Below are 70,000 nucleotides of genomic sequence, written 5' to 3' on the forward strand. Positions count from 1 at the left end.
TTGCCGCCTGTCAGTTTTAGGACCTGCAGGTTACATCAGTGAGAAACAGTCAAGCTGCAGCAGATAGACACGGGGCTGTAGAGGCTTCCGCTGAAGACCTTCAAAATAAAATGTACCCACTAATAACCCTGAAAGTTTTTGTTTTTAAAGATGATTCAAGAAAAGCGTTGAAATGAATCAGATGTTGTTCTCAATATACAATTTAAGTATCTCATAGTTATAACTTGGTATTTTATAATTATAACTTACTATCTCATAATATAAAATTTAATTATGACTTAGAATCTCATGATTATAACTTAATATCTCATAACTATAACATAGTATCTCAGAATTATAATTGAATATCTCATAATTATAACATAGTACCTCAGAATTATAATTTATAATTATAACTTAATATATTATAATAATAACTTAAAACTCATAATTATGAGATAATAACGTATATAATTCATTACTGTATACATGAGCAGGCTTTATAAACTGTCCATCCAGTATGTATATGCAGTAACTTATCATTGCAAGTGCTCCTCACATCATCTCAGTATTTGTCTTCTGTCTATAGTTTACAGAAACTAAAATTCACCTTTATATGAACACTGAATGTTGTTGTTTCTATTTATGTATTTATTACCCATTTGCTTACACATGATATTATATTTATATTTTATATCTTTGTTGTCCTTATTTATCTTTCTGAGCATTGTTATGTTAAACAAACTTGTCCATAAAGCTGACTCTAACTCTGACTGACTTTTATTTTGTTTTCTCCTCACATGTTCCGGTCTCTCTGCACGTTGACTCTGTAAGTCACACTAACTTGACGCAGCTCAGTTTCACGCTTTACACAAGAAACGGAAACAGGGGGAGAGACTTCCTGTGGCCAGGCTACTCTCTGATTGGTCAGTCTGCTGGTGTTTTGGTCCTGTGGAGGCGGGGCTTAAACATTACTCTGGCCTCTGATTGGTCACAGCGGGAGTTTATAACAACGTGGGTTCACTTATATACAGTCCATGGTTCAACCTCTGATATTTTCATAACAGCTAAAAATAATCAACACATAATTTTACACTTAACTATTTCAACTAGAAAGGATGTTATGACTATGTTTTTAATAATACATTTCTTGTACATTTTCTAATTTAGTATGTTCTATTAAAAAATTATGATATGTGTTTAGTTTGTTGTTGTGTATTTGTACTCACCAAAAAACATAAAAATATCCTTCTATATTCTAACTCACAACATCATTTTACACTTAATTTGTCCTACAAAAGACTGCAACTCACTAAAAACAAAAAATAAAAAGTCCTCCACTGTTCCTGTTTTGTGTATAAATATATAAACATTTGTAGCATTGTGGACCTTTTTATTTTGTAAACCAACCCCCATCACTAAAGTTATTTTTCATTGAAATAAAATATTATCAAAATCTATTCAGGACGTTTTAGTTGAAGACCTTTGTGTCATTTGTACGTTTACTTTATTTAGTTATTTTTTAAATTTCTTTCTATTGAAATTATTATATATTATCTATATCTTTTTTAAATATGTGTATCTTTTATTTATATCTGGAATGACTGGTTACTTGTATATCCTTTATTTATTATATTTTATGTTCTGTCTAACAAAAATTAAAACATTTAAAAAATAAATAATGGAGAATATAACCCACCATATCATGTTTTACCTTTGAAAAATGCTTGTACAAAATAAAAATATATAAAAAACATGTTAAAAAAATAAATAAATAAAAGTGTGTGCTATAACCACTCAGTACCACTTGGTGGCGGTATGACGCCATTCTGTTAACAGCGAGCAGGAAGAAGAAGCAGAAGAAGAAACAGAAGACAGTCTTATTAGCTGTTTTGCTGCAGCCATGCGTTTTAGCTAACAAAATAGTTCATTTAAATGATCATATCTATTTTTGAAAGTAACGTGAGGAAGAAGAGACTCTTTACTACAGCGGCGTGTCTCGTTTTAAGGTGAGGATGTTTTTAATTTACTGTAGTTTCTTTAAGAGGCTGAAATATAAAGCAAACACAAGCTAAGCTGTCAGTGTGCAGCTGTCACAGAAACACGGTTCACTTTAGCTTTTATTGAGTTAAACCATAGTTAGATTCATACTGTCATGTTGTTGTTTTAGGTACTGAGTTTCTAGAGATATTAGAGAAGTCTGATGTTGTTATTATTACAGCTTTAAACACCAGCAGCACTGATGATGATGATGATGACGATGAAGGTGTTTATTATGTTTCTGTGCCAGAGGTGAAAAAAAGTAACGAAGTACTTTCACCCAAATACTGTGTATTAGTACTTTACTTGAGTATTTGCTTTCTTAACTTACAACTTTATGCTTCCACTCCAGCACATTTCAGAGGTAAATATTGTACTTTATAACTACATTTGTTTTACAGCTTTAGTTACTTTTCAGATGAAGGCGCCACAGACTACTGATAGTTTTAAAGAAGGACTTAAAACATTTCTTTTAAGCAGAAACTTTAACTTTAAGTTAAACTTGCTGGTTGCTGCTTTTATGCTTATATTTTATGGTGTTTTAATTGTGCTTTTACTTTGTAGCACTTTGAGATTTGCTTCATATGATAAGTGCCTTACAAATAAAATGTATTAGTATTGTTGTTATTATTATAATGGATAATATAACAACCATTTTCGAATACAACAGCAAAGAAAAAAAACTTACAATAAGCAGTGTGTAGTCAGGGTCACATTTCAGATGTCTCTGAGTTAACAGCTGTATCAGAACTTTGTTTTTTCTTCTTTCCTCTCTTATCTACGTTTGGAGGGGCCCCACCCCTAGGTTGGGAACCACTGGGCTAAACTAGCTAACTGTATATAAAGTAGTATAAACTAGCTAACTGTATATAAAGTAGTGTAAACTAGCTAACTGTATATAAAGTAGTATAAACTAGCTAACTGTATATAAAGTAGTATAAACTAGCTAACTGTATATAAAGTAGTATAAACTAGCTAACTGTATATAAAGTAATGTAAACTAGCTAACTGTATATAAAGTAGTGTAAACTAGTTAACTGTATATAAAGTAGTATAAACTAGCTAACTGTATATAAAGTAGTATAAACTAGCTAACTGTATATAAAGTAGTATAAACTAGCTAACTGTATATAAAGTAGTATAAACTAGCTAACTGTATATAAAGTAATGTAAACTAGCTAACTGTATATAAAGTAGTGTAAACTAGCTAACTGTATATAAAGTAGTATAAACTAGCTAACTGTATATAAAGTAGTATAAACTAGCTAACTGTATATAAAGTAGTATAAACTAGCTAACTGTATATAAAGTAGTGTAAACTAGCTAACTGTATATAAAGTAGTATAAACTAGCTAACTGTATATAAAGTAGTATAAACTAGCTAACTGTATATAAAGTAGTGTAAACTAGCTAACTGTATATAAAGTAGTATAAACTAGCTAACTGTATATAAAGTAGTGTAAACTAGCTAACTGTATATAAAGTAGTATAAACTAGCTAACTGTATATAAAGTAGTATAAACTAGCTAACTGTATATAAAGTAGTGTTAACTAGCTAACTGTATATAAAGTAGTGTAAACTAGCTAACTGTACATAAAGTAGAGTAATCTAGCTCCACCTCCAGCAGCTACAACAGTAACATGCTGCTCTAACACTGATGCTTCACTATTAATAATCTAATGATGTCATATAGAATAATATATCACTACTTTTACTGTAATACTGCATACTACACCACTCATAATACTGCAGTACTTTTACTGTAATACTGCATACTACATCACTCATAATACTGCAGTACTTTTACTGTAATACTGCATACTACATTTTGCTGCTAATACTTATATACTCAGGACTTTTACTCGTAGTGGAGTATTTTTACACTGATGTTGACGAATACTTCTTCCACCTCTGGCCAACATGTAGTAGAGCTGAATAACCTGCAGGAGGAGGAGAGAGATGGTTGTGGGACTGACTGTGATGGAAGAAGGGGGGCTGATGTTGTTCCAGATTTTATATCAGGTTTATTGTGAAATCAGATGCGTGTCACATAAAAAAGGTTGCCAGTTAAACCAGGCTTATTTATCAGGAAGATCTCTTTCTTAAAGCAGGTTTAAACAAGTGCTTTACAATAAAAACAGATAATGTTCCAGATCCAAAACAAAGAAATCGACAATTTACAATAAGAAAGGATTTTAAAGCTGAGGGGCCCGAACAGTAAAGGCTCGGTCCCCTCTAGTAACAGATCATGTTGTCATGTTTTACCATTTTCTGACTTTTTATGGACCAAACAACTAATCAATTAATCAAGAAAATTACGGACAAATGAATCTATAGTGAAAATAATCATTGAAGTTGTTGAAGAATGTTACAAATTCTCTTGAATCACTTCTAAATGCCTCTTAAGAACACATTTATTTTAGTGGTTGTTGCATGAGTCTGATTGTCTCCATGTTAGAGAAAACAGCATTTATTAAGACTCCCCTTAAACTATTTCCATATTTAAATTAGTCATTTAAGTTATGATAACTCTCATTGAAAGTTATGAATTAACGTCTCCTATGATTGACAGGTGACGCCATGCTCCTGGAGCCCACCGCAGCTGAAGATCGAAGTGTTTGACCGATAAAAGCCATCACTGCCGCCGTCGCCACCACCATGGGGACGACGATGAGCGAGCCGTGTATCTACGACAAGCTGTCCGAGAGCATCGACATCCTCCGCCAGTCGGGCTACCGCTACGGGATGTCAGAGAGGGAGATCGAGAGGTTCATCAAGAGGGTCCTGGAGACCAACGAGCCCAGGAGAGAGCCGCCTCAGTTCCCCATCCTTAGAGCCACCATCAAGGTCCGACAAGCCAATATTACACACAGAAAATATCATCAATGAGTCTCTGAAGGACTTAATGATAATAATAATATTAGTAATAGTGCTTCAAGGTAAAATCATCAATATCAAAAAAACTAACATAAAACATAAAAATATGAGCATAAAAGCAGAAACCAGCAAGGTCAATTAAAATCATTAGATAGATAGGTAGATAGGTAGATAGGTAGATGGATAGATAGATAGATAGATATTGTCATTGCATATAAAAACACAACAAAATTATAAAGGTTAAAGTAATAAATAATGCACAGATAAGTAACACAATAATACATGACTCAGCTGTTTTTTTCAGTATACAGTTTATAACGTCTCTTTCTGTTTCTCTCCACAGTTTGTGGTGGCAGTGGGCTTCCTGCTGGTGGTGGTCCTCGCCTTCACGTATCCCCAGAGCGCCCCACAGCTGGGTCTGGTCAACCTGGGCTGTTACAACTGGTCGTCCCCCCTCAGTCACGTCCGACTGCTGTCACTGCCCATCGCCAAGAAATACAACCTGCAAGGTGTGAAGCGTGACCATTGCTCTGTCTGTGTTTCTCACTTCCTTTCTGGTTTTTATTCTCTCTCATACACACAGGAAGTACGGAGTAACACTGTGTGTGTGTGTGTGTGTGTGTGTGTGTGTGTGTGTGTGTGTGTGTGTGTGTGTGTGTGTGTGTGTGTGTGTTGCAGGTTTCCATGAATGGTGGAGTGCCGGCTCTCTCAGGCAGAGTCTCGTCAACTGTTCGGGCTGTGCGGAGATCTCCTCAGTGCTTGAAGTCCCGGAGAGCCTCAGAGGCACCGTGGCTGTGCGACGGGGGCCACAGCTCGTCCTGCTGAAGGTCAGGGGTCCACACAGCCAAAAAAACCCAACTTAATACACTTTTTAAAAAAATCTCTTGGTTTTTATATCTAATAGAGTTGTAATGATGTTTTTCACCACTGTAATCCCCATTTCTAAGTTTTCTTTCAATCTTCTCAGTGTACTTAGAAACCCAGGAGTCTCGTGAATAATTTAACTAATTGATTTATGCTACAAACATCAGCCTGAATCATTTCCACTGTGTGTTCAGGTTTTCAGGCTGAATGGCTCTAAACACTAAAGTACCTATAAGAGCCTCAGTTGCCTTGAGGGTTGTAGTTGATGTCACTCTTTTCTCGTTTTTTACATCCACAGTCATTTTTTTTTTTTTTTTTTTCAAATAAAAGACCCAAATATCTTCCAAGGCACAATAACTAGAAATGTTTGTTCTGATGATTTAACCAGCAGAGTTTCATGACCATCCAAACCTCGAAGCACTCCATCTGTCCAAATTTGTCTGCACTGTTACCAAAAAAACATCAACCAACACCCTGTTCGTACTCATCAATATTGAAGTTAATTGTCATGTTTAATCTGTATTTAAAGTACCGTAAACGAAACAGAACAAGGACACAAACTGTGTTGCATATTAAAAAAGTTTTGACCCATCCCCTAAATTTCACTGAACACTGGATTCTTTTGATCAGCCCAGTTTAGTCTCTTAACCCAATGGCAAATACATTTTTGGACTCATTTGTTCTACTCCAAGCTTCCTGATTTCCCTCTTTTAATGTTTCTCTGTCTCGAGTATTTATGGCAGCGAAAAATTACACGCTCCACTTCCTTTTTTTCCTCTGTTTGACGGAGAGCTCATATAATCCCGAAGGATGTTTGTTTCACGTGTCACACTAATAACCTTCTCAGTTCTTGATTGGCCAACGGCACCTGCCAATATTATCTAATGCGTGTAAGGAGGAGATCATTTATGATACCACGATGATAAAAAAAAAAAAGAAAGAAAAAGATAGAAACATTTTTTATTTAACTTATTTTCTACTGCATGCTGAATTGGAGAAGTTAATTGCTAGATATAGTAGCCTGACATGGCATTTTATTTGCTCCGGCCAATCAGAGGAGCCCTATTATTGAACCTTTTTTTTTTTTTTACAGGGCGGGGAGTCTCTCAGCGTCCAGCGGCAGCAGCTCGAGGAGCTTTATTTGGCTCATTCAGGCTCCATGTCCATTCTGCTGGAGGAGGATGACGGCCTGCAGAACCACAACCACGGCCTTCCCCAAGGACCCGCCAACTTCACCCTGCTCTGGTAATCAGTTCTGTTCAAAGCAGCTACGGTTGGGTCGTGGTTTGATGCAGGGCTGGGCGATGTGGACAGAATCAAATATCACAGTATTTTTAACCAAATACCTCGATATCGATAGTTTATATATTTACACAATGAGATTTTTGATAGATAATCATCAGTAATGTGGATATAACGACTTAAGTGGATAAAGGCAGATAATAGAAGAGTCTGTAAAATTACTTTTTGACTGTTGTGGAGCCTTTAAAAGCACGAAAATACACTTATTCAAAATCTAAGAGAATATATATAAAATATCACGATATCGATGTAATATCAATTTATTGCTCAGCCCTAGTTTGATGTCAATTTATCAAATCCATTTATAGACTGTAGATGGGTTTATTAATAATATTAATAATTATGATAATAATGCGTTTTATTTAAAGGCGCCTTTCAAAGTACTCAAAGACACCTTACAAGACGCACATAAAACAACAACATCAGCACATCAAACAATATAAATCAGCTCACATTGATGTGGAAGTAGGTATAATTTTACCAAGATAAATAAATACATAAATATGAATGTGATTACATAGTGCATAGGTTTACATAGGTTTAGTTGAAATCTACTGGCTGAGTGTGGAGATGAGGTTGCAGTGTTACTAAAAGAGCTCAGATAAGCAGTTTATTAGCCTGCTGTAAGCTGTGGTCAGACTTCACCATGTCCGCACACAAACAGGTTTATAAAAGCATCGTCGTTCATATATTGATAAATGCACCAGGGTACATACAGTGATACTGACAGTTTCCTGTGTCGTCTCTGTAGGAGGTTCAGCTCCGGGACCAGGGAGAAGGTGTTGCGGTGGCTCTTCCCGAAGGCAGAGCTCTGCCCCCTGCTGGACAGTGCTGGGACCATCCTGCAGCGCTGTCTGGTCACCCACAGCACAAACTCCCAGAGCAAGGTGAGTTCAGCAGACTTGGCAGAAGTCTGCTATAAGCATGTTTTCATTAGTGTGTAATCCCATTATAATAAGAATCGTTGTGTGTTCGTTACCTTAGAATGAACCCTTTATATCTAGAGTCCACCATGTTGCAGTCTGACACCTCACCACTAGATGGCCTAAAGCCTACACACGGCACCTATAAATGAATGTTAAAACATCAATAATATTGTGTTGTACTATTTTCTGTTAATTCATGCACATGGATTGGTAAATTTTGCTCTCGAATTAGTCATTTCTGCACACAAGCTGTTTCTATAGAGTAGGTATTGTAGATTTGACCTCAACTTAAAAGATTAAATGTTTGCAGTTCATTATTTGCTGTTGAAGGTGGTGGATTGGTGCATTCATGAGTTGCAGTGTTTAGACCCCCACTGGTTAATCCATCATTCACCACAAGTCAACGCTCATCACTGCAGCTGTTGCTTGAGTCGCTTGCTGTTTTCTGTGTTTCAGGGCGTGGGCGTGTTGGGCTGGCTGGTGGTGGGCGAGGGGCTGCCGACAGTTCGAGTTCTGCCCGTTCAACGCTGCCAGAAACACTGCAGCTCCTTCAACCTGTGGCTGACGCCTGGAGACATGGGTAACACCTGCTGCACCCATTCGTCACACACAAACACATTTAACACAATGACAAGAGACAGACAGACGACTTCAAACAACACAAACACACTCTGGTCTCGTGCCCAGAAGGTAACGAGAGATTTAAAAATATCTTCAGAGGCTTTGCATCAAACACAAAGATTAGCTGTGGATTATCACAGCAGACTGAGGAGGATATTATATAATACATAAATACATTTTGTCCCTCTGGCCAGTAAATAAATGTAGACATGGAAACATATGATTATTCTGTATTATGTGTGCGCACAATACACATTTTAAAGGAGCCTCTGAAGATATATTATAATGAAGATAATTATATGTCACCACCCAATAACAAAAAACTACTAAAATATATATTATCTGTGTATAAATTATGACATTTGTGTGGACATCCAATCTAATCTATGCACACAAAAAGATAAATGAGGATTTAAAATATTGTATCATCTATATATCTTGTGTGCATGTATATCTGCTTTATATGGAGATACTTTTTTGTCTAAGTTATTTATGAAGTGGAATCACACAGCAGCCCAGTATGGATTTTATTAATTTTGCCACACAATCTTTTGAATAAATGAATACATGAATAAATGTCAACAATTCTTTAATTATGTCGATTCAGGCTGAAAGTCGATATGATGACTGTTAAAACTGTCCCTCACACCCTCGCTGACCTTCTTCTAAAGTCACACACAAACAAGCTGAATGTCACACGTGTCCGCTGAAGCTGAAACGCTCACCTGACGTTTGTTCCCTCTGACCTTTGACCTTTTCCTGTGTAGTGTACGCCGACCCTCGGTACTGGCAGATGGAGCTCTTCCCGGGTCGGGGCCAGAATATCATCTGTGACGGTTCGGCCTTTTAACGTTCAGACGGAGAGAAGAGAAAAAACAAAGAGGACAGAGTTCAGGACCAGGAACTCACAACATCGGCTGTGAATGTTTGACTTCCTGCTGTGAGGCGTTTTATGGAGCTCGTCGGCCTTTAACGTGGCCCCCGCCCATTGTTGCCTTATACCTCACCTCCCACTACCGTCTTTTTTTCCGTGACGCTGCTCTCTTCTTTGATAATCCTCCCAGAGTCCCTCGGACAACTGAAAACAACTGCACACATGACTTCAGTTTGAGGGGAGAGAAAAAAAAGGAACCTTCTGCTGGGCTCGAGGGAGCAGAGGATTGAGAAATGACTTTGTGACTTTGTCCTCAACAGCAGATCATCTTCTTCATCTTCATCTTCATCATCATCATCATCATCAGTCTGTGAAACTCTTTGCAGACGTTATCAGCTCTCAGATGTTCTGGATGTGCTGTGCTTGTGCCATAGCTTCAAGCAGATCTCTAGCAATTTAAAATATATATATATATAATTTCCATGAAGCTGTCGGGTGTGTCTCCCTCTCTCTCTCAGAAAGTAGTGGATAATTGCTGAGAAGCCTTCTTCCAGAGCTCTGAATTTACACCCACATCTAAAACAGGACTTGTCATGTGCTCATTAATGATGATTTCCAGAGCTGGTAAAAAAAAAAAAAAAAAAGGTTCAATCAGAGCTTCGTAGGTGGGATTAAAAATGGAGACATCATAATTTTTGTGCCACAGCCAATTAAATATTCTTTTAAATTGACATGACAAATTGTGTACACTGAAAATGACATTGAAGGGTCTAATACGTCAGAAAACTGCTAATATGAACTCAGAGTGAAGGATGATGAGAAACTAAATGGACATAATTAGAGTATCTGCAGCTGATCCTACGTTAACTCGAGGCTCAACCCTCCCCCCCTCCCCCCACCGTTCACTGTGTGGCAGTTAGATTGTGTTAATCTAATTAATATAAACTACATTTTATGAGGACCTCAAAGGCAGTTCCTGCACTTATACCTGATCTTGAGGCTCAGTTGATATACGTACATGATGCATATTCTGGAAATAAATGAGCATCCAGTCAGTTTATAATCACACTAAGTTTGGGAACTCTCAGCGAGGACCTGCAGCTCGCTCCTTAATCCGTCCCCAGCTGACAGCTTCGCCCCGTCAGTTTTTTGCAGTGCTTTCTGGGAGCTTTTCAAATGATGTCAACGACTACCTGCTGAAGTTGTGAGACACACCTGCAGCTTCATCTGCTGCTCCTCATCCAGTTCTTTTCTCATAGTTAAAGGGTCAGTTCACCTAAGTTATAAAATCTTTTTTTTCTCTGCTGGTGTCTTTAACATTATGCACATCAAATCATCATCGTCTAAAGTTCATTTGATATCAAAAGACAAAGTAAACTCACAACAGTGGAATTCAGAGAAAGTTACACGAGTGCCTGTATTTAAAAAGTGCTACTCTGATATTTTCAAAAAATAACAAAATTCAAAATCAGTGTTTAACATAATTATGATTTAAAACCTAGAACACATTTTCAACAGTTCTCAATACTTCACTATACTAAACATACAGTTATACATACTATACTTTCATACTTTAACTTTCTAGTGTTTTCTGAGGATTATTCAGATCTCACAGGGTCAGTTTCTGAAAGATGTGATGCTGCTGAATTGTTTTGTTTTTTTGTCAATATATTTTAAAACTAAATTCCAGTTGCCTTCATTGTTTGGAGGTGGACACAGAAATCTTACAAGCAGATGCCTCAAAACCTAAATGAATGAAACCAAATCTGTGTGACTGGAGAGATAACACTCAGAGGGAGGAGAGAGAGAGAGAAGATGTTTTTATTATTTGGGTGAACTGACCCTTTAACGACCAGTTACAACTCAAACCGAACGCACACACGAAGCTTCAGAGACAGAAAGGATTTTATTTTTCATCCTCTGTGTTGTCAATCAGGATTTTATTTTTAACATTGATTTTACGAACTGCTTCTTTAATTTCTGTCATTATTTATTGTTATAATTGGATGTATATATATATGTTGAAGCCATTAATTTTGAGAAATAATAATGTGTTGTAATGTTATTATACTTTTGATTATCTCTTGTGATTGTCAGTACAGAGTGCAGACAAAAAAAACTAACAACCCTTTGAGGTAAATGTCACATCATCTTCAACAGGTGGAGAAAAAATCCCAAATCTACTGTATGACGCAGATGAGGAGATATTTTGTGCATAATCTGAGTTTCCATGGGGTCGATATTAAATATAAATAATATTGAATCAGTTTGCCAAAGTTGATGCCTGTCAAATCTGATTTTCCGTGTTTTTACAGATGCACTCCCTCATTTTGTTTTATCATCTCCCCAAAATCCCCCAGATTTCCAAATCATATAGCACTAAAACAAATTCAGGGAGTGAATCTTTTCAAATGTTTGCTTTGCATAGAAATGTCATAGTTTTATGAGAAAAATTAAAACTTGTCATGTATTTGCCTTCATCTGAGTGTCATTTCTATCATGCACACACACATAGTAAAATATTCACATTTTAAGCTTGAACAAGAGCAATTTGGCATTTTGTAATCAAAGAATTGCTCCAAACCATTAATCAGTTATCAAAATGCTTGACGATTCATTTTCTGTCAAATGATTAATAGATGAATTAACTAATTGTTGCAGCTTCAAACCGATAAAGATCCAGCAGAGTAGAGTAGAGTTACACAATGAGCCATAAAAGTCTAATATTTACTCTCCTTTTAGCTCCAGTTTGGCCTCCACCAGTTCATGACGGTAATATCAAGCTCTTTTTCTTTCTTCACCAGCTTTGTTTGTCTGACCGTTCTTTGCAGGACAGATGACGTACAGCGAGTTTATCAGAGCTTGTTTAATAGAAACACTGAGACTGAATCAACCATGAAAGAAAAAGAGACTAAAAATCTCAAATAAAGCTAAAGTTCACACATTACACACAGTCAGCTGAAGTATTGCTTATCAAAAATATTGATTAAATGATGTGAATAAGACTAAATATGAAGTTTACATTGAACTTAGCTGCAGTCTGAAGTAAAGAAAGCATGGCACACAGTGACTACAAACAAATAAATCTTTATTAGCCTCATGTATAATGTACAACAGATATGTACAGGAACATCTCAGGGTTAAAGGTCAAGTTTGTCTTCAGCTGATAAAATATTAATGTTTTTTTATAAAGACGTTGTCAGTAAGTCACCAGCAGCTACTACTTAGTATGTGCCTTCAGAATAATTTCACATTAAGTTATAATAATAATAAGTTGGTAAATATAACACTGATTGGTTTTAATTTAGATGGTTCTCGTTAGTTGTCTTTAGATTAAAGGAGCACTGTGGAGTTTATGACCATGTGCTATAGAGCAGTGTTTGAATGAGTTGATCCCTGTTTGTTTGTTTTAATGCACACAATGATACTCAACTGAAGATAGAGAAGATGACGACAGCTAGTAAAGGACGAAGTAAATAATGCATTATTTTAAATGAGGGCTGCAACTCACAATTATATTTTGTTGTCAACTAATTTGCCGATCATTTACTAGATTAGTCATTTTGAAAGATCATAAATGCTCTTTATAATTTACCGTAGTCCAAGGTGACATCTTCAAATTTTATTATTTTGCCCCAACTCAAAGATATTCAGTTTATTCTTATGTACGATGAAGAGAGGCATCAAAGTGTCACATCTGAGCAGCTGAAACCAGCAAATATTTGACATTTTTAAGTTAATTAAAAGACATTTTGTATCAAATTAGTTGCCAATTAATTTTCTGTTTGACTAATCATTCCAGCGTTATTTAAAATATATTTTAAAACTGCCTCTACAAATGTTTTAGGAATTTTAAAAAAATCATTCCACACATTTGTTAGACTTCAAGTACAAATATTGTGTGTTTTAGTGTGAATGAATACATGTAAACAGACACTTTCTCAATATGAAACTCCACAGGGCTCCTTTAAAGCGACCAAGACAAACAAACAGTGAGATGTAATCAGCAGACACATTATGGAAATGGATTAAAAGTCAAATCTAAAAGCCATCATAAAATTAATTTTGCAAAACCAATTTAAAATGTAGTGACAAATCCAATACATAAAGACAGAGTAAGGGGCTTTATAATTAATAATTTACAAATGTAATGGTGTCTTTTATTATTATGTATTACTTTATTTCAAAGCTAATTGAATCCATTCACGGTCATTTTCCAAAATGGATTATTACATTGATTAATTATAATTAAATACTGTATAAATGTATAATTATTCAGGCGGCACACCGTTAGCACCGACTCACATTCGTCATGCTGCTGATTCTCCAGCAGGGGGAGCTGTGTTAAGTTCCTGTCTCACCAATTTAACACCTACCAACCAGTATAAAAAAGAAAGAGAAAGAAAGAAAAAGCCTCCAAAGAAACAGGAGTATGATGCAGATAAACGGCAGCACAGACTGATAACTGACAACCGTCCTGTGTGCCGAACTTCAGAGGAAACTAAACCCTCCTCAAAACAGTTTAATAATCTGTGCGCTGATTTCAAGCATAAACACATTTTTAAGATAGTTTTATTTCCACTATGATCTTCTCTGTTACCCCCCGTAGGTCTGTAAAGAAGAACATGTGTAAAGTTATAACTTCATTAAACACCGGAGAGTTAAAAACCAACAAGGGGGGGGGGGGGGGGGGGGGGGGTGTAAAGGGTAAAGGGTACAAAGTGCAGCCCTGAACAGGACAAAGTCAGCGAGAGAGGCTGATGCAGTTTGAGGGAAAAGTGCAAAGCGTCATATTTTGGTTTTTAAAGGCTCAGTTCACAAAAAATGCTTCATTAAAAAAAATAAAAAAATAAAGAACACTCTTCTCTCCTCTGATGGTATCTTTAGAGATTTCTGCCTCCACTGTGTTGGGATGGAGGCAGAAATCTCAGAGACCAGAGACAGACTGTCCGACTGTAGAGACACCACAACAGAGAAGAGAGAGACAGAATATATTCGGTTGAAGTGACCCTGTTACAAGCTGCCACACCACCTTTTTTTAAGAAACTCTGAAAAGCCTTTAAATACAATTAGAAAGTGTAAATTGGTGTAAAAGCACTTCTTGTAGGACGCTGTGCTGCTGCCGGTCATGTTCCTCCTGCCAGCAGCGGAGACGACTCGGAGGCCTCAGGTTTGTGGCGATGTGACGGTGGGATGCCGCCGTAGGACCAGTCGTACAGGTGGCTGCCGTGCAAATCTGCTTCTGCCCGCAGAGTAATTTTCTTCACATGAAAGAGAAAAAAAAGAGTATAAAAAGTTAGAAAATGCCCAGTTTGTTAAGCCAGATTGTTTAATAAGACCTTAAAGGAATATTATATGGTTTTAGTTAGTTCCATGTTGCTCTCATGTTTTGGCGAGGAACAGCAGGACCCATGACTCCCTGGAGGTTTATTGAGGCAACCAACACAAAATCCATAAAGTCACAAGAAACAATGCAACGTATAACCCCACTGATGTATTATATGGCCGCGATGCTGGACTTGAAGATGACGCCCATCCATGCAAATGAAAATTTCTCCTCTGGTGCAAAAGCCAAACAAAATTACCAGCTTACAGGTTTGCTACTGTGTTTTTGGTGTTGCTCCCGCTGAGAAACTTGCTTTTCTACGTGTGTTTTCTGTTGCAGTACTGGGGTTGACCACTGGGACAAATTAGCAACAAGGCCAAGTGGTTTTACCGTAAACCTAGGCATAACCCTGCATTAAAACCACTTGACACTTTGGTTTCTCTTTGGATTAAACAAACTAAATATAATGTAATAATTATGGAGCTTTAGAGGTGCTGGTACTCTCTACTTTTTGAACTTTGGACAGAACTAGGCTAGCTGCTTCTAGACTTTCTGCCTGCTGTAGCTTCATATTTAAGCCAAATTTACAAAAGATGCAAGAGGTTACCTAAAGTCTTCTTGTCTCTATGTTTTATCTTTATTGCTGCAGTGAAGCAACTTGAGTCTGTGCACGTAACCTCTTTACGTACAGTAAATCTTACAAGACAGAGGCATATGAACATTTACCGTACAGACATGAGTGATACTGATGTCCTCGTTTTACTTCTTGTGGAGGATTTAAGGATTTAAATGTTTCTTTGTAGGAGTGAATTCAGAATATTTTCTTTGCCTTATACCCGACGGCTTTGTTTCGTCATCATTTATCAGGTTGTTTCTGACTAGAAATATGAAACGAGATAGACGAGCTCTCCAGCAGCAGCTGTTTGGATGAAACGATGAGATGGAATACCTGAAAATCTCTGATGTAGGTGAGGAAGAAGCTGATGAAGGAGAAGGCCAGAAACCACTCAGATATAGTGCTGATGATGTGAGCGGTGTAACCCTGAAACAACACAAACATAAAAATGATAAATGATAATGAATAGTGATGCTGCAGGACTGTTTATCCAACTTTAATACTTTATTGTTACTGTGATTGAAACATGTTCAAAACACTGAATATCAAAAACTGGCCAAAGCTGAATAGTGACAAATGTTTAGTCAGATTATTCTAGAGTCAAAATGTCTCCTGTTTTTACTGTATTTTAGTCAAAGTTCTTGTATAGCTGCTTGTGTTTAGATATATAACATTTGAGAACTTTGCAACTAACAATTATTTTAATGATCAATTCATCTTTTCAATTTTTTCCATTAATCAATTTTCAATTTACCATCATAGAAGACAAATGAAACCAGTGAGTATTAACATTTAAAAAGCTGGAACCAGAAAATGTAGGTTTTTATTCTTTAAAATGAATCAAAATTATTATTCAAAATAGTTTGGGGATTAATTTTCTGTTGATTAACTAATTTAGATTAAAAAACGAATCACTGCAGCTCTAATCAGTGATAAAAACTCATGTATCATTTGAAACAGCATCAAGAATATGAAACCCTTCTTTAACACCAATAGACACACACACACACACACACACACACACACACACACACACACACACACACACACACACACACACACACACACAGGACTACTGACCGTCTCTCCAGGGGTCCAGTGCAGTTTGTTTTTGACGTCGACTCCCGGCAGACTGCTGTACATGATGACTGATGATACAAACACTGACAGGACGATGATAAGGATCACAGCTCGTTTTCAGATCATTAATAAAGCATTTTAAATAAGCACTACTACGAGTGTGTGTCAAAAATATCCTGCAACACTTTGGTAGTATAATTATTTTATCATATAACACGTAGTGATACTGCGTAATATGTGTTTAACAAATGCTGTGTTGCTTTATTTTATTTTGCATCCAGCAGCCAGTTCTTAGTCGATTCTTCAGTGTCACCTCGTTGTTTTTGGATTCAAGCAGCACCATGGAAACGTTGGGTTTTAAGGGTGGGAAAACTTCAACCAGTTTCAGGGAAGCTCAGTGAATGGAAGTGAAAAAACATTATAGTAACCAGAGGAAGCAGCACATTGAAGTCAGCTCAGTGTCCGGTGGTTAACTTTGACTTTCTGCTTAAGATGTTCCTGTAACTGAAATACCAGCTGTGCACGAGGAGAACTATTACATTACTGATCAAAAGGAGATCACATAGAATGGCCTATGTGTGTGTACGTGATTTGGTTAGAGACATATCTCAGAGATACAGTTATTTGTGGGAATTTCCCTTTATTCGCACTTTCATAGTGTCACAAACTAAGTATTCAGTGTAGTCTGAAGTATGTCAAACAGAAATATTAAACTATCTTGGCTCAATTGTTGAGTTTCTACAGGATCAAATAACATAATCGTGATGCGATAGGCATCCAAGAATTGAGCGAAACTAAGCAAGTAAACTAAAAGCAGAGAGGCACATTATGCTCAGCTTTGTCTCAGACTTTTAAAACCTCTGACCTAGAACCTTAAAAGTTCAAGTTCAAGAAGTTGTGGGTTAGGGGTCGTTCAGTTCCCGTAGAGGAAGAGACACAAGAAGTGAGAGTATGACGTTTTCGGTGAATTTAAGTATTACTGGAAAAACTGGGTTGACTTTGTATCACCACTGAGATCAGACTGTAGAGTAATAGTATTATATCTTATGAACCCCTTTAACCCCTTTGGTTCTTGTTATAGACTTTAAGTTGTTCATTTCACAAGTTTTTCGATATCCTCCATCAAGAGAGAAATGACTCTGTAAGAAGGGAGTGACAATAAGAGAGAGAACTGAAAACAAAAACTTGGACTTTGTTTTACTTTGTTTTATGGATGACTATAAGACTATTTCTGTTTATGGTTTGCATCTGCTGTACGGAGTTCTTACTGCTGTGTATGTCTAATAGACATTTATACAGGATGTCATTTGTGGAAGGAATTTTGTATTTTGATGTCAATAAAAAGTTAATTATTAAAAAAAAGGAAGCGACAATGAGTGACGAGGACACGTTCATCCTCACTGAGTTGTGACTATCTGCTTCTGAACAAACCTTCAGGACTTAAACAGTCATATTTCCTCATTGAGTACCTCCTTGTGAATGTTGTCCTTGTGTATTTTGATGTCAATAAAAAGTTAATTATTTAAAAACTGAAGCGAGTGGCGGTGTTTAGCTAAGTGGGTAGTGCCCCCGCCCCATGTGTTGAGGCTACAGTCCTCAAGCAGGCGAATCCCGTGCCGAGCGGTCCTATCCTGCGTGTCATTGCCCCCCTCTCTGCCTCCCATTTCCTGTCTCTCTCTCTACTAACCTGTACATTAAAGGCAAAAAGCCCCAAAAATATACTTTAATAAAAAAGTTGTGACTATCTGCTTCTGAACAAACCTTCAGGACTTATCATCATATTTCCTCATTGCATACCTCGTGACCTCACTACATTTCAGCTCTGACTGAATCAATAATCTGTCACTGTAGGATTAAAGGATACTGCTGATGATGCTGCACAGGGTCCAGAGTCCGATACCGAGGCGGACCAGGTAGATGGTCCTGCTGTGGACGTGAGGCTGCATGTTGAGCGAGAGCAGCGTCTGAACCAGGATGTAGAGAGCCCCGACCCCAAAGGTCAGCACCGCCCCGACCAGGTGCATGGAGAACAGCGTGGTCTTCTGCGCTGACACACACACACACACACAGATTCACTGCAGACACGTTCAGACCCTGTACAGGTGTGAGCTGATCCAGGACCAGCAGCAGCAGAACTCACCTGGAAGTTGGCGACCACGCACATCCCGAAGGAGCTGATCCAACCCAGCAGCAGCCCGAAGCGGTTCACTCTCTGGAGTCTGATCTCGCTGTCACCCAGCAGAGCCTCCACCTGTTTGTAACGCACGTACACTGTGGCCATACCTACACACACACACACACACACACACACACACACACACACACACACACACACACACACACACACACACACACACACACACACACACACACACACACACACACACACACACACACACACACACAGTCCAGTAACCAAATATCAGCAATATATATTTACATTGTTGCAAAAAATCTTTAAAATTCACTATTAACTAAAATTGCATACATTTAAAACTTGAATTGAAAATAAAGTTGAAATAAAATAAAAAATAGAATTTCAACCAACAATTACTGTCCTGAATTCATCTTTATTTTTCTTGATGAATTAATTGTTCTTTCAGTCCACTGTATAAATGTCAGAAAATAATGAAAAATGTCAATGTGAGATTCTCTACAGGTGATTCCTCAAAATGTATTTTTTTTGTCCCATCAACAGTATAAAAGATCAACTGAATGATGCCAGTATGTTAATTGTGTCATTATTTAAAATAATAAATGATTAATAAATACATAATGAAATAATTTAGCCCTACTTTATTGATTTTGAAAACAAATTAATCCAATAAAGATGTTGCATGACTGTGTTTATCTGCTGCCCTCTGAACTTCCTGAACAAATTTATTCATCAACTATTTAGTTTTATTTTATTTATTAAAATGTTAAATCAGGTCTTGGTAATTATTCTGCACCTCCAGGAAATATTGTAGCTCAAGAATTATATTTTCAGCAATGACTGTAACTGTTTCATATCTGACAAATGCAGACATTGAACAGGTTATAATAAAGAGTGTGAGAGTGTGTGTGTGCTATGTTTGGCAATTTTGGATTTAGGACCATTTAATTGGGGACATCTTGTACAAATGGGGACAAAAGTTGTGTCTCCAATTAGGAGAAGGCTGATTTTGGGGTCACTAGTTAAGGTAAGTCCAGAAAATGAATACAAGTCTATGTTATGTCTCTGAAAGTGATTGTGTGTGTGTGTGTGTGTGTGTGTGTGTGTGTGTGTGTGTGTGTGTGTGTGTGAGAGAGAGAGAGTGAGTGAGTTTTACCCAAAAAGGACGACACATCCAGCATGATGCCAAACACACACCTCTCTGGTGCCATCGTTCCTGTGTCGCTGCAACACACAATAACAAGTTCATTAAGACCACGTTTGGCTTCAATTCTGTTAAAAGACGAAAGAAACCGTTTCAAATGTGTTAAAAATGTGACACATGAACAAAAAAAAAGGGTCTACCATACGGCCAATCTGAAAAGGGCCCTCCATGATTGATGAGAATAAAATTATTTTGTCAGGCTCAACAAAAATATGACCCGAGGCTTGACCCGCTCTTTTGATGTTGATTGTTATCGTTGCTATCGGAAACCTCGTATGTCCAAGATCAGCAGCGTTATCCAATCAGAATAAAGCAAAAGTTGTTTCTGATCAAATAAGTCTCATGATTGACTGTTTTATGTGTCAGTTTGAAAGCTGGGGAAGTGATGATTGGTTAGAAAAGCTATAATGTAGTTGTGGTTATAAATGAATCAGTGTGTGTGTGGGAGTGTGTGTGGGAAACATGATCAACTAGCAGAGTGAGAATGAGCTTCAGTGCTCTGGAGTCTCACAGTCCAGCAGCAGCGTTCAAGGAAAACACAAATAACACATCAGAGGCGGAGTCTGACAGTCACATGTAAAATTACAAGAAGCCAGAAACCAGTTTAACAGAAAACACACAACAATGGATGTAAATAGAGAAGTGAGTACAGTGTCATAAGTGGGGCCCCGTTCAGTATCACATGAAGCCAAAAAAGCCACTTCCTGCTGTAGAGCATGATTACACATTCTGCAAATGTGTCCATGGAGCAGCTCACTAGACTTCTGCCAGCTAACTTCCACTTTACCGCTCTACTAACTTGAATGAAATGATTAAATTGTGCAACTTTTCTACACTTTTGAAATGTGATCAGTCATTTTGTGGACTTTGTGATATTTACAGACGTTTATTTCACAATGTAAGTCTATGTGGATGCCAGATCTGCTTTAAGGCCCCAGTGCTGTTCCTTTCTCTAGCTCTGTTTACACATCCATTCATACTGGTTTCCACTGGTTTCATGTCTTCTGTGGGTCTGGAGACGACACCAATGGCATCGCGGTGATGTCATCAGGATTATTGCCATCTGGGCTTTGAGACTTCACATTTATAAACAGACAGCCTGTGTTACGAACTGGAGGACTTTAGAGAAACGGAAGCGTCAAATGAATGAAAAACAGCACACAGCTCTATTTGTGGGAAATATGCAGTGCTGCTTGAAAGTTTGTGAACCTTTCTTATAAATAAATATGATCTCAAATGTCATCAGATTTCCAAATGTCAACCCCTAAACTAGACAAAGAGAACCTGATTAGACACATGAGACAAGAACATTACATTTATTCTTTTATTCATTGAAGAAAATTCTCCAATCTTTTATATTTCTGTGAGGCAAAAGTAGCAATAACTTGTTTTGTGTGTGTGTGTGTGTGTGTGTGTGTGTGTGTGTACAGTGTCTCAGACCTGATATAAGGCACCAGAGGATCCACGTGGTTCAGCACCACCGCTGTGATGTAGGCGAAGATGAAGGACGCCGCGGTCCAGATGACCAGAGCGGCGGGCAGGAAGCTCATCCCCTGCTGGAACCACCACATGGTCTCTGCACTGTGTGTGTGTGTGTGTTGGTTAAACTTGGTCCTGAAAAAGACAATGACATTTTTCAGTATCAGTTCATCACTGTAAAACAAAACAAAAAAGTTGGTGTAAATAAACATTAATAGGGCTGATTAAGCAATTAGTTAATACAAAATTAATCATCAAATAATTGATTCCAGCTTCTCAAATGTTACAGTTTGCTGTTTTTCATTGAAACGCTAGAAGTGAAGGAGTAACAGTCATCACACTGAAGATTTTAATACTCCAATCTGTCACTGAACACAAGTTAAACACCAGATTAGTGAGCCGCTTAGATTAGTAAACAACCATCAGGATGTAGCAGTCAGGATGTGATCATGTGACTTTATGAGAGGCAAAGTTCACTTTAATGAATCGAATGAGAGGCTCTTCTATCCCAAACTTACTCACTGTGACACATGAAGTGATAAAGATTCAAATAAACTATTTAAATGTTACCTGTTTAAGCATCATAACTGGATATCTGTCCTTGACCTTTAATTGCATATTAACTGGATATTATGTTCCCTTGTTATCAGTGTGTGACATATCTGTCATATCTGTTTATTAGTTGTTGTTTACAGTGTTTATGATGTTGTCTTGGTGAAATCACTCCTGGAAAATCTATCTTTAATCACAACAAGACTTTGACGTGGTTATTCCTAGTTTTGGGGAACCTGCAGACCCCTGAGGTACTGAACACTTCCTGTCACATGTCACAGGTGCTTTTATTATTATTTTATAACTTTGTCTAATCACTTTGTTCCTGATGAATTCATATCATTGTTTTCTGTTTCTGTTTGAATTAATACTTCTTAAAAGTGCTGATGTATTTCCGATCCTGCCTACATGCACTTTCAATAGATTGAACCATTAATTGAGTTCCTGTTTGTCATGAGTCCTAATTTAAAGTATCACACACATGATTAGTGAGGAAGGGGCGCTCTGTCAGTCATGTTGAAGGCTTTAGTGGAGAGATTGTACTTTGGATTAAATCTGCAATTTGTATCAAAGGAAACTACATATTTTAATTTCACACAATATGCAAACTACTTTTCCTATATCATAATAATAACAATAATAATCTACTTTTTGTTTGTTTTCAAATGACACTAACTACATATTTAATAATAAAGAAGAAATAAATAAACATTTTGCTAATATAGTTGTTTTTACCCCAGTTTGAAGTTCTTATATGTTAAATATGTAGGTAAGATGAAGGCTAACATATAAATAAAGGATCTAACATTGAGCTATATTTATAAAGGTGTTGATGTGTGAAGAGTTTCTTGTTTTCTTTTAGAGGAAGTGAAACAGACAGTAGGTGCAAGTTTGGATATTTCCTTATAATCCTCTATCAGTGAAGGACTGTGTCACCCGCCTTTCACACCAAAGCCCGTTAAAACATGAGTCAATGTAAGGAGGGAAACCATCACATGTTGGACAAAAGGCCTGTTTGACTCATCAGGACAAAATCAGACATAAAACTGTGCTTTTAAAAGGTCAATATATAAACACTAACATTTACTTATAGAGCAACACAAAGCCAATTACATTACACTGTCGGATCAACACGTGTATGTTCAAAGATCACTAATTTCACAGCTGATAGATAAATATACTCTGTGGCATCAAACAGCTGTCAGATGGAGGAAGCAGTTCAGTTTTTAACCCAAACATAATGACACTCACGTTATCCCCGAGTCCTCAAACCACCATAATCTTTCCTGCAGGATTTTTTAAACTTCTCCAAAATCACTTGTGTCACACCCAGGATCCTGAGTCCACAGCTCCGTTAAGTAATCCTCGGTGTGCAGCAGAGATCATGAGCCTCAATTCCACGTTAAAAAAAAAGAAAAATGAAGTTTAAAAACGCTGCCACAATGTCGCTAGGCTTCAGATAAGCATGAAGTGTGCATGCGCAGATCAATGTGACTGTAAACAGTGGGAGTTTACTGCCCTGATTGATGACTCGCAGGAGAAACTGAAGGAACAGCGCCATGTTGGGTGATTGTGGCCATAGTCGGTACTGCAAGTGACAGCGCGCCTTGATCACCGATTGATTTATTTTTGTTTGTGCAAAAAAAAAAGGGAAAAAAGGCTTGATTTTGGAGCAGCTTTTCTCTTTTTATGTGCATGGAAAGTTTTCTGAGGAAATTACCTTTTTGGATGTCACCTTTTTTTTTCTTTTTTTTTAGAATTTGTGCCATCTCCATCAGTGAATTGTAATTTCCTGAAGGGATTGATAGCAGGATGAACAAAGGCCTCATTTATGATACGATTTCTGTTAAATATCTACACCAGACAGGCATTAACGATCAATATTTTGCAGAAACTATGAATGTGAATGATTAATGATGAAACAAAAAGTACCACACAATACAGTGTTGTCAGATTACTCATTAACCTTAATTTATTTAAATCATCAGTTTCCTTACACTGTGTGGCCTCATTCACTGACTAAACTTCCACTGAACCTCCTTCTGAAACTTTTTCAAACTTAATTTATGTTTTTACATATTACAATTATGTTTCTATATATACATATAAATATTCACAATTGCCTTGTTTTGTTCTTTAATTTAGGGCATGTGTGAAATCTGACCATTTTCTGTAGTTTTTCTACAATGCCATCCTCAATGTATTTATAGCTGCTTTGTTCTTTAATTGGCCGATACTTTACAACCTCTTGCTTTAGCACCAGCTTTATGGAAAACTGTATAAAAACCTCTTCTCCTACACATTATTGTGTATTGGAATTATATATTATGGAGTCCTGACATGCTTCAGTCTCAACTTAACAACAAAAGACAAAAACATACCATCCTCAGGAGGTTGAAGAGCTCTGAACTCAAAGATGTTTTCAGAGGCATCATCGCTGGTTTTCAACAGACGACATCAACCTTCAGGACGTTGATGGATTTGATGTTTTTCCAGTAAAACACAAGTTAGAAACCCGGTTCCAGGTGGGAGTATGAAATTTATTTGCATTGGTAGGTGAGAGGAGAGATTGTCAGGTGATCTCGTTTTACCATAGTCGTCTATAAGAACACACTGTCCTGCACACTGGTGATATACCTGAGCTTGCCAGTCTGGCCAACAGAAGACAAACTTTTACACACAAGCCTTTTTTTTTTTTTTTCTTTGACAGTAGAGACGCACACAGTGACAACAAGGTCACTGTGAAAGGCTTCATCTCTGTACAAAACAATAGAAAACAAACGTGTTTAAGGCAAACCTTTACTAGTAACAATGAGAGAGAGTGGACCTGACTTCAGTAACTATATGAACACTACGATGCTGAGCTGAGGCTGTCGATACTTTATCTCACAGGGTCGTTATGAAAAAAAGAGTTTAGTTGATGGTTTTTTGGAAGTTGGGTTATACAAAGAAATGTCTCGCTATAGTACAAACTGTACATCAGTATAGTACACATGCAGATTTGGGCATCAGTTCATTTCTCATTTCCTTCCTGAAACACCCAGTGTGTGAACAGACATGACTACAGACACATCAACAGTAGAAAATAATGGATTAAAAAATAAAAATCAACACTGTTCTTTAATGCAGAATGTATGTAACCATTTACACCCAATGAAATCAGTCAAATTCAATCACTTTATAAGAGAAATGGACGTTTAGTTATGTTAACGTTGAGCCGTGTTCATTGAAGGGTTAATTCACACGAATCACAAAAAGTATTTTTACCCCCTCACTAAACCTTGGTTAGTATCAAGCCACAAAGATGATTTTATTTTAAGGTTTCTAATTTCACACTAAACACAATGAAGGTGAAAGTTAGATGGTGGCGTTGAGATGATTTAAAAAGTACATTAAAAACCAAAACTTGTGTCTATTATAGAATTACAGCTTGAAATGTTGTGATTCTTCTTAATATTACAACTTTTAGAATATATTACTATTATAACTTTACAATTACTACTTCATGTGTCAAAGTTACATCTTTATCTCGGTGACTTGTTTCTCAAAGTATTGCAACTTTTTTTCCTGTAAAACAAAAAAAAACACATTTCATCATATTTTGATCTATTTTCTCAATAATTAGGGTTTACTGTTATATTATGACTTTTTCTAATAGCATGATTTTTTTTTGTATGGCTCAATAATAATGATAATATATTACATCATTTTCAAAACATCACAACTTTTCTCTTTAAAAATTACGACTGTACTCATGACTTTTGTTTTTTTTCAACTTTTATTGTTGTTATAACTTTTTACTCAAAATTAAGACTTTATTTTCATTATTTACAACTTTTTTTTTTCAATTTTTTTAAAAATTAAAATGACTCTCTAATATCCCATCTTAAGATATCACAAGGCATTAGAGGGCCGATGTTTTTGTGATTTGGGTGAAGTGACCCTTTAACACTTGTGTGTATGTGTGGAAGGCTTTTCTTCTACAAATCAATGACCAACAGCGTTCAGGTACCTGTGGCTTTACGACTACACCACCGTGAAGTCAAACAAACACTGTTCAGAGGTTATTGTACATGAAGGACTCCCACAACAGTCAACACTTGGCATTATAGATCATCTTGGACATTTTTTTTTTCTTTTAAACAAACTGCAGAGGATGATACAGTATCTGCTCAATGAAATATAAATAAAACAGGCACAATATGCAAAAAGCAAGAAACTAATCTGTTAAAGACAGACATGTTCTCCACATTAATACAGGCCATCACTACAGGTTTTCTTCAGAAGCAGCAACAGTAAACACCCACTCAGCATGAGAGGCTGTAACAGTATTGGATGATGTTGGTAGATGTGGAGGCAGAGCGAGCAGCAGCCACTTCAAATAAACAAACTTTTTTTTATTATTATTATTATTATTAACTGTCAGGGACAAAGTTTGATCTGATTCTCATCAGTAACCACCTCGAAAAAACAAAAAGTGTGATTTCATCATGTGACCTCATTTCCTACACATTCAGTGCACGTGCAACTGTTCTAAGTCAGCAGGTTTTATGTTTTGGGGGAAACATAACGCCAACCATTTTAATAATGTGAATGACTTTTTTTTTTTAAACAGTGATTGAAGTGAAGAAATAGCAGCAGCCACCGGCAACGCAGGAAGGAGTGTGATGTTCACATAAATAACAGACGTGGCAGCAGGTCGTCGTTGACTTTACAGCGTCGGTCTGGTGATATTTGATGTTTTTTTTGTCAACAAATTCAATGAAAAGATGAAAAAACCAACAATAAACTGATCATACTAACAAGAAAACTACATTCTGTGTATCCAAAACCCCAATATACAGTATCTTATTCTTCTGTGCAGTGAAGCTACTTTGTTCATCTACATCCTATAAACACTCATGCTGCCAAAAACACTCACTAAATACTAAATGTGGATTAATCCGCCGCTGAAAGTAGATCCCAACAATTGCACAATTTCCTCATTTGAGTAATGTTTGTTAAAAAATAAAGTGCCCGGCTGTTGTAGGGAATTAATGAGTCTTTTTTTAAAAGAAAACAATATATTACTGAGGTTTTTTTTTTTTTTTTAATTTAAAGAATCTATTACTGAGACATTTTTAATGATATCTGTCTTCAGTAGAAACCAATAGGATCAGGGCTGAGTGGGACAGACGGGTATGGAAATCACAAACTACTGAAACACACTAACAATGTTGGTTTTAGTCCTTTCGTGATTTGTTGACAATAAAAACATTAAATAACACCAGCACATTTGTCCTCATCTCCACCTGTTATTAACATGTGATCTGTATATGGATACAGTAACTAGATAATGTTGCTGATCACAGGTTGTTTTTTTAAACCTGCTAATTAAAAGCGTTCAGAATGTGCTCAAATTGTATCGATGTCATTTACGTTAGCTTAAATCTGATTAATGTGTTGTTGGTTTTCCCTTGATCCACATAACCAAATCAAAATCACAGGTTAGTAGCAGATGGAGAAAAGGGACAAGAAGCGATAGAAAGCAGAGTGACGACCTGACGTGCAAGGTGTGTGTGTGTGTGTGTGTGTCCTTTTCTATTTACAATAAAAAAAGAGAGTGGAGTGTAGAGAAAGCTTAACACCGTGAACCAAACTATTAACTCCATAATGAATATAGCATATAACGTAACATATGACATAAAAAAAAAACCACAAAAACCCTCTCATGACTTGAATAGCTCCCCAAAAAAACCCTCATATACCTTTACACCCAAGTGGTTATAGTTGGAAAAAAAGCTACATGTAAAACACTGGCAGTGAATATTTTGCAGGTTTTGTTCAATAAGTACATTCTGATATGCAAAAAAACAAAAAAAAGTGTACCAGAGTCAGCTTTAAGTTTCCTCCAAAACCGCGTTGTGCTGATGTGAAATAGTTGCAGTTTTGTGTAACGTGCAGGAGATAGAAGTTAAAATCATTAAACATAAAAAGGAAAGAAGTTTTATAAATGTGTCAAAGCGGGATCATCTTTTTTTGTTGTTGTTGTTGTTGTTTTTTAACTTAAAAGAGAAGCACGGACACCGTAACAGTTTGGTATTTACAATAGCAAAAAGGTAAAGTTATGCAAATATTACAAAAAATTATAATCAAGAAAAAAGCGAAAAAAAGAGTGTGATTCATTTCCTATACATTGTTTTCTTTGCACATGAACTGTTAAAACACACTGAAGTTTTTTTTAAGTTTCTCTCCTTGAACATACCGAGTAGCACCTGTACTCTCCTGAAATGTTTGCTCCGAGTTTGTCGGAAGGAGGTTTCTTATTATTTGGGGTGGGGCGGGAAGGGAGGAGGGGGGAGGGAGGGGGGGCAGAGGATGAAACTGGTACAAATTCAATTCTGCACTGGTGAAAAAGAAACAATGACAGTAATACTCCAGTATCTTAATATATATTATTTGTCCTCACATTCAGTTGGCAGAAGCACATACTTTACACCACGTCATCCCCTGCATCTCTACGTGGAAAAACAAAAGAGTGAAGAAAAAGATGAGTGCGACTAACAGGAAGGGACAGAGTCAGTAATGGCCGGCGTGTCCTCAGTGAGGAGCTGAACTGAGCACTGAACAAGGCTTGATTTTGAAAACAAAAATGTGAAGATGGCAGGCAATCTGGTTGCAAACACTGACACAGTAACGCACCAAGTCAAAGAAGGAAATGACCTGCGTGAGAGAAAGAAACACTGTCACTCTTTTCAAGCAGGGACACCGCTGTACGGAAGATCATTACTGCCAAGAAAACAAATATATACATACACATCTAAAACAAAAAAAATAAAAAATCTTAGCAGTTTCAAGTTGTTAAAATCCCCACTTTTGAAGGACTGTCTATCTCATGATTTTCACTTAATATAAATCACAATTTACTCCCAATATTACAATTTTTTATTATATTTACCCATCATTATTTAATCTAAAAGTTTATAAAAACACACTTAACTTTTGACTATGTATTTCAGTGTAATAACCAGACTCATAAATTATATTTTTGACTTAATGTCATGAATGTATCAGTATTATGTCTCATAATCTTACTACATATTTTATGATTTAGACTTAAATTTCTCAGCTACATTATTTTATATTAACATGTCGCACTTGTTTCTCATAGTCACATAAAAATTCAAACTCATTACCTTTATAAAAAGTTAAAATATTTTTTAAAAAGATCATAATTTAAGATAGTTATCTCATAATTATGTCTGCTACTTTTTAAATGTGTCAATTTCAAGCAATTTTTTTTGTCATGGCAGAAATGTTCTTCCATACCACACACATAAGAAACAATCAGTGACAAATTGAATCATCCTTTGTTCTTAAATCATAGTCAATAAATATCAACACTTAAAAAAAAAGAAGAATAAAAATACATTTGAGTGAATGAGCACTCGTCATGCGTGTACTTACCAATGCAATCCACAGTACCAGGTACTCATCAATAAAACTATTGAAATACTGATTCAGGAACAGTAGACCTGGTCCCAGGAAGGCTAAATCGTGGAGATGCATCTCACTTTTTGTCATATGTGCTACCTGCGGACAGACAACCACAAACCACACACTTAGAATTACACAGTTTACATTTCTTATCGTTAAAGCCTCTGGTAAACCTAAACGAGAACGCAGAGTTTACAAAGTCTTAAAGTTGGCTCATCGGAGATTAGATTTTTTTTTTTTTTTTAGATGAAGCTTAAAACATGTGGAAAATATGCAACCTTTCTCCTTCTACAACCCACAGCATTATGTTTGAGCTCTCTCTCTTATGAAACAAAAACCACACACATTCCACTTACAACTAATTTATTGGTGATTTTGGCCGAGACGAAGCCAAACGCCAGGATATAAAGACACGGGTGTTTCTCAAAGAGCTGGACAGCAGACTTTTTGTATATCATCATTGCCAAAATTATGACGGAACCAATATGTAAGACTGGAGAGAGGACGCTGGTTCCCTGAGGACAGAAACAACAAAAGACACACAGTTAATGTCAGTTAAAAAAAAAAAAAAAAAAAAGCACAAAGCTGCTCTAACAGAAATCTGATGCAACGACAGTCTTACTATGTTTTGTATTTAACTTATAATTTTTTTTTCTCTTTATCTTATTTTGCATTGTTTGTAGGTGACATTATTTAAGTAAGTCATATTCATGTTTACTTTTGTTATTTCACTTTGCATTGTTATTGTGTATCATCTCTTACTGTATAGATGAGCAGGTTTCTCACCTACACATGTTTTATTATGATTTTACTATTTTTCTCTGACTTTCATTTAACATATGTGCAAATAAACCAAGAAACTATTTATCCCTTTCATGCACAGTGGTCACTACAGTGGACAGTTATTCAAAAGCTGGATTTTGATGGCATAGTTTAACTTCAGCCACTAGAGTGGAGACAAATGCAGCATCCTGTGCACTACCAAATCATCTGCAGTAACTTGTTTGGTTGTAAATCAGCTGATTTATGTTATGATAATAATAAAAAAGAAGTTCAAATATTTTTTTCATTCCTAAAGAGAAGTTAAAACACTGAGGAAAAAATCCTGACTGAGGTTTATCGTAATTCATGCATGAAAGGGTTATTCTGATGCGATAGAACTGCAGCACTAACAAAAATCAAGAGTAACGCTTCAAGTTTCCAGACTTACTGCTATTGTGGATCCGTTTTTGCCCACACCTCCTGTAAAAATAACTCTGAAGTAATTGGTGCAGGAGAAGATGGCTCCTAAAAAAGTGCAGATGGCAGGGACCATTTTCATCTGGATATTTAGGACCGGAATCTGGGAATGGGATAATAAATCACTCAAATTAAAATGATAATAAAACAACAGATATGAACATGAAAAGACGTCTGGGATCATACTACAACTTTCCAACTACTTTAGTCATTCGTGAGTAGCATCAAGAGCAACGTTAATGAGAATTATAAAAAGCATCCTTTATATTTCTGCTATAATAAAAAACAGTCAAAACAAAAGCATTAAAAGCAGCATCATAATTGTATTAACCGTACCGGTATCAACATGATTACGTAATTATGGCATCAGTCTCATTAATCTCAATCTGTAGGAATTAGAACCGATCAAAAAATTACCAGTGACTGCCAAAAAGCAGATCCTCCCACGGCGGCCAGCAAATACATGATTATTATGAAGATTTGCACCTCAGTCACATCAATGCTGAGTGGGAGGAGAGAAGCAGAGAGTTTACAGTGAGGATTAGTAATGTCTACCAACACACAGCCTTCCTACGGTCGTCCCCCCACAAAAAAAACAAAACCATACTGGACATGGGAGACGAGGGGTTGATTTTTTTTCCCTCCACCCCTCTGTGCTGCACGGGCAAGAAGCTGCATTAAAAAGACGCATTCAGTAATTTTACACCGGCTCTTTGGACCAAAAACAACCAGCTCAAGTGTTTGATGATTAAAACTCAACAACTGCTGGTTACAAAAAAGTAGTTCCAGTATGCATCGTTAAGTTGACCCTCTTTTTTTTACATTTTTGTACAGATTAATCAAACTTTAAATGAGCTTTAGAGGTGTTTGTAGGTCTATTTTTGAACTTTGGACAGAGCTAGGCTAGCTGTTCCTCCCTGCTTCCAGCATTAATGCTAAACTAGGTGACGAACCACTTCCTGACTCCAGCTGTACCACGGAGACAAGATTCTGGACGTGTCACTCTCAGTAAGAGAGTATTTCCCAAGATGTTGATTTATTCCCTTAAAAAAGGAGCCCTGTGACGCCCTTCTTGTAAATAAACAATGATTATGTTTAAATGTAGTGTCCAGCATGTCTCCAGCTTCAGTTCACTGGCTGCCAGATTTTTAACCAAAGCTAGAGAGCATGAGCATATGACTCTCGTTTTAGCTGCACTTCATTGGCTCCCGGTATCTTTTAAAGTAGATTTATTTATTTTTAAAGCTCTAAATGTTTTTTGGGGATCGGAAAATTATAGACCACTCTATCTAAAGCTAGAAGAGATGTGAGCTCTGAACATTTAAATGACAGCTGAAAACATATTCATTTCATTTTTAATTAGTGTCATTTTAACTTTTTATAAAAAGGTCTAATTGTATTTGTTTATTTGCTGTTTTATTGAATTTTGGTTTTTATTTTTCTCTGCAAAGCACTTTGAGCTACAGTCCTTGTATGAAAGGTGCTCTATAAATAAACTTTGATTATTATTATTATAAATATATTCCATTAAAATATCTAAAAAGACAATGCTTCAAGTATTTTATATCCTTGATTGTTTACATCCATCTTGCATTTTCTTTTTCTCTACTTCTGCTGCTGAGTTCCTGCCTTTTTGCTGCATTACATCCACCTGTACATCGATGACGCACACTCATTAAAAAAACAGTGCTGCTAGAGGTCACAGCCTCCACAGGGAGCCTTTAAGCTACTTGAACAGGCACAGCTTCCCTGGATGTGTGTAATTCATCAGGTCTGCAACTCCCAACTTTTCATTATTGACTAATCTATTGATCATTTTTTTAATGGATCAATAAAAACATCAGAAAATAGTGAAAACTGTCTGCCAAAATCATCCTGGCTCCTACTGTACTGCACCTACTGCTCGGTGATGTAACAGTGTGTCAGATCTCTGCAGTGTCTTATTCACCTATCTACTATTTCACAACATGCAGCAGGTCTCTCATCACGCTTCGTCTCGGTGGAGCCTTTCAGGAATTAAAAGCAAAGACTTGAGTAACAGCATTAGCCTCTAAGGTCACCCGTGCAAATACAGTTTGACGTCTGTATTTGCCAGATTGAAATAAAAAGAAAAGTCACTGAGGAGCCGTTTTTTTTTACTGACTGCAGCTTTAAGCAGAACAAACAGAGGGGGGGTGAGCCAATGTGACTCCATGTAAAAAGGTCAGAGGTCATTGTGGAAGGAGACAGTAGAGGAGCCATGCAGGCAGCAACCAGGAGGGTTTACCATCACGTTCCACAGGCAGGGACCCACAGAGGCTGTGAGCGTCTGCAATCCTGCGAGACAGAGCTGCACCTCTGTTATATCAAATCTACACACAGATAATAACTCACTCAGAGCTGTGAACTGTATAAAAAACAGTTTTAAAAAATGTGTTTTGACTTGATGAAAGCAGAATAATTGTTGTTAAATCAACTTTTCAGGCACCAAAATACTACCTTAAAATATGTCTTAGACTTAATCCTGCTTCACTTAGACATAATGAGATTTTCTAGAGAAGCTGGCTCAGTTTAAGTGACTATTGTTGTCATGGCTGTTTCAGAGATATGATGCGACTGTCTGAAGGTGTATTTATTTATTTATTCATGACCCTCTAATCTACAGTAGGCCTGTATGATTATTACAAAATACCATCTTTATTCAGGCCTCAATGCAATCTCATTTCTGTGTGACAATGATCCTGCCATGTTTGGATTAGTGGGGGGTGAAATCCGCTGCACTGAACCAACTCACCTAATTTCTCCCTAAGCTGCATGTGTGCATTTCTTCCATGTGACAAACTGAGCACAGGAAGAGGAAACAGGAAATGGCTGTACATTAATCAGGAAATAGATATAAATAAATGTAAAAGGTCTGTGAGGAACACAGGAGTAAAATAATGACGGTACAACTCTGAGTTCTTACGTCTTTATAAAATACATGGATGTATTATAAGAGCTGGATATTGGACCAAAAATGGCGACCCATTCAGGCACATACGCCAAAACAAGTTTCTAGCGTGAGGGTTTTCTTCTCTGTAATGCGACTCACTGAATATGTACGGTAAAGTTTCCCCCGCTGGCCACGCCTACGAGTTCCCGCTCGGCCCACAGACTTTACATCGTGATGACCTCATAGATTTTTCTAAGTGCTTTTCTTGGCTTGAGGAAGGTTTCATAAATAGAAAACCTCCATGGATCAAACATTCATAATGGAAAGTGTCATAATTGACCTTGTTTGCTGTCCGATGTGTCCTGCCAATAGTTACAGTGGTGGTGTATGGGGAAAATGCTTTATGGGCCGCTTGGGGATTTTTCGCTGCAATACCACAAGTGACCACTGGGGGGAGGATCGGCTGATGGCTGATAGCTGAGAGGCGGCGCCCTATCCAGCTCTTATAATACATCCATGACAAAATATTATGTGATGAGATATTCATCAACTACTTTACTGGTGATTTTGGCTGAGACGAAGCTAAATGCCAGGATATAACGTGTCTAACGTGAAAGTGGCTTTGAAGAAAAAAACAAGTTTATACTCAGCAGAGTGAGACCTTAAAAAAAAGTATTGTTTTGGAAGCAGTAGTGAAACTTGGTGTGGTTTCGGTGCTAATGTTCAAATATAACTCCCAATACACCTGCTACAGAGCATAAAGTAACTAAGATGACTGAAGTTTATAGAGACATGGATACAAACGATCAAATAAACGACAAAACAAGCAGCGGTATAACACTTACATGCCAAAGCGCAGAGTACCGGATACATATGTCTGCCAGTGGGCACAGTAGAACATGAACATCCCAGCGAAGCAGCAGAAGAACATCCAGTCCGGGTTCGTGCCCATCTGCACGGCTATACTGGTTCCCAACACGACAAACACTGCACAGACAAAAGGTAGGGTAAAAAAAAAAAAAAAAAAGCTTCAGATGAGCTGAGTGAAAGTAAAAAGGAGGCAAAGCTAACCGGTGGAGAGGGAGTCACAGCCGTGGTCGAACAGCTCGCCCAGAGGAGAGCTGCTATTGGTTCTTCTGGCCTGCTTCCCGTCGATGGCGTCCAATGACTGGTAGACGAACAGACCCACCGCACACAGCAGGTACGCCCAGAGAGGAGCCTGAAACAACAACACACACACACATATTAATATAGAGAAGAAGAAGCTCACAAACATAGAGCAGTAGAGAGAGGGATCAATCAGCTCCAGGATCAGAGCGGCTTTAGACCTCGTCAAGTCAAGACAAGTAATAACAACAATCACAACCCACATGAAGAGAGAAACACCCTGAGACAAATCTGAGTGGAGTTCATAAAAGACTCACAACCGCTGCCGTCAGCAAACATGTCCAGAACCTGTTGGCAGAGATCAGACTCTGATCCTGCTTATTTCATTCATTCACTGATGATGTTTTATTTATTTACTGGTGAGATGATGATAAAAAAAAGGTTTAAGGAATATGATTATAGGTTATAAATAAAAACTTATTTTACATATGGCCTGTATCAAGGCTCTTATTATTATTATCATTCTATAGTTTTATTTTCTTATTAATTTTGTCTATTTCTCTTGTCTTTTAATCTCTCTTAACCTAGCTTTTAGTCCAGCTTTTATTAAACTTCATCTTCTATTCTACTTTTCTTTTGTCTTTTTAATCTATTTTAACCCAGTTTTTTTTACTCTAACTTTTAATAAAACCTTTTCTCTTATTTCTATCTATTTTTACTTATTTTATTTAATTAAATGTTTAGGAATTTTTATTTTCCCTTGTGTGCACTGGTCATCAGTTTTGTCTTTAAATTGTTCTTTGTTTTTATTCCTTTAAAAAAAAATTAAATTTTGTTTATTTATGAATTATTTTTTTATTTTGTCACTTGTTCCGTCTTATTATCATCTTGTCAATCAGCTAACTGTAAAGCACTTTGAACTAAACTAGTCTGTATGAAAGGGGCTATATAAATAATTTTTCTGATCTATTAAATTGAAATATGTTTGCTTCCTAATTGTGAATATTTGCTGCATTTCTTCATCTGTCTTTTTTAGCATGTCTGGGTTTTAAACAGCTGGTTGAACAAAATGAGCACTTTTAGGATATCGTGTTCGGCATTTGTCACAATTCGCTACATTTTATAGATTTTAAACCATTAAATTGATGAATTGCTAAAGTAATCTGCAGATTCATTGGTGATGAGATTATTATTTAGTTGGAGACCAAATATTTATTGTACGTTAATGACTTTAATTCAGCTCTTCAAACAGTTTAAATATATTAATTGAGTCTATATGTAAAGTTTGCACAACTAGAACTCATAGCTCATGTACCACTGCCAGCAGCTCAGTCACATTTTTCTGTGCTGCTCCTAAACGTTCATCATTTACAAAGAAGAGGTCCACATATGGCGTCTCTGTCTCTGTCAACAGTCTTCATGAGGATCATTTTTCAGGTCGTTTCTAAGAAAACTGTTGCCGGGAAGGTATGTGGACGATCCAGCGTAACCAGGATGTTGTTTCTAGCTTTTCAACACTTCAAGCACAACAGTTGAAAGTTCATTCACCCCCCTTTTGTCTTCAGTTGGCGGCACAACTGTTAAATGATGAAACCAAAACTCTCTGCATGGATATATATACCAGCAGTGTGATTTGGGTAAACTTAATATTGTAGATAATCCTTTAACCCTTACATTCTATTCAAGGTCAAATTTGACCCATTTTTACATTTGAGAGCATTAAAAACACACAACACACATTTCTTTTAGTTTTTAGTTTCCTAATGTGATCAACAGTATATAAAAATAGAAATAAAGTGCATCATTTTTTAAAATTTGAATGTATACGTACAAATTTGACCTGTGTTGATTAAATAAAGTTAAAAAATCAGGAGTCAAACATGTTGTTGTATTCATCATATTCTATAAAATGTTCTCCTGGATCATAAAATAGTGACTGTGAATGTCTTTTTTTCATATTATTAATCATACATAAGGATTATTTAAACATATATTAATACCTGTTGGGGAATTTATGAATGTGAATGGGTGTAGAGACTAATTATGAGTCAGAACAGTATGTAAAGGGTTAAAACTGAATCACTGAAAGCCTCAACTGCAGAAGGAATTCAGGGACTATATCCTGGATTTAAGAGAAATATAACTTCATAAAACAACTTTCATAAATGTGGCTTTTATTCTTACAACTTAATAAAAAGCTACCTAAGTATCATAACTTAGAAATGAACCACAAGCCTCTGATATTTGATACTGAGTGACTCCAGAGCAGAAACAGACATGAACACACACTCCTGAGACTTGTTTGGAACATGAATGAATTTTAGCCTGTTAAACGTTAAAAGTTAAACAGTATAATTATTATTAACAGTGTAACGTTGTCTCAGCATGATGACGAACCTGTTCAGTGGCAGTTGGGCAATAGTAGACGAGCACAAGGGTGGTGAAGACGTTGGTAGCCAGGCCTATGATGGTGATTAGATTGGGGGCGATCCAGGAGGGGACTCGCCCCACTAACCATTCCCAGTAACGCTGCATCAGAGGCTCCAGCAGGGAGCGTCCAGCACTGCTGTACCTGCAGGAACAAACATCAGGCAGGTGAGGACTTGTTCACTAAAGCGTGGAGATTTACCAACCGTACAAACAATGATGATATCATCACTCTGTAATCATGACTGAGGCTGTGCCCACATTAATAGAACTGTTAACAGGTTTTCATTTAAAGGCAAAACAATTATTCGTAGAGTGAGAGCAATTTTCATATCGCAAGAAGCGCAATTTTAATTATAACTAACATAATTAACAGCGTCTTAAGAGGCTGGAGAGGAAGTGACAGCTTAAGCCGCCAACGATTGATTTCATTGGCTACAAAGAAAACTGTCGTCAAATTAATTCAGCGGAAGATAATTAAAGTTTAATTGTGTAAGTCTGAGAAGGAAAAATGAATCTTGGCTGTTGGCTGCTTGATACGTTTACAGCGAGCTGGTGTCTGTAACATTTAAACTCATCCAAAGACGCTTTGTTACAGAAAAACAGTGATATGTATCGTTTTGATGTTTGATGTTTTTCTTTTTGCTACTCAAAATACAAATAATTTCATAATGCCCTCGCATCAGTATCAGACAGGTAGCAGGAAGTAGCCCAGCAGCCGTTAAGTGTCAGTTAAGGCCGCAAACAGGGACATAAATATCAGAATCTCCCGTTAAACTTTAAACTTCGTCATATCATTTTATTTTAACTTCATCGTCTCGTTGAGGCCTCCCAACATTCAGAGCTGTGAATCCGTCTGTCCCGTCAGCCTGTGAAGCTGACGTTAGCTCAATACGCTACAGAGCAGAGCAGTCAATAGTATGTTTTTGATTTTTATCATATTATGGAATTTTTAAATGTCAACATATTTGATTATTACATAGCATGTTAGATATATACAGTAATGTAATAGCTGATTAAAAGTGGTCAGGTTATTTCAGGGTTGTATTTTCTGATGGACTCACTGGTTGGAGCTCAAGTCAAGTTTGTGAAAATCGCTTCCAAAAAAACAGACCTGGAGTTTAATTTATAGAAAATAATCACTATTTAAATTATGATAAAATCTGGGTCAGAACAAAACTGCTCAGCCCTGCAGCTCCTACATTTGAGCTTTTCCACTCTGATTAAACTTGATGATGACGTCACCAACATTCACACAGGTGAGCCTGAAGGTGTGACGCTGTCCACTCAACACACACTAAACTCATCCACATCATACTGTTCTCTCTGTATATTAGCATACATATCTCCGCTAAACACAGAACTACAAGCAGTTCAGTAACTGCCTCACAGGTTTCAGTCAGCAGAGCAGAGATCAGGGTTACCTGTGCTCCTCCAGTCTCTTGAGCTGGTGTCGGGACAGGGGGGGTGAAGGCAGCTCGATCAGCCTGCGCAGGACTCCGGGGGCCAGCCAGCAGGCTGCCTCCATGCCCATGCCCTGCCCAGGGTCCTTGTCCCGGCCAAGGCCTCGGCGAGAACGCAGGCCCCCCCCTTGCTGCTGCCCCGTCGTGCTCATGGAGCCCTGCTGCCTGCTGGTCTGGTCCCCGATGGTTCTGGATCTGGATCTGCCACTGTCCTGCCTGACGGGCTAAAGATCCACAGTGGGGCTTGATGAGGCTGGACAGTACCTAGAATAAAAGAAACAAATATCACTAAAGCTGCAACAACTACTCACTCAATCGATTAGTTGACCAATAATAAATTTATCACCAACAATTTTGATAACTGATAAATCGTTTGGAGTCTCTTTAAATCAAAAATGTTTTTCTCTGGTTTCAGCTTCTCAGATATGAGTACTTTCTAGTTTCTAGTAAAACTGAACATCTTTGAGTTGTGGACTGTTGGTCGGGACAGAAGACATTTAAGGACGACATCACGTGCTTTTGGAAACAGTGATTAACATTTTTCACCATTTTATAGACCAAACAACTAATCAATTAATCAATAACGGAAATAATCATTTGTTTGCAGCACTAAATATCTTAATACTGTCCTCTTCAAATATCTCAACAAATGAGCACAGACTCACAAAACACACTGCCTCTGTGTTTCTACGCTGTAACTTATGGTTATTTTCACCATTGATTATTACAACTATTAGTTTCTCAATTCATCATTTGGTCAATAAAATATCAGAAAGAATACATCACAGTTTCTCTGAGTCTAAGTTGACCTTCAAATGTCTCATTTTGTTCCGATTAAGGCTCCAAAACCCAAAAACAGAGAAAAGCAGTAAATCCTCACACTGGAGACGCTGCAGCCAGAGAGCAGCTGCTGTTAAAACACAATCAATCAATTATCAAAAATATCATAATCTGAGATTAGAAAAGACGGCGACACCAGCACATAAACACTCACTGAGCAATGTATTAGAAACTCCTGTGCTAATGCAGTCAAATACAGTAGCTCAATTCTACTTTCACAAAGTTTATACATTTTCAGTTTCATTGTCAGAAAGGTGATAATTCTACTTCATGTTTATTATAGCTGCAACTAACAATTATTTTCATTATTAAAGTAAGCAGTCGATTACCTTCTCGATTAATCAATATGTTTTTTGATCCATAAGATGCCAGAAAGTGGTGATAAATGTCAATCATTATCTCCCAGAGCCCAATGTGATATCATCTAATGTCTTATTTTGTCACAATTAGGGCTGGGTATGGTTTAAAAAAGTATGATACCATTACCAATCCAAGTACCTTTAAAGTGATGCAGACATCAACTGAGTACTTCATTTGATACCCATCATGAGAATAGAAGCATTTCATTACCACCACATCTAAATGACTTGATTATTAAACAAATACATTTTGAAAGTCTTCAAATCATTAATATTCATTCATCAAAGAAGGCTTGTGTTGATTGGCTGTGAGCAAGTCCATACAAAGAGTCATATTTTCTAGCTCTGGGTAGTTTGGCATCCTGAATTTTATTGTGTAACCATCTTTGCTTTTATATAGTTTATCTTACTCATAATTGTTCTTTATTTTAGCTTCTGTCTTCACCTTGTACAGCACTTTGGTCAACTGAGGTTTTTTTTTAAATGTGCTATATAAATAACCTTTGACTTGAGTTGGGTACAAAAAGGATCAATGGCAGGTATCGTTTGATGGGAGACATTTCGAAACTACTTGGTATTGATTTGTTTTGGTCGATATCTTAAAAAGGTATCATGTACAGATATCCAGCTCTATCCACAACCCAAAAATATTCAGTTTACTGTCATAAAGGATTACAAAAATAAAATAGTCACATTTGTGAAACTGGAATCAGAGAGTATGGAAATTCCTATTTAAAAAAAAAACAACTCAAAATGATCAGAATATCAGAATAGTTGAGGATTAATCTATTAAAAGACTAATAATTGCAGTTGTAATGTTTATTATATTATGACTAATATTTTGCCTCTGGGGAGAAAATAGTAAGAACACTTTTCAATATAACATGCTCCAGTAACACTGCAACCACCCAATGACCTCATGAATATACAAAGAGAAATTATCACCTTCCTGACACTGTCAAACTGAAAGTGTACAAGCTAGGGCTGGGCGACATAGATGACTTTTGGTGCTTTCACAAAATGTTTAAATAATGACATCTTTTATAAATACTCCTCAGTAATGTGGATATAATGACTAAGTGGGTAAAGGACAATTATAAAATTAATATAAAACAGCTAGAACAGTCTGACAGGTTCAGAAAATTACAGTTTTACTGTAATGTTGCCTTTAAAACCAGGAAAAGACATCTGTCACATTACGACATCTAGTCTCATATCACAATATCAATATAATATTGATATATTGCCCAGCCCTTATAGAAGCTTAATTAAAGTAGAGTTAATGTTGTATTTGACTGTGTTAGATTGTAATTGGGAAGTAAAGTGGTTAAAAAATGACCCACCACACGTGTTATTGTCACTAAGATTGATCACATCAGGTGTGTTTAACTTCAAAAAGCCAAATACTACCTGACATCAGCAATATGTCACCCTCAGACTGAGTTAATCAAGATTTAGTCTGCAGAAAAATAAATAAATCAAAGACTCTGTTGAAGGATCCATGTGACTGGGACCGTGTGTCTGTGTTACTGAACTATTTCCTGTGTTTGTCAGCGACACATGAAGCACTGACAAGCCTTCAAGATGACAAAACAATACTTCGATATCGAAACAATATTGGTAATGTGGATGTAATGACTAAGTAGGTAAAGGCAAACTATAAAATTAATTAAAACAGCAAGAACAGTATGAAAAGTTGAGAAAATGACATAATTTTACTGTAATGCCACCTTTAAAACGAAAGGAAAAGACAACATCTGCTGCATCACGATATTACAATATCTAGTCTCATACCACGATATCATATATTGATATATCAATATATTGACCTGCCCTTATATAAGCTAAATTAAAGTAGAGTTAATGTTGTATTTGACTGTATTAGATTGTAATTGGGTAGTGAAATAGTTACAAAATGACCCACCACACGTGTTATTGTCACTAAGATTGCTTTGACTTCAAAAAGCCACTGAGTGATCAAACTACTACCTGACATCTGCGACATGTCACCCTCAGACTGAGTTAATCAAGACTTAATCTGCAGATAATCGGAAAAATAAATAAATCAAAGACTCTGTTGAAGGATCCACGTGATGGGATCGTGTGTCTGTGTTACTGAACTATTTCCTGTGTCTGACAGCGACACATGAAGCAATGACAACCCTTCAAGACGACCGAAAACAACCAAACCCAAAGCTTCACAACCCCTTCAGTCCTGTTCCTGCTGCAGATGATTAGCATTAGCTTCGGCTGCTAGTCACGTTAGAAAAAAACACCTCGATGTATTAAAAACTCTCACACACACATGCATTAGAGGTATTAACAGTTATTCTTAATATTCACACTGGTGGAAATGTCACTACTGTTTTTAGATATGGATTAAAATGAGACTTTCTCCTCCCCCGGTGGTGGAGGCTGCAGCTAGCCGGATGAAGCTAACCTCAGGCGGCTAGCAGCTGCTGAAGTCTCGGGGGTAAAACCGACTGACCTGCTGATTAAAGGACGACAGCAGCGGGGAGTCCAAAAGGAGGCAGTGAGGGGGCTTCAAGCCGACAGGACAGGACCTCTCTGTGGGTGTCTGCTTGTAGAGTTTCTCCTCCCTTCTTCTTGTTAATGCTCAGAAATAGAAGAGAGAGAGAGACAGCGAGAGAGAGAGACGTGTCTGCAGCTGTAGGATCTGACCGGTGTCACTGCGAGCTAGTTGATGTTAGCCACGACGGAACTCTCGCGAGGCTTCGATGTGAAATGAGATTTTATACCCTGAGTTCGATCTTCCAGGCAGACCTTGTCCTCTTCCTACTTCTCTTCCTCCTCCTCCTCTTCCTCCACCTTCTCTTCTTCCTCCTTTTCTTCCTCCTCACCCTCCTCCTCCTCTTCTTCTTCTTCCTCCTCCTCTTCCTCCTCCTCATCCTCCTCTTCTTCCTCTTCCTCCTCCTCTTTCTCCTCCTCACCCTCCTCCAAACTCTTTGTGTACAGAGTATCTTTTTTTACTGCAGCTCCATGTACACCACTTTAATCACTTCAACACACAGAATAATCCAAAAATCATCAGTTAGTGGAACAAAACTGTTAACAAGTTTAAGCTGAAAATGAACACAGACCACATCCATGCACACAAACAGCTGAACAGATATAATTAGAGGCATTCAAACGAATGAAAAATCCATTATGACGATGAAAAATATTTAAACCACAAACATGTAATGATACACACAACTTTTTTTTTTCTAAATCAAGGCTCTAAAGGATTACTGTGTATACTTCCTCTCCTCTGTCTCCATGACACTGCTTCAGTCTGCCAGCTTTGGCAAAATGCAGCTTTAGAAAGGATCATTTTTATTCTAACATGGCTATATTATACAGTATAAACAATTATTATTGTCTATAATCACTCCTCCTGTATGAGTATACTTTGAGAAATGGAGGACTTCTTAAATCCATCTGAAGATGATAGGCTACTAATAATATGAGGCTTCAGTAGTGTGAGTTAAACCACACTATGCTGCTATTTTATTTGGTTTGTATATGTTTTGCAGAGAAACAACATATTATTCATCTGTTGTCTGAGTTCCACAGAAATACTGATTATTAGAGTGTTTTTTTTTAACCTTTTCAGACAGCATAAATCTATAACTCTCATGGGTTGATGTGGAAAAACATCCTAGAAGCTACATTAATGTCATTTTCTTTGCTAATTTGCGTTGAAGGAATCTTAGTTCCTGACTGGATTATGTTCTGGGGCAAAGGGGTTTTCCCAGTGAAGGAAGTACTAAGATATATAATACTGTACACTAGCTGAAAGGGAGTGGGTCTGCGTGGATGGTGAACTTACAAAGTTCAGGACAACAGAGACTGAAGTTGTTATTCAGAGTCCAACATGTGGTTAGGTTTAGGCCACAAAACACTTTAAAGTTAGGGAAGGATTGAAGTAATTGTTCTCTTTGTAAATGTATATTATAGTATTTTTACAATGTTGTCCTTGGGAAACAGAAAGTGCCTAAACATAACCATCATGTAGTAGATATTTTGATGTACTTTAGTGTAGAGGAGTCGACTGTAGGACAACAAATGAAACACAGCATCAGTTAATTCCTCACCATGCAGATAGAAAATGTAATTCAGGGCCTCTCAAAACATATTTACTGTTACACATTAGGAGTATACAAACATCATCTTTCAGAGACAAACACATTTATTAAAATTGTGAATCGTCCCCAAGCTTGAAAACATTGTTATTTCTTTTATTTTAATAATGTGGCCATGGAAGTGTAAAACAATCATACATTAAGACAGAAAAACAGTTTCTACGGCTTCAGGCAGCTCAACCTTAACCCTCTCATACTCTTCATATTCTGACCCTTCACAGCTTTTTTTCTCACAATTAGTCTCGATAACAAACTTCATCAGTCACAGATAGATGTGAGATTAATCCTTAATTAGACTTTCAGGGAGCAGAAATAGTTAATTTTTTTGTTTTTATGAGGAAAAACTATATAAAATACATTATATAATGGTCCAATGTTTCATAGGACAGGATCAACTATTTCTACAAATGATATTAAATGTGAAGAATTAATATTTTTGACATTATGGACGAAGATATTTCTTTCTTTGTATGTTAAGTCCATCAAATTTCAGGCTATTTTTTACTGATCTCAGGTGTATAAATGGGTCAGATTTGACCCTGAACAGTATGTAAGGGTTAAGAAACTTTCATAACTGCTTTGACACATTTGGACACGTCTGCAGCTGAACAGACTTCTAGATGATTTTTGTTGTTGTGCTTTTGTTCAAACTATATGGACACATTTAATCCTTTTTACATATGTGTAGTTTCATCTGTACATCATCACTGTGATGTTAGGGCTCTCTGTCTTGCAGCTGAGTCAGGTATGGATTAAAGAAGTCTCTCAGGAGGCTCTGCACCCGGGTGGGTTTGGGGTTTCCAGCAGCAGCAGGGACCAGCGCTGGATTCAGAGCCAGGCTTAGTGGCTTTGCGGGGTTGAAAGTGGCAGAGCGAGTCTGGGCGGTGTGGAGACCTTCGATGGCGCTAGACAGCCAGATGAGCCTCTTGAGACTCTGCATGGTTCGGCCGCGGTCGTGCATCAGCTGGTGTTCAGTCACAGCTCTGCGACTGGAAGGAGACAAGCAGGGCCGGCTGTTAGTCAGCACTGGTACAACCTTAGTACACATCCTCAGTATTCAATCTAGACTGGACAATTCTAATAAAGATATCTGGCAAAGAGTTTTTGTTTCATCCAAATGCAGAATCTGATTCATTATGCATGTAAAGTATGAACAGCAGAAGATCTGTGATGGCTGAACATGTGAGTCCAACACTACAGCTTTTATCTGAGGTTAAAACAGTCTCCACTCTTCTAGTTTCAGGTTTTCCAGCAGAGTTTGGAGCCTGGCTCCAAGGATATGCTGCCATTTACCTACAAAAGCATTATGTTCAATAATAAATGGTAAATGGACTGTACAGTACTTATATTAGCGGTTTTCTAGTCTTCTGACCACCGAAAACACAAAGTGAGTTAGTGAGGTCCAACACTGATGTTGGGCGATAAGGAAAGATTTACGGTCAGCATCTCAAAGAAACAACCCTTCTCTATGGAACTGGGTTTGTGCATGAGGGCATTATTACAAAGTGATTCACACAAGGCAGCCACTTAAAATCAATAAATTATAAAAATGTAATTTAAAATCTGAAAAATCATTATATGAAATTTAAGTTAAGTCAAGATAGGTTCTCCCATAAAACATCACATCACATAACATAACATAACATAACATAACATAACAGAGATTTAAAAGATGGACTCTAAAACAAAGAGGATCTCAGATATACAGCAAGGAGATGGGAGCATGAAGAGCCTTAAAAAAAATCTGGAAAGTGCTTTCCTTCAAACTGTTGCCATGAAATTGAAAACACATTATTGTCTAAGACTAGAGATAAGCAGTCTAAATGAAACCAGGAAAACCAGATAGTGATCTTATAGTGTGCGTCAGTAAGTCAAGAACACCTGCAGACATGAAATCAAGCGTCCCAAAGTGATATTTAATGATTTTTCACATTTCACTGAAAAACCAAATCATGGAGAACATTTACTGATTTTGTTTTAGCTCTCAGCGGTGACTCGTTAATACTCAAATCTTCCTCCCAGCTCAAGTGTGAACGCCTTAATAACAAAACCTTTTCAACCAGAGTTAGAGTAATTTTGCAGCACATGTTGCAACATAATGAGCTGTAGTGTTATACGGTTCAGTTTTGGACCAGGAAATATATACTTTTGGACATTTTGACATGTTTTAAGGTCTCCACGTGAATTCATTGTAACCTTTCAGAGCACAGGTGATGAGTAATAGTCCACTAAAATGATCTTTTCAGGGGATTATTAATTTAAACTGCAGCAGCTGCACACAAAACATATTCCAAGTGCTTAAGTTACTCCTCTTTTTTTATCCAGTGCATGCAGGAACATTGATTAAAATAATGTGTGAAAAAGTTTAAATGGAGGGAGGAGGAAGACTCACCTCTCGTTCTGTTGACACTGGCCAGCGGTAAAGACGACAAGGAGCATGACAGTGAGCCACTGCACTGGTCTGTGGGACATCTGCATCTTCTGTGTCTAAAAAGCAAGAAACACAATCAAAAACACATCATGTTAAAGATCAAATAAACAGGAAGTATTAAAAAACATGAAGTTTCTGGATCTGATCAGTTCTCAACCTTTTATTCTGGCTCTTGACCCTTTAAAACCCTCATCACTGGTTGCACATATTGCACAGATTAACTTTCCTTTATAATACATTTTAATGACTTCTGAATCATTTCTGAAGGAGTGAAATCATCCATGAACTCTCAAGGAAAAGAGTATAATGTGAGTAAAATCAAATAAATATAACTGTATGGCAGAAAAAAATCTTTCTTACTTTCTTACTTTCTTCTCTTGTTAATCATCAGCGGCCCCACAGGTTGGTTAGATCATTGACTTAATTATAACAATATATAAAACATTAAATACTAGACAGCTTTTTACCTGTGAAAAATCTCATTGTGGTCTTTTAGTAAATAAGGACATGAATAATTTGACTTTTTAGCATCTAAGGAAAGAGTCCTGAAGAGATGTATTATACGTATTACATCTACAGTACAATTATAACACTTCATTTGAGACTAATAACATTTTAGGAGATTTAAACCAGTGTGCAAATAGTCAACACTCTTTCCATCACTAATGCATCCTGCAGCTGATCTAAATATGCTCTACGATGGGTAATCCACTGCAACTGACTTTTTTTCCCTCTTTCTGTCTTCGTCTTTCAAGATTTTGTATAGAAGGCCACTTAAAATTGAGTCCAAATTAAGATTGACTTGTCTTTTCAGTATACGACCTTTGAAGTGTTGTTAAAGGCTGCAATTCATAAAAGCAGGTAAGACTTATAGCTTCCTCTTTTCTCAGGCTGAATTTATGACACACATATAACTGTCTCTGCAAGTCAACACAGAGAAAGGTGTTACCAGAGGGGACAACAAGTATAACTCCCAAATCTCAACAATGAATCATGCAGACGTGAGCATCAAACAGAAGAAAAAGCCCCCCCCCCCCCCATGTGTGTTCGCTTCTGTCCACCCTTCAGTCAACACCGCATGGATCAGAATGGAAACTATTCAGATTTTCTGTTTCTTAATTTCATTTTTTTGAAATTTTCATCTTGACTTCACAAGCAAAAATGTAATTTTCGAAAAATAAAATAAATAAATAAAAAGTGCATTGAATGTGACACATAATTCATTTTCAAAATTGAAAATGCATCACACAGACCTCTCACTTCAGACTTTTTAAAAACTTGGTAAATTTGTCTGTTCAGTTGCCCAAAAAAGGCACAAAGCTGTTTGTCCCAAAAAGACAATTTTAACATAAATCATCACAGTAACAATTGCTTCACATTTTAGCAGAAATAACTCAACATGTTGAATAATAACTTTAAAAAAACTAGAGCTAAACATGTCTTTAAATTGAAACATATAGCTGACTTTTAGCTCCGTAATAAAGTGATGATGCTTCTTTAAAGGTACTTACATTGTCCCTGTTGGTGACAGCAGCTCCTCTGTTGATTCAGACACTAAACTGACTTCAGGTTCGACCCTCGACCTTTTATAAAGCCACTTGACACACACACACACACACACACACACACACACACACACACTTTGTTCATAAGCTCACACAACAGATTCAAAGCGGGGCGTTTCATTTGCTAATGAAACAAACGTCAGCACCGTCATCTCTCTGACATGTGGTTTTGCATATGTGGAGGAAAAATTTCAACACATTTTTTAAAAGTTATTTGTGTTAATACAATCCCCAAAAATCCTCCAGCACCCCGTCCTAACAGTGGAGGAGGTTTACACACTCTCAGATACTCTTTACATAATCAGGTGTCTTGAAAAGGAGGATGAAATTCAATTGAAGGATTATCATTCTTCTATTTTATGGTCTAATCCTCCCCTTTCCTCTCACAGAGATTCAGACATATGACAGAGAGGGATTTAGAGAAATGGATGGTGTGAATGGTTTCATTGATGTTAAGAGTGCAGACACACAGGAATGAGTCAGCGTTGATGAACTGAATGTCAGCAAACTGTCCGTCAATTCAAGTCGAAACTTTTCTAAACACACTCCTGTCTGTAGTTAAGATGCTTGTCGCCTGGAGCTTCTTCTCCAGCTCCTTGACATTACAACCACCTCCGACTCTAATGAACCCAACTAAACTGGAGTCTCTGGTTGCCGCGGTGCCACCTCAGTCACCGTTAGAAACGCAGTCGTCTTGACAACCACCTTCCAGGGCGAGTTTCCCTCATTGAGAAATGTAGGCCGCCATCAGAGGCTCGTGGGTGGAGGGATGTCAGGAAGAGAAGTGACTTTAGTCCATTAGAGAGTAAATAAAGGTGCAGAGTGAAGAAACTCAAAGCAGGAGTGGTGAAACTGAAAAGAAAAGAGAGAGAGAGAGAGAGAGAGAGAGAGAGAGAGAGAGAGAGAGAGAGAGAGAGAGAGAGAGAGAGAGAGAGAGAGAGAGAGAGAGAGAGAGAAGAAACTAATCAGCAGATGAAGGTGAACGTTTCTCACAGCAGGAAGCACAGGAGACAATTAGGGTTATGGTTTTTTGGGTCCTGTGATTAATCAAGATGTGTTTTACAGATTAAATGATCAAAGCTTCTTGCAGTGAGAAGATAAAAGTGAAATTGACTTTTACTCACAAACTTAGAAACTAGTCATCAAATTTCTTACGATTTTAAAAATGCTGCCACAGAGCTAAACACACCTTCTTACATGTTCTGGAGTGATTGTACAAAATATCATTGATCACATGAAGCAATATGTAAAGTAAATATATACAAATAGGTGAAAAATTAAAGGAAAAACCTGAATAAATGAGTGGAGAACAATAATTAATGCAGAAGCTTCCACACTGGTGCACTGCTTGGTTTAATTAAGCAATTAACATCCAATTAAGCTCTGTAGCAGGTATGACAATGATGAGCAGACCAAGTTGATCCTGAACATGGGAAGAGGAAAAGATCTGAGTGATTTTGAAAGAGGGTTCAGTGTCAGGGTTACAATGGCAGCAGCCTCAAAGTGACTAAAGTGAAATATGTATGTAGATCTAAGGGAAAGACATCACTAAACATGTTCGGACATTGTGGTCAACGACGCACATTAGAACATATTATGAAATGCTGCTATATTAATTATTTACCTACAACATTACAGCCTTCTCAACCTTCATCAGATATACCTGATTAAAGTCTAACACACCAAAATGTCAGAAATAAATCAATATACCAGCTGTAATTGCTTTTCTCTGTTGCACCTGGCACATATCCAGATGTTTAGTTTAGTTTAGTTTGCACAAGTTAAAATGTACACAAAAAATGACAGATCATATACAAGGCAGTCCAGATGTGCAGGGATTGTTACTTGTTTTTCTCTTTAAAAAAGAATTATTAATAATTTTCAGGAATGAATGAATAAATAAATAAATAAATAACAGATGCATAAAATGTAAGAGACACAGAAATCAAAGTAGCTTCAAGTTAATTAACCTCAACTTTTAACATTCAGTCTGTTTGTATCTGTGGTTTAAAGTGTAGTTCAATAAAGTTTTCAGTTGTTTAAAACACAAAAATCAAGGCAAACATGATGTGAAGTAATTTTACCATATTTCTGCTCTAATAGTTTGATAAATAATGTGATACTATTATTAATATAACTAATATAACTCCACAGCATGAAAACTGGATGGAGTTGGAGTAAGTCAGTCAGGTCTGAAGTCTTTCCCCCTTTCAGACTGCAGATTATAGCTAAATGACGTCTGACCTCCTGTGTCAAACTCTGATGTAGAGGAGGGTCAGGTGACACTCATGTGACGAGCCACTGAAGGGGGTATTAGGCCACGGTGCTCTGTTATCAAACAGTGGACTGCTCTCCCTTTGGGTTGGAAAGAGATCAACTATCTGGGATCAGAAGGTGGATCAGAGCAGAGCTGAGTCTGAAGTCAAAGCTCCTGATTTATAAAAAGTCATCTTCACTTCATTTGAAATGTCACAGATACAGAAGTAGTGAGGAGAGGTGGTGAGTGAAACCTAGCATTCCGGTCTCATGTTCCCCCCTCGTCATCTTTGACTCTCCCTCTCTCTCTCACACACACACATATACACACACACACACACACACACACACACACACACACACACACACACACACACACACACACAGGCAATAAAATCACCTGCAGTCCGCTATAGTCCCCTGAAAAAACCCACTCTTTATAAAATGGTCCAGAAAATGGGACTTTGGTACTTTTTGGATGCTTTAACTATTTAAAGCTGTAACAGTTTGGATGTAAAAAAAAAAAAAATACATCCCCAAGTTATTGAGACTATTTATCCAAATGTTGCTATCTTCTGAGAACAGTACACACTGTCCCTTCGACAGCAGAGTGACACTCTATCCACTGAAGGCATCAACATTTCTTTTTTTAAATTGTTTTTGCTTTGCTTTTCTCTTTTTGGACCTCTGCCCTTTGGCCTACTTCTGTTAAAAAAAACCCACCAAAACACACAGACTGGTAAAAATAAGATTGTGCAATTTAGTGATGTCATCTTACAAGATTGCTGTCATTTTTTACCCACCACTTTTAGTCCACCCAAAATGTATCTATGTAGTGTAGCTACAAAATGCACAGGCTATATCTTGACATATCTAGATACTATGTGACTGAAGATGGGACTGTTTCTAAAAAAGGAGCGAATGTCATAAAATTGCTGCTTTTTTTCCGACGTACGTCAACAGGCGTATTTCATGGAAGACATTTTGACATGTTGAATAAGGAGAAGCACAGGTGTAAACAATAAAAGGAAACAATGCCTGACTTCTATTTGGTTGTTTTTTGTGCATGCTGGCTCACTAACACACTGTCACAGCTTGATGGGGCACTACAACGTTAATGGTAACACCTGTTGCTCTTCTATGACTATGACAAGCCAAAATATCTGCTGTGAAAAAGGGGAAGCAGGACAGGACGTCTCGAGGCGCTGACATGTGTGTGTGTGTGGACTTGAATAGAAAACAATGGGTGTTGGTATTTTGATGTGCATCATCCAGTGTGCTGCCAGTGGGAGTCGACCTTTAGCCCTCTGTGTCTCGTTTGATGCAGATGTATGAAACAGCAGAGAGCGCGTGTCAGAGGTTTGTAGCGGAGACTGACAGAGGACACGACTGACAGTCAGGTGTAAATATGACACCCACAAAGATTCTCATCATATCAGACTGTCCTGAATTATACAACACAAGTCTGATAGTAGTAGAACCGTAGAGGAGTACCAGGGGTTTCATTTACCAAACGGTGGCAATTGGCAGAAATTTAACAGTAGTGTGAAATCTGTGAGAATATTTCTGGGCCAGAGATCAGAAGAATCCAAGTGATTTTGGATTTCACTTTGAAATTTCCTGCACACTCACTTTGGTGGATCAATAAGTTCATCTGTAATGTAAGGTTAGGTAAGGTAAGGTGAACTTTACTGATGCCCCTAGAGGGAAATTAAAAATTGACAAACAGTAGTCTTGTAATAATGACGTGATAAAAAAAATAATAATAAAAAAAATAAATAAATAAAAATTAAAAATTAAAATTAAAATTAAAAATTTAATACAAATGAAAAAAAACCAATAATAATAATAATAATAATAATAAAAAAAAATCAACAATCTCTAAAATAATCTGTAATTATATAAATCTACAATATAGATACGTTCTTTATACTATATACCAGAGTGCAATTTTCCCGAGATTTAACAGTAAGCCTCAGTATTAGTGGGAGGTACTGGGAGCTGCGGTGTAGTACAAGTCAGATAGCTGGTATCTTTATTGTCAAGCTGAGGTCGAACTGGTTAAAGAATAATTTCATAGTTCTTATCTTTGCTTTAAATCAACAGTCAGGAGCCAAAATCAACATTGACACATGTTTTTATTGCTGTAATACTTCCTCTATGCAAAAATGTATTTAAAAGTTTATCCAAAGCTAATATGAAGCTTCAGTCGTCCAAATGAGTCAAATCAAGTAGATATCTGTCAATGTTACAGTGTTTTTAGTGCCAAAGTCTCTCTTTTTGTTACTATACTTCCACCACAGCTCAACAGGGAAACACAAAGAGGGAATTTGATGCTAAAAAGACTTTAAATGTGTCAGATATCCACTTTATATGACTAACTCAGAACGATGAAGCCTTCAGATTTAGAGCAGATCTTTGAAATGGAAACGCATACCTATACTTATACTTATGTTATTGTCTTAAGATTATGGTATACTATCTTATAGCCAAAGGCACATTGTAAGTCTTTGTTCTCTGTGCTCTGTGCTCTGTGCTCTCTGCTCTGAAATGTTCCCAACAGATACCATCAAAGGTGAGCTGTGAGGCTCAGTCACTGTAACTTTCATTTCTCATTAGACAGAGACAGAGAGGGAAGGTCCAGGGAGGAAAGGCAGATAAGGACTCGGCCTTCTACTCCTTATCCTCAACGGAGGCTGAAAGAAAACTCCAGAGAGATACGGTGAATTAATTAAAAATAACTGATAGGGTGACGAATGTGTGACACGTGTGGCTGTATGTACAAATACTGATACTGAACTTCATACAGTGTCTCTTTCAGCCTTGCAAACTGGGACATCTGCTTTTATAAATGTTTAATATGGATATTGCAATAAAAAAAAGACAACTTTAATTCATCTTAAACATCTTCTTATGGTGATTAAGAACAGGAGGAATGATTACAGCGAGCAAAATCTGTTTGAAATATTATGAACCCATCCTTTAATGTTCAGAATAAATTGTAATTACTGCACTGCATCATCCATACTCAGCTATGATTTATGAACCTGGTGCTGGAGGTGTAAAGCAGTCCGTGTCCACACAGTGGCAGTGTTGCATTAAGCAGCCGAGTCCTGCTGAAGAAGAGGAAGTCTCATTTGATCACAGCTGGGTCTGCAGATTTAAAGTCCAACGACACCCCATTATATATGGATGTATATCGTACAATAGGAGCAGGACTGTTGGGTATTGGGGGTATTGGGTACCAAACTGGGAGACACACTTTCCTGCTGAATCCAGTTTTGTTGCTGGTTCTGATTACAGTGCTGTAAAATAATTAAATAATTAGCTCCAAATGACATTTAGTTGACAATGAATATCAGGCGGGGTTGGTGTGATTGTTCCCCTCCTTTGAGCTTTAGCAGCTGTGGAGCTAAAATGTAAAGTTTGTCTTGAGGATGGAGATAAAGGAAAGATCTTATAGGGTCATTTAAAGGTTAATGTCAGGGCTGTTTTGCCTTTATTTCACAGTGGATGGCATAGAGGCCAACAGGAAACCTTGCTGGAATCAAACCAGGGATGCTGGTATGATGTGGCACGCATGGTAACCACTCAGCTACCAACGCACTCTAATCTTTGGGTAATTTAAAGGTACAGCGTTACTCTTCCGAGGAGCAGGCACATCAATTTCTATAATTTAATGTGATGTTAATGTCAATCTGGTCATTATTTTAAACATGCTCAGTCACACAATAAGGATAGCACCAAATAAAGTTGCTCAAAGAAATTCATATCAGACCACTAGGGGGCAGCAGAAACAAACTGTGAACACACATTTACATATTATCACTGTTTTAGGTTGATATGTTGAACTTTTTATGCAAATACCAGCATTATCATTCATTTAGAGTCGTGTTTCTGTCCACCTGGTGAATATAAGTCCAATATTCACTCTCTTTAACTCTGTTTTTGCTCTTTACCAACTCCTGAGGGAAAGATCTGGCTCGTTAGCTGCTAAATGCTCCAATGTGTCCACCAGCTCATTGCTAACGTTGTCCTGTTTGTTGTTTGTTGTTTGTTGCTGAGCAGGTAGTGTACAGTGGGTCTTTGAAAATAGCTGCCTGCTGTGGCTGAAACAACACTATGAATGAGATGAGAGTGAACTAAAAGTTGAGCTGGAAGTTGCTATAAAGCTTTGTAAAGCTGAGAGGAGCTGCAGGGTTGTTGATAATTCTCTGTTGGTTCATCATCAGCATCGCCTCTAACATTACTCATTATCATTTTATATATTATTATAAAGATATAACATCATTACAGCTGTTTCAAGTATAATTCTGGTGTTATTCAATATTTTTCTTACCATCAAATCTCAAAACCAACAATATGTTCAAGTCCATCTCTCAGTACTTTCTGACTTCTGTGGCTCTCAGTCCCAAATTAGTTCCTCCTGAAGATGTAAATCTTTAAAAAATGATCATAAATGTAAAGTTTTGTTTTTAAAAAAGTCTCAATGATCTCCTAAAACAGCTGGGCACTGTAGTTTTTTTTGTTTTTACCAAACAGTACAGAAACAAGAGTAAATAGTGTATTTGATGGGGACTATTTTCAGTGGCGGATTAATACACATTTAGTGTTTTAATGAGCATTTCTACCAACAGGACGGTGGATTTGTGATTTAGTCAAAATAAACTAGAGTGTGTTTGTGTTCACGGTAATGAAAAATGTCACACAGTGTCACGGTGTGGCTCATTGATATGTTTTTAATTGGTTTTGGGCAACGACGGAGCTCTACAGCACACAGGAATAATATATAACAGGCTATCAGGGTTTGAAATGTGACAATATTTATTAGTAAGACTCATAATTGGTTTGGGATTTGTTGACAAGAAGGAAAATACAGAATATCACCTAACTTTTTATTTAATGTCCAATCCTTCATCATAATTATGTAGAACTGAAGTTGCTCTCTTTATAGATTAAAAAAAAAAGTTGTTTAAAGCGTCCAGTTCATTTCACATTTTGGATCCCGCTTCAAAACCCAGAAGAAAAAACTCTGTCGACACTGATTTATTTCAAACTCCAATGGCTTTATTTTATGTATATAGATTTGTATATATTTATATATATTTATATCTTATATATATATACTTATGTAACAACTTTTACTCAGTTGCTTGATTATCATCTTTTGTTCAGCTTAAGTTCAAACGACATGACACTAAGACCAAGGCATTCCACATGATCATATCTTACAAAAGAGTAAAGAAAACGACATGTGTGCGTGCACCTGTCGTACACACACATACATACATCAATGTACAGGTATCGTGGTTCTGTTTGTAAAAAGAGCGGAAAAAATAAAAAGTGTGCAAAGACGGAGACAAGCAGACAAGAGTGAGAGTTGTGAGGGAGAGAAGAAGAAGTGAGAAACCCAAAAAAGAAAAAAGGGGGGAACCACCGGAGCCGAACTGGAGGATTCTGTTGCATAGATTGAAGCAAACAGGAGGAGGATGTTTGATGAGGAACAGACAGGATGAGAGTGAATGAGGGAGAAGGTGACACACACACTGAGGAAACACAAGCCGGCACACACACACACACAGACACACAGACACACACACATACACACACACACACACACACACCTATACAGGGAAGCACAGGAAGTTAATCGAATCACTGCTGAGGCTCAGAATCTGCAGACAAGGCCGCAGACGTGACTGAAGACACAGAGGTCACTGACGGCCGTGCTAACACCAACATGCTCACGATGACACAGCTAACATGCAGATGTTTTAGCAGGTTTCACCATTTCAGTCTAACCTATCAGTTAATCTGTTAATTTAGCACTAAAGACAAAGTACAGTGCAGCTGAGGCCGACGGGAATGTATTCAGTTTGTAGTATTGAAGTTTTAACCTAAATGGTTCAACAAAGCTATTACGTTTCATTTATTTATAGCAAATTTAATAATAATCCAATAGTTGTCGAGACATTTCACTCAAAACCACACTAGATCGTCTTATTCTTAGGGTCTTATCTTAGGTTTTGATCTTATTCAGGTTACGATGTTCACATAAAAAATAGAAAACATAGAAGCCTGTTGTCTTTAGAAACCTGAATCAGGTGCCACAGTGTCCTGGTTTCTATGCTCGACAGCATTTCCATGTTTCTGTAACCACAATATGATGTTTACAAGAGCAAAAATATAACTGGTTGCTCCAAAAACCAATAACCAAGATGCTGGTACCCATGTTAATATTCTCAATGAGATATTTCAGTTTGGATCAAAGTGGGACGGATGGTAGAGAAGGAAATGCTCCCTTTGTTTATGACGTATTGTGTATTAACAGAAAAACACGAATCCCTCTATATCCATTCAATTTAGCTTTTTAATTATGTCGAATAAGCGTTTGGCTGCAGTGATGTGATGTTTCTGCTACCATTTAGCGCCAAGCTGTATATATATCAAAGTTTGGATGTTCACATGAATGATTTTTGCAAGTCAGAAAATGGTAATCAAGGTAATTGCAGCACTTTTAGACTCAACAGACTGTATATAAATGTAGGTAGGTTAAATTATACCTGCATTGGGAACTGCAGTGTGTGTTTTTGGTCCAACACCTGCTTTCTTATTCCAGATGTTTGCATCTACTTAACTTTTTTCTACTTTTAGGGCAAAAATAAATAAATGAATAAAAGGATTTTCTGGCAGTGAGCAGCATTTAAAACCTTCATGTTGGAAGATAAAATATAAATAGTTAACTGAATAATGAAAATAGGACAAATCCAAATACTTAAAGAGCGATTTGTAGGTGTGAACTTCGATCGAAGGCGTTTTGGGTTCATGACCTCAGTATTTCTTGAATCCTGCTGCCAGGTTTGCCAAACTACCGTCTCAACATGATGCTTTGTGTGTACTTCAACATGACCACAAAAGTTCAACACTGATACAAAACATTAACTCTGTTATTTGTACAGCTGATAACAACCAAATATCCCCGAGAACGTCAACGGAAACTCGAAGAGGAAGAGAAACGTTCAGTTGTGTTGTGAGGAAGTCGGTTTGTAAAGAAGAAACAAGTGAATGAAACACTTAATATGGTAGAGTATCACCGATTCTTCTTTTAGTCCATTTGATGTTTGTTAATTCAGGTTTAAAGGAGCAGTTCAACATTTTGTGAAATCCTTTTGTATCAACGTTTTTTAACAGTTCTTCTTCAATTACAAATCCGTCATTACATCACAACATAACAACAACGCTTTTCCCAACCGTCAGACTGACGGCGAGATGAATGAGAGCCGGACCAACGCTCGTAACAGTCAATACTGATTTATAAAGGAAAGTTTTGATAGGGACCTTGGCAGGGACCTTTTTACTTGAGCAGAAACATTTAGCTGCATTATCAATCAACATAAAAGTTAATTGGTAAGAGTTTTAGTCAATTTTAAAGCAAAAAATGTCAAATATTTATGAATTCAGCTTCTTAAAATGAGAGAATTTTGTGGTTTTCTTTTTGTCATATATGATGGTCAACTGAATATCTTTGCCACCTCATGCACTAAGGAATCATAAAGGACATTTTCTACAATTTTATGACATTTTAGAGACAAAATGATGAATCTTTTAATCAAAAAATAATCTTCAGGTTAATAAACACTAAAAACAATAACCCTTATTTTCAGCTCTACATTTTACAGTTGGAAAACAAACTAAATCTCAATTTCTGTTCGGACACTGTCATCATCTTGTCACTCATCAGCTGACATATATGCCGATGCCGGTCGAGCTCTAACACGAACAACAGATGACTTACAGGTGAGCAACAAAACTCTCATTATCCTCATTTTTCTCTCCAACCTGGTCTGCGGAGAGAAGCAGGAGGATAATGGATGGTGGAGATCGATGGATGTGATTGGTGAGACATGATGACACCTGTAGAGCCAGAAGCCTACCTGAAGCACATGCTGAATGTATTACTGGTTAACTGTCATCGTCTCCTTCCTCCTCTCACAGCACAGGTGAGTGGGTGATGAGTTCAGGACAATCTGTAAATCTGAGTGTGTGTGTGTGAATGTGACGGGAGGATGGGACAGTGGAGACGTGGATGAGCTGACAGATCTTTTTTTTAGTGGTACTGTTTCTGGATAAAATGAGACGATGGAAACAAAAGAAGAATCTTCATCTTTCATCAATCCATCCATCAGAAGTCACACAGTTTTAATTTCCTCAGTGTGTGTTTTCACCTCACAGTGCAAATACAGGTGTGTGTGTGTGTGTGTGTGTGTGTGTGTTGGGGATGGGTGGGGTCGGGTGGGGAGAGGGCATGTATTTGAGATTAATTTGGAAAACAAGCCAACATTTTGGGATGTTTCATTCCATACTAAAACATGCAGAACACAGAACATTGAACACATATACTGAACAGTTAGTTTTATCCAAATGCAGTTTCTCTTTTTTTTTTTTCTCTTTTCGTACAGAGTGGCTTTTAGGCTACACAGAACACGACAGAACCAATCGCACCAGGTTGGACATATTGCTTTAAACCACCAAAGTTTGTATATATGTCATGCATGCCACATAGATGATATTATGTTTATACAAAAATAACACCAACGCCTATTACTGTGTATCATAGTAATTACAGAAAACAAATATTTTTCAGTCTTTTTTGCAATGAAGTTCAACTGAGAAACCATATATATCTATATATTTATATCTAACATATATACACACACATATTAGATATAAATATATAGATACAGTATATAAATATATAGATATATATGTTAAGTGGTTATGACTTTTCCAACTGTGATATTCCAGTTCATTTGAATCATCTTTTTTATTATTATTATTATTTGTGGATTTTTGTAATGGATGTGAAGGTTCTCCAAAGAACTCCTTTAATATCCGACGCTGTTCTGAGAGAGGCGTTGCTCTGAGGAGGAAGCAACATGGTCAAAATGCAACTATGATTGGATAAGAAGCGAGTTCCTTCCACCATACAGAAGTCCTAAATGGAAAAAAAACTGAGATCTTCTGAATTCTCAACAAAAACAAAAACAAACCCTTCAGAGAGCTAAAACCGGGTGAGCAGGTGAAGATTTTCAGTCCGCTGCTGCTGAGTCTCAGCGGGACAGTTTGTTTGTTTGTTAGTTTTTTTGTTAGTTTTTTTGTTTGTTTTTGTGTGACGTGGCTGAAAACCAGAAGCACAAACATGTCTGCAGCGTCTCTGATGGCGGGAGGGTAGGGGTAGGGGTAATGGGGTGTGGTGGAGGGGGGGGGCTGCACTGTGCACCTTGCATGAAAACGTGAGGGCAACCAGTCCAACCAGTCCAACCAGTCCAACAGACGACCGCCACAGCGACACTGAACTGAGGGTTGATGGCGAGAGCAGAGGGACAATCTTATCCAGGTGGCAGGGGGAAGGGAAGGGGAGGGGAGTGGGGCATGGGCGGGTGGGTCATGTGACTGCCAACTTTCTAAACAAACTTGTGCAGAAGAAGAAAAGAAAAGAGAAAAAAAACCAAAAACGAAAAAACGACTTTGGCAGAACATTCTTTAAAGCTATGCTGGGTGATGATTGGCTGATTGCCCTCTCTCCCATTTCCTGTCACCAACAAAGACAGCAGGTACACTTCATTCACTTATATGACAATATTTACATTGTACTGACTGTAAGGAGCACAGGCTTTCTGTCAGATTCAGCCATAGAGTGAAACAAAGAGGAAACGCATGCCCCCCCCATGTTTTGGAAGGTGCGTCTCATTAACCACACACGTGACTCACGGCAGGAAGTGAAAGTGATGTCACGGTGTCTCTTTAACAGTCCTGCTCTCGTCCCCCGGGAAACAGTTTCTGAAGCTGTTTAGTTTGTATAAAATAGCGATGACATCTACAGCTGGAGCCGTGTCCCGTCAACAGGCGCCGCCTCCTTCAATCACCAAATTTAAAATAAAAAAATCGGGAATGAAGCTGAGAAATGTGGCGTCATTTTCCTGCTTCGGTCTGGATTTAGATGCTACTAAATCTGTGAGCCAACCCGTGACTTTTTTGGGGCCCTAGTCATGATTAGAAAGCCCCCTCCCCCCTTCCTCCTCCTCCTCCTCAGTATGTAAACATGTGCAGGGACAGTTATGAGGATTGAACTGAATGAAATTAATTTAAAACTAACAAAACCTGTCAAATTTAAACCTCAAAACTCAGTAAAGCTACTATAGCTTCTGTCCTGGCAGCTTCAATTAAATGCACCTTTAAAATAAATAAATTACAATTAATGCATAAAAACAGGAACTCAGTAAGAGTTCACGTTTTGTTTAGGGGCTGTGAGGTCTTCCCAGGTCCAATCTGTTTCTGGGTTTTAAGATATACTCATCTAGTCTGATCAGGAACTTCTCCAGACCTCAGATCAGGTTTAGAGTCACAGCTTTAAGATGCGTTTGGGGAACAGGGCTCAGGTCTGTATTTAAAAAGCACTTCTTGGCTGGAGGAGCTCTCAGCAGCTCATTGGTTTGTAATATTATTTGGTCCGACTCTGCTTTGGTCCTCGGGTTACTTTGAGGGGGGGATGGGAGCTTAAATTAAAGGCAAAGGGGGCCGACACGCCTTCATAGGCCGCGCCCCATTCAAAGGAGGCGGAGCCTGAAGCAGGACACAGCTTTGTTTGATCCTCTTTAAAAGTCGTCACCTCTGACACCTGCCAGTTGGAAAACAGCATCAATCCACTCATTCAAAAAAAAAAAAAAAAGAAAAGAAAAAAGAAATCAGTCGTAGAGTAGCTTCAAAAGTACAGAAACAAAGAAACCCAGAGGTTGGATAAATAATTATACACTCCCATTTAATGTTTGATACAGTTAGCTGTATTCACGTTTGCATTTGCTGAACTCTAATGGAGCTGGATAATTGCGAAATCACATAGCATGTAGTGTGTCACAACATCTTAGATAAAGTGAATATACTCATGTAAAAGGGGGCTGATGAGTCTAGATTGTTGAGATTCCAATTGAACGGCCAACAGGAAGTAAACAAGTCACTGCAGGTTTCTGAGCCCTAACATCAGGTGACCAAGACGACACACGTGGCATAAATATTTAGAGAGCTGTAAAAAGACAGTCCACGGTAGATTCATCTCATTCATGTACTGTACTGTCACCAAACTCTTCAGCCTATACATATATATTCATATATCTCCAAAATATTAAAAAGTACTTAATATAAAAATACAGAAGAATTGTAAAAAATGAGCAAAACATTGAATTTTATATGAAAACCATGCAAGAAAGATTTCCCCATTTAGTTAAATAGTAACTCTAAGATTCAGGAAAGCAAGGGAATGGAAAGGGAAGTGGTCGGATGAGAGAAGCGCAGGCGAACTGCCACCCACTCGCTTTTCATGTAAACATTGTAGAAGTCCTTTAAACTTGGTTCGGCAGTGACGACTGAAGATTTTCTCCTTGCTTTTTTGGTCGCATTTGGAGTAAAAGGAGGGCCAGGGGAAGAAGGAGAGAGAGAAAGAGTGAGAGAGAGAGAGAAAGAAAGAGAGAGAGAGGGTGGAAAAAGGGGGTTGAGGGCAGGTGAGAAAGTCCAAAGGAAACCTCGATAACAATGAGATAAAAAACAATACAGACAACCTATAAAATATGGCTCTGAGTTACATAGAAAAAGCTCATCAGAGGGGAGAGGAAGAACCTAGTCATGACATAAAGTTGGAAAATATGGCAGTAGTAGCACATTACTTCAATAACGTGTCCTAGTTCAAAGATAGGTTGATGGCTGCTAGTCAGACTAAGAGGGAATTAGAAGCATCGCCGCTGCTTCCTTCTTCTTTTAAGACAGTAATCTGCAGACGACGACAGGCAGGAAGTACTGAGCGGCGGGCAGGGACGCACACAGTCGATTTAACTCTAACAGGGGTGGAGTGGTGGGGGGTGGGGAGGGGGGGAGGCTGACTGGTGACATCATCAATCTACCATAAACCTCAGTGCGGCCGCCACGCCATATCACGCCCATGACGTCTGCTTAATCAAAACACGGCAGAGCAGAGAAGGAGGGGGGGAGCGGGAGGGGTGATGATGGCGATGATGAGACACCCTCTCTGCTGCCGGCCGTATGATGTCACCAACAGCTGATTTTGTTTTTATTCATCGAGTCTGACAAACAGGAGGGGGGGTACGTAGGGAGTGGGAAAGGGGGACAAAAACATCAGAATTGGTACTAAGATTTGTCTTAAAGCACAGATAAACGGTCTAGACCCTGTTCAGAGATCCATTAACTTCCTGTCTGCTGAGCTCAACTTCCTGCACCGTGACCAAACACAGGCTCATCGACACTGTAGCCGCTCCCCCTTTCATTTAAGACTGAACGTGACGCGAAGTTTAGAAGAGGTGTGATTTTAGTATAAAGTTAAGAGAAAGATGCAAGTGGACGTAATTAGATGCAAACTGGAAAATATTCCAAATGCTTTCATTCTCAGTTTAGATATTCAGACTGAAAAAAGTCACTAATGATGATAAAATGATGTATATAAAAAGAGATAGAGATAGGCGGACAGGAAACTGATCTACATTCAAACCCTCTCACTTCACAGCTCACGAGCTCTGGGTCTGGAGGAATGACTAGACCTGGACAAATAGCTGAAAATGGATAGATTATAAATAATGAATAAAAAATAAAAAAAACACTGAAAGACTTTGCCTGTGAAATTGAGTAAATCTCATCTTGTGGCATCTGTGCGTTCAGTTCGGAGAGTCCAAACCTTTGAGATGAGACCAAAAATATTCAGTCGACTGTGACACAAAGCTTAAATTATACTTTCCTCATAGCTGCGATGGGCTAAGCAACATTAGATTTATTCACCTGTAGATGTTTAAGAGTGCAGAGAGAGACTCCGAGTACATGAAGGTGGATCACGAGCTTGTGAAGACGTCCATGTGTGTTAACAGGACGTACACGGAGCATATCGGGGGTTGTTTCCTGCCCTGCTACAGTTTCCCTCTGTGCTAGCCGAGTATTGATGAGTCTGTTTCTTCCTGTTTTGTAACAGGATGTTCAGTCCTACAGACAGGAAGTTCATCACAGAGCTCTGGACAGACGCTGCTGCAGACTAACACATCGATGGTCGTCTAAACAGAATCTCAAATATTCATTCCTAAGTTATCATCATGCGACTCAACACGAATGAAACATAACATGCATCCTACTAGAGAGGGGGGGGGGAGGGGGAAACATGAACTCCTCACACTTCTGTTTCCTACTGACACTGTGGACGTATGAAGGAGAAGAAGAGGGGGAGATGGGGGGGTAAAGGGGAAAAGTGGAAGGGGGGGGGGCAGAGAGAACCAGAACCCTGACTGGATGAGATGAGGTCAGACACGCACGGAGCAGAAAGCGAGCCCTCTCTGGATGCAGCCATGATGGATATATTTTATCGGGTAGTAAACATTCTGTCCTTCCAACATGCAACACAGCAGCTAAAAAGAAAAAAAAAAAACAACACATAGAGACACAACCAGGGAAGAACTTTTTTTTTCTTTTTAAAACAGTTTGAACCTTGTCGACTGTAGTGTCACACTCACAAGACATTCTCAGGATTTTAATTCATCAATTAAACATTCGTTAGGAGGTTTTTAAAAACAAAAAAAAAACAACAAAAAAAATTAAAATTAAAATTAAAAGAAAGAAAAAAAAGAGAAAAGAAAGGTTACATTATTTTTGCATTTGCCTAAAAATCTTCTGATCACCAAACCTGGCTGTTAGCTGTGTAAAAGAGTGTAAAGCGTATGTACATGAGAATCACTGCACTCTTTGAAAAGTTCTGTGCCGTTTTTTTTTTTGTTTTTTTTTTCCGAAGAGGGTTACGCAGGAATGAAGCGAGTACAGAAACACGACATGCTGCTGCTAGTCCCGCTATAAAAAAAAAGAAAAAAAAAAAAGATCGAACCCAACAACGAAAACAACGAAACAAAAAAAAAAAAGTTTAAAAGCTTTTTTCAAAAAAAAAGGATCATTGAGTAAAAAATATACATGAATGGACAAGGACAGGCCTTTTCTGCTGCGGAGACTCTCTGGACTCCACACTCTACTGATTCATGCGTGCGGTGGTGGAAGTGGAGGAGGAGGTGGAGGAAGAGGAGGAGGGACACACTTACAGGCAAAACGACGCCACAGTCAGTATGAAAAACGCAACGTGGCAGGAATGATTGAGGGTGCGGAGGGGGGGGGGCGGGTGAAGAGGATATGAAGCATGTGTTTGGTGTGTGTGTGTGTGTGTGTGTGCAGAACGAGGGGATGAGCAGAGCGATGACTTCCCTCCTCAGTGTGACAGTTCAGTTGGTGGGATGACAGATGATGCTGATGGAGAGGAGGGAGGCGAAGGAAGAGGAGGAGGAGGAGGAGGAGGAAGAGGAGGAGGAGTGGAGAGGAGCTCAGATGGATAACTCGCAGCTATGGGGGAAGGCGCTGGGTGGCTCTCCTCCTCCCCCCGCCGCAGAGGAGGCGCTGGGGAGGGTGTCGATCTCCTCTCCGGTCTCTTCGATGGGGGGGATGCGGGCCTCCTCCTCGGATAAGGGGACGAACTCGGGATGGGCCATGAAGCTGTGGATGGAGCTACGGGACTCTGGGCTCTCCAGCCCCGCGTACAGGGAGCTACGGAACGCGTTCACCACCTTAATCTGAAAGAAAGAAAGAAAAGAAACGTCAGAGAAGGAGCAGAACAACAACTCGCATGCTCTGTGTTTATGAAAGTGTGTGATGTCAAACAGGCAGCGGGGGCTGATGGGACACATGGAGATCGTCTGAATCTGTGCGGGGGGGTGCAAACCACAAAACACAACGTCAACAAGTGAAACACAGGTCGGGCCGGATGATGAAAACACGATCGGAAAACTGAAACTAAATATCAACAAAACATCAACACAAAAGGTTCAAATGAAAGGGTTGACATGATGTAGGTTGGAGGCAGCTGAATGCATGGGACAAACTCCAATGAAAACGCCCCCAACAGGTGGCTGAATGTGGAGGGACCATCAGATCACAGAGGCTACGAGACACACACACACACACAGTATTTGTCCATAGCAGGAGTCAAATACACAGACTGACTTTAATAATCTCATTTCATCGTTGTATATATGACTATTCAGACTTTCCATCAGATTTTGAAACCAGCCTGTAGGGATTTGCTCCCAGTCCGACAGACACTGACGCTGGGTGATAGAAGTCTGGCTCATCATCGCTATAACACTTCATCCCACAGGTGTTGGATGGGTTCAGGTCAGGGTGCTGTCCAGACCTGTCAAGATCGTCCACATCAAACTAAGAAAACTGTTTTTTTGGGGGGGTTTTTATGGGTTTGACTTTCTGCATGGGTGCACTGTCATATTGAAACATGACAGGACTTGATCTAAAATATCAAAATCCAACATAAAATAAAAGATTAGCCTTTGTGGATAGATTTTTCAGTCCTCAGAGGGGTCAGATCTGCGTCCCCATAAACCATGAACACATATTAAAAACTGGGGCTGGGTCCTGAACTGCATTGGAGGTTTTTGGGGAAAGGAGAAAACTGCATATTATATTTTCCTGATTGACATACATTTGTTTTGTCAATTTACGACCCTGTTCTTGTACAGCTGTGTGTGTTTAGACAACATCTAACACTTAACTTTGCCTTTTTTGTTGCTAAATAAAAAAAGGTTTTATAGAAAAACATGTTAGTATTTCTCAGAGTAAGAGAGTACAGAAGTTTTGGTATTCATGGCCAGACTAATCATTACTAGACGACCTCGTGACAAAAAAATGTTTTTATTCGCACACACAAAAAAAAAAATTGTAATTAATAAAATTTGGATGTAATGAATATTAAACCAAATTGCATGCAGCAAAACTGGGACTCATGGGGCCCCTGGGGGTCTGGGACTCGCTTTGCAGACTGGGTGATTCAGCTTTGATGGTTTCAGCACTAGTATGGAAACATTTCAAACGACAGCCAGCCCTTGTAAAAACACACACACACACACACACACACACACACAGGAAAAATAACAAACACACGCACACTGTTAAGTATTTATAATCGCACTCAGAGCCAGAATCATTTTGTCCTCTAGCTGCTCTCCTCTCTCTGCCTAAAGTTGTTTCCTCTGTGATGAATCCACAGAGGCTGCAGCTGATCACACTGATTTATACGCACCAACAGACACTCTTCATTATAATTAATAACCCTGCAGTTCAAAGCTCTCTATTACTGAACCACAGGGGAACTGCAGGCTGAGCACTGCAGCTTAGAGCATACATGCAACCATCACACACACACACACACACACACACACACACATGCAAAGCTCACAAGTTAAAAAGCTCTTGGCTGTTAAACCATGAGAGACTTGCTGAGCCTGACAGATTTAACCCTGCTCAGGATTAACCCATAAAATTATCTTGGTGCCCAGGCTGTCGCCTCTGAGAAGAAAAGAAGGAAAAAAAGAAAAAAAAAACACAACAAAGAAAATAGGGCAGGGATTTTTTCTTTTTTCCCACTCTGTCACGAATCAGAAGGATTCCCAGCATCTTTCTCTTCTCGTTGGCCAACAGTTGTGATCTGTCATCCTCTCGTCAGGCAGCAAGTCACATCAGGGTTAATAGACGGATGTTAAAGAGTTTAAATCTCCACAACATGCAGGAGGAGAAGCGGCGGGCTGAGAGGGAAGCGATGAGAGGTATTAAAGAAGAGGAGAAAGAGATTAAAGATGAAGAATAAGCCACAGCAGAGGAAGGTGAAGAAGGAAGGGGAATGGGAAAGCAGATCAGGTGATCAGGTTGTCTGCAAGTTCATTCGTAAAGCTTTTAGACTGTTTTCTGTTAAAGGATGAAGCTGGATATATTATATATTTTTGTTGTCAGCAAATCCCATTAAAGACCAAAACCAACGATGTGTGACTTCCAGGCCCAAAATGTGCAACTATGTCTTTAAATATCTTCAGCTCTGCTTCATATCTTCTGCCTGAATCGCAGTTTCCCTCCTACGTTAATGTCTCATTGCTGTTTACTTATTGATTTCCAACAGATGTTTCAGAGCTGGGTTTTATGTTTTAATTATGGCAAATGCAAACTGAACATTTCCTGCTGCTGCATGAAAAGCTTTCCACTGATAAAACTGTGAAGCAGCTGTAGAAGAATGCAGGAAACATTACTAGCAGTTCCTTTTTAAAATAAAATCAGCAACAATTTTTACACCATTCTGTAAGTGGATCTGTTTTGAATATTAGGAGGACTGCTTGAATGGTAGAGGCGGCTCATGATTGATTTGATTTGATTATCCCCCAGTGCTAGGTTTCTTTTGACCTGCATATGATCAAACTAAATACATAAATACTTAAGTTTAAAGCAGAGATTATGGGATAATGAATTTCTGAACCTGATCCAATATATTTACTGTGAAGTCGTCATTTCAGCGCAACCAGCTCCACTTATTTTAGTTTTACCATTCACCTGCTAACTGCTCCTCCTTATACAAACTTTATACTAACAACTTTGACACGTGAATCACACCAGTTCCAGCTTTATGTAAATTACTATCATGTTAAATGAGTCGGTTATGTCTTATAATAATTAGGAAGATCATTCATAGATCTCAGAGTAGTTCAGACATGCAGACACCCTGCTGGTGACAGGAACAGCGTGATGCATTTAGTGAGAGTCAGTCATGCAGCGTTCAATGTTTCATGCAGATCAAAAAGAGAAAAAGAGACAGAGTCCAGCCAGGTGAAGCGTGGTGTTAGCTGGCCTCCGATCACCGACTCACTGCCTGCAGTGGAGGAGGAAGCAGCAGCAGCAGGGGGCGGAGCCCCGGCTGAGTTGGTGAGAGAAGAGGAGGAGCTAAGTCCTACGTGGGTGGGACTAGAGAGAGTTTTGGCGGCAGTGGCGTCATTGTGCTGGCTGACGACGGATGGCTGGCGGCGCAGGGCACCGGGCACCGGCGCCTGGCCCGTCTGGAAGGTATAGACCACATCCATCTGAAGGAGGGACAGCCACAACACACCGTTAGACAGCAGAGATAGAGACAGAGCGAGGTGACAGGATAGAGGAGAGGAGATGGGAAGAAGGAAGAAAAGAAATAGTTATAGAGAGGTTAGAGAAAGTTTTAAAGGTCAGTAATTACATTTCAGGTGTGAAGTGAGAAACAGCAAACAGACAGAAGAGGTCGTCCTTGTGTTAGCAGTGAGAAACAGTAAGGTGGAGTATCCAGATGAGTTGACCCATGATAATGTGTAATGCTGCTTCAGGCTTACATGGTATTTTGACATGTGCAACATGTTGCCACATGTTGTTGTGTTGACCTTTTCTGTTTGTCCCCAAATACGACTTATCAACCGAACTTTAAGAAATGTCATTTGGTCTCAACAGACCAAAAATCAGTTTCACTACAGCGGGGCTTATTTCTGGTTCAGAACGTGAATGTGTCTTTGCACCAAGAATTTAAAAACTGTCAACTATGGAAAGCTGGTATTGAACACATCAGCTTCATATTAACATGAGATCTGTATCTGAATAATGACACCTGATCAATAAATCACTGATGCATTTGAGGCTTAGTTAGTTATAAACAGAGAAGTAGGGTCAACATTGTTTAATGTAAGGTCAAAAAAATGATCATATTGGTATCAGTTCCAAAACTCAGATATCATGTTGGTGCCCACATTTAACATTTTCAGCCTCCAGGTGTTTTCATGTTAGAACACAGCACTGATTTGTTCTGCAGGAATAACACCATAACACTGATACAAAGTGGATACAGAGAACATGAGAAGAAACAAGAAAGAGAGGATGAGGGAGAAATCAGGACGGAAGAGAGGATTTAGGGGTTAGGAGAAGTTTGAGAGAAAAGCACAAAAAGAAAGAGAGAGAGAGAGAGAGAGAGAGAGAGAGAGAGAAAGCTGTCATGTAGTTAGTGAAAAGACAAAACGTGAAAATCCAGAAGATAGAATGAAGGGATGAAGGAAGAAACGCAACAATGAATAAAGCTTTTGAATCAGACTGGAAGCACTCTGAGTGAAGTGGAAACAGGAGGAAGAGGCGAAAATGTGTCACTTGGAACGACTGATAAAGTTTCGGCAGCGAGGTGCTGCTTGTACCAATTATTACCCCACTGTGTTTGACTGTCGAGGCGTTGAGCAGCACAACGCTGCCCACCAGGATTAGAGAGGAGGAGGACAGGAAGAGGAGCGTGGAGAGATAAGAACCTAATTAGCTTGCAGCCTTTCGTCGCCTCCCCCTCCATCCCCTCATCCTCCCATCCCAGGAGGACGACAGACTGATATTACAGATACAAAAGACATGAAGAGAAAACAGAGAGCTTCCTTTTTCTTCGCGGCGTGTCTGATGGCGGAGAGAAACCGAAAAGCACGAGACTTTCTGCTCGCATCGCTTCCTTCTTTCACAACTCCCTGTGGCTCCACCAAGGCCAGATGAAGGTTATTATCAGACACCAGATGCAGAGTTTCCAACTTCACCTGAAATCAAACTCCAACCTTCCCCTCCATTTAGTAGCTGTTGTGGAGCTTTTGATCATATCGCATGATCTTAATCAGCAGTGTTTGCCTTGTTGTCATGGAATCGTTGAAATTTCCATTTTCCATTTTCCTAACGACGCCTCTGTTTCTGACTTCCCAAAAGTCCCAAATATGGTTTATAACAATACTAATTGGTGGAAAAGATTATATAATGTTAGGCAAAGAGTTATGGAAACCGCTGAACATTTTGAACCTTGACATGTCACACTGTGCTCTGATGTCCTCCCGTCTTTATCTGAACTGTGGAAGATAGGCCTCCACACAGCTGCGCTTTCTTCCAGGGAAACCAACACGCCTACATGCCCCTCTTTTTGTGACCTTATATGTGCTTATATCCT

The 70,000-nt window shown here is 38.1% G+C and overlaps 6 protein-coding genes across 8 annotated transcripts in view; 1 reads left to right on the forward strand and 5 right to left on the reverse strand.

Moving 5' to 3' along the window:
- nfs1 (NFS1 cysteine desulfurase) overlaps window positions 1-24 on the reverse strand; it is an 8,786-nt gene extending 8,762 nt beyond the window's left edge. For both annotated transcript variants that reach the window (XM_053316536.1, XM_053316535.1), the window contains exon 1: window positions 1-24. This exon is cut by the window's left edge and continues 324 nt beyond it. The gene's annotated coding sequence lies outside the window, so the exon portion shown is untranslated.
- Window positions 25-1,803: 1,779 nt separating this feature from the next.
- c3h6orf89 (chromosome 3 C6orf89 homolog) lies at window positions 1,804-10,057 on the forward strand. Its single transcript, XM_053316546.1, has 8 exons — window positions 1,804-1,988; window positions 4,593-4,867; window positions 5,241-5,406; window positions 5,576-5,724; window positions 6,855-7,006; window positions 7,815-7,950; window positions 8,446-8,569; window positions 9,378-10,057. Exons 2-8 carry the CDS (start codon window positions 4,679-4,681, stop codon window positions 9,458-9,460), a joined length of 999 nt encoding a protein of 332 aa, XP_053172521.1. The 5' UTR covers window positions 1,804-1,988; window positions 4,593-4,678; the 3' UTR covers window positions 9,461-10,057.
- A 4,128-nt stretch (window positions 10,058-14,185) lies between these two features.
- dram2b (DNA-damage regulated autophagy modulator 2b) lies at window positions 14,186-21,458 on the reverse strand. The gene is made up of 7 exons (XM_053316550.1): window positions 21,306-21,458; window positions 19,818-19,885; window positions 18,647-18,789; window positions 18,371-18,548; window positions 16,507-16,589; window positions 15,760-15,852; window positions 14,186-14,745 (listed from the first exon to the last, which is right to left on the reverse strand). Exons 1-7 carry the CDS (start codon window positions 21,434-21,436, stop codon window positions 14,611-14,613), a joined length of 831 nt encoding a protein of 276 aa, XP_053172525.1. The 5' UTR covers window positions 21,437-21,458; the 3' UTR covers window positions 14,186-14,610.
- A 4,142-nt stretch (window positions 21,459-25,600) lies between these two features.
- On the reverse strand, window positions 25,601-42,383 carry cept1b (choline/ethanolamine phosphotransferase 1b). Of its 2 annotated transcripts, none has more exons than XM_053316537.1 (10): window positions 42,207-42,383; window positions 38,481-38,783; window positions 37,027-37,201; window positions 34,594-34,741; window positions 34,368-34,509; window positions 31,029-31,113; window positions 30,583-30,714; window positions 29,729-29,887; window positions 29,343-29,468; window positions 25,601-28,598 (listed from the first exon to the last, which is right to left on the reverse strand). In XM_053316537.1, the coding sequence occupies exons 2-10, from the start codon at window positions 38,669-38,671 to the stop codon at window positions 28,476-28,478; spliced, it is 1,281 nt and encodes a 426-aa protein (XP_053172512.1). In that variant the 5' UTR covers window positions 38,672-38,783; window positions 42,207-42,383; the 3' UTR covers window positions 25,601-28,475. The 2 variants fall into 2 exon arrangements, with proteins under 2 accessions (XP_053172512.1, XP_053172513.1); XM_053316538.1 differs by lacking the exon at window positions 31,029-31,113 and adding an exon at window positions 32,878-32,962.
- A 2,195-nt stretch (window positions 42,384-44,578) lies between these two features.
- Window positions 44,579-46,341, reverse strand: pth4 (parathyroid hormone 4). The gene is made up of 2 exons (XM_053316576.1): window positions 46,256-46,341; window positions 44,579-44,852 (listed from the first exon to the last, which is right to left on the reverse strand). The coding sequence occupies exons 1-2, from the start codon at window positions 46,339-46,341 to the stop codon at window positions 44,579-44,581; spliced, it is 360 nt and encodes a 119-aa protein (XP_053172551.1).
- Window positions 46,342-64,012: 17,671 nt separating this feature from the next.
- Window positions 64,013-70,000, reverse strand: part of LOC128356084 (plasma membrane calcium-transporting ATPase 1-like) — a 104,104-nt gene continuing 98,116 nt past the window's right edge. The window contains exon 21 of the mRNA XM_053316520.1: window positions 64,013-64,766. Coding sequence (XP_053172495.1) covers window positions 64,521-64,766 — 246 coding nt within the window. The 3' untranslated portion in view covers window positions 64,013-64,520. The remainder of the gene's footprint in view (window positions 64,767-70,000) is intronic.

This window comes from Scomber japonicus, chromosome 3 (assembly GCF_027409825.1).
Source record: "Scomber japonicus isolate fScoJap1 chromosome 3, fScoJap1.pri, whole genome shotgun sequence".
NCBI lineage: Eukaryota > Metazoa > Chordata > Actinopteri > Scombriformes > Scombridae > Scomber > Scomber japonicus.

Bases quoted from the DNA above. Each gene is read 5' to 3' on its own strand.
- c3h6orf89 (XM_053316546.1), top strand. From the start codon at position 4,679: ATGGGGACGACGATGAGCGAGCCGTGTATCTACGACAAGCTGTCCGAG. The intron at 7,007-7,814 runs GTAATCAGTTCT...TCGTCTCTGTAG, and splicing joins GCCAACTTCACCCTGCTCTG to GAGGTTCAGCTCCGGGACCA. The intron at 7,951-8,445 runs GTGAGTTCAGCA...TCTGTGTTTCAG, and splicing joins GCACAAACTCCCAGAGCAAG to GGCGTGGGCGTGTTGGGCTG.
- dram2b (XM_053316550.1), bottom strand. From the start codon at position 21,436: ATGTGGTGGTTCCAGCAGGGGATGAGCTTCCTGCCCGCCGCTCTGGTC. The intron at 18,790-19,817 runs GTAAAACTCACT...GTGTGTGTGTAG, and splicing joins GGATGTGTCGTCCTTTTTGG to GTATGGCCACAGTGTACGTG. The intron at 18,549-18,646 runs GTGAGTTCTGCT...GTGTCAGCGCAG, and splicing joins GCGTGGTCGCCAACTTCCAG to AAGACCACGCTGTTCTCCAT.
- cept1b (XM_053316537.1), bottom strand. From the start codon at position 38,671: ATGAGCACGACGGGGCAGCAGCAAGGGGGGGGCCTGCGTTCTCGCCGA. The intron at 37,202-38,480 runs GTAACCCTGATC...TTGTTCCTGCAG, and splicing joins AAGAGACTGGAGGAGCACAG to GTACAGCAGTGCTGGACGCT. The intron at 29,469-29,728 runs GTAAGTGGAATG...GTCTGTCCGCAG, and splicing joins AAATCACCAATAAATTAGTT to GTAGCACATATGACAAAAAG.
- pth4 (XM_053316576.1), bottom strand. From the start codon at position 46,341: ATGCAGATGTCCCACAGACCAGTGCAGTGGCTCACTGTCATGCTCCTT. The intron at 44,853-46,255 runs GTGAGTCTTCCT...GTCTCCTTCCAG, and splicing joins CAGTGTCAACAGAACGAGAG to TCGCAGAGCTGTGACTGAAC.